Here is a 72,089-nt window from a genome sequence, read left to right on the forward strand (position 1 = left end):
GTAGGGTAGCATGAGCTACAAAGGAGCTACGTTGGTTATGTGATTGTGTCTTTTGGTTTTTGTTTTTTTTTTTTAATTTTTTTAATGTTTATTTTTGAGAGAGAGAGTGTGTGTGTGAGGGAGGGGCAATTGACTGAGGCACCCAGGTGTCTCTAGGTTTAGTTCGTTTTTTTCATAAGAGGGAAGGAAATAATTGTCTGGATGTAGCTATGGCAAACAAGGAGGACCATCATCCTTCCACTGGATCCTGAGCTTTGAGAGAGTAAGAGAGCACACAGTCACCTTGGGTTTCAACTAAGGCAAGTGGGTGTTGAAAATAGTTGACGTGTTTGAAGATATAGATGAGTTTGCTGATCACTTAGTGGAAGTTCTTGGTGGCAGACTAGCAGAGGTTAGGAGGGAGGGAAGAAATACAGAGTTGGTTAGATGAGGGGATGTATAGATACATTTTTATTAAAAAAAAAAACAGGGGGCACCTGGGTGGCTCACTTGGTTAAGCGTCCAACTTCGGCTCAGGCCACGATCTCACGGTCTGTGAGTTCGAGCCCCGCGTCAGGCTATGTGCCGACAGCTCAGAGCTTGGAGCCTGCTTTGGATTCTGTGTCTCCCTCTCTCTTTCTACACCTCCCCCCTCGCACTCTGTCTCTCTCAAAAATAAAATAAAATAAAATAAAATAAAATAAAATAAAATAAAATAAAATAAAATAAATAAAAAACAGGACTAGCATTGCTGATTGGTAAATAGCTTGCTATAATATAATGACATACATCTATATGTGTATAAAATAATCTTTTCAGTAAAATAACGACAGAGAATCCCACCAGCTTCCAATTTTATTTTATTTTTCTAGCATTTTAAATGGTTTCCCCTGTCCATTTAGATGTCTTGGGCCCTCGGTGGTTTGTGGCTTTGATTCTGTTCAGCCCCGCTGGAAAACAAAGCATTAGGGAATGCATTTGGACCTCAGTCGGTGCCCAGCAGAAACAAAACAGAATATCTATTTCATTAGCACACCAGGACCTGGGAGAGGTGAGAATTCTCTGGAAAGAAAAGTACAGGAGGGCTCGGAGAGATGTCAGCCAAGCCCCACAAGCTCTATTTTACTTCTTGACAGACCACATCTCCATCAAAGCAGCTGGACTAGACAAGGCTCTCTGGTTAAGATGCTGAAATTGATATTCAGATTAAAGGTAATGTGAGGATCACTCTCTCTCTCTCTCTCTCTGTCTCTCTCAGACCAAGGGTTTTGTGTGAGGGAAAGCAGTAGGCAAATCAAAGGAGGTGCTGTGGCTCCCAAAGAAAATGAGAACAGAAGAGGGTGATGGAGAATATGGTTTAAATGACCGAAAGAAAGGCTGCACTTGTCTATACAGGTCTGGCCTGCCCATCAGACAAGTCAGACTGGGAGTGGCCATCTGCTGCTCTGAATAATGACAATGAGCCACCTGCAGTGACCCAGCTTTTGATTGCCTCAGCAATGTGTTGGTACAAGGACCCAGCTCATCTTCCTGGTGCTAAGAAACACGTGGAGCCATTCACTGGACGCTTAAAGGTATTACAGTGAGGGCGTCAGTGTGGCTCAGTCAGTTCAGCGTCCAACATTGGCTCAGGTCCTGATCTCACAATTCGTGGGTTCAAGCCCTGCATGGGGCTTCCTGCTGCCAGCGCAGAGCCCATTTTGGATCCGCTGTCCCCGCCTCTCTGCCCTTTCCCCGCTCTCTCTCATTAAAAAAATAAATATATAATAAAGATAGTACATGATATGTTAAATGGGATAATATATCCAGCCTGCCCAGTGCATACGAAGGCTACTTTCCTTCCACTTCATTGTTTTGTAAAAACACAGTGTAACAATGGATAACACACATTCTCTAAAGAATTGGTTTTCTTTCCCTCTGACCTTTAAAATTGCAATCATTACAATATGAAACTATTATTATTGGTACTGTTGACTCTAAATGACTTTCTTTGCATTAAGTGGGATTCTATGTGAGATGGGTCCTCTGTGACCCTCTATCCAATAAGGTTTAGTGAAGTTGCCTCACCTGGAAGGTGGTCTCGCAGCTAGGATGATAATTAGCCATACTGAGATGCTCCTGAGTGTCAGCCAGGTACTGTGCTTAACACATGTTATCCCCTTCCCCCAGAAACTCTGTGGGAGGGGTATCTGTATCCCAATTTTATAGGTGAAAAACCCTGAAGCTTAAGAAGGTTCTGCTGCTCAGTCAAGCCTATTTTATTAATGATCAAATTCGTGAATAAAAGGTTTTCTTTAACTTCTATCATGTTAGCGGTGGAGCATAGCTGACCTTTGATTGGAAACTTAAGGCAGATTTTAAAGCCCTATGAATTTGTTACCTAAGCCTAGGTCACTGAGATCAAACACAAGAACATACAGTCAAACATGACAAGTGTATATTGATGCCTATCTTATTTTTCTTGAACACTGATGACTTTGATCAAAACATAACTTCAACTATAGGAATCTGCCCTTGGGTGCGTCCATGTCTCTCTGGGCAATCTCACTCATGCTTACGGCTTTACCTGCCAACTCACTTCTGATGACTTCAAATCTTTAATTACAACTCAATCTCTTTCCTGAGTTCCAGATCTATACATATCCAACTACCCATGAGAGATCTCCTCCTTGCGGTTCCTAAGGGACCACTAACTCAATAGATCCCAAATAAAACCCATCCCATTTTGTCCCAAGTAAGCTTCTCCTCTTCTAGTCCATGCCCACCCAGACAGCTATAACAGGAACCTGCAAGTCTTCACATGGAATGGAAGACATTCTTCCTTCCATGGAGGGAGACAGAAAAGTCTCCCTCTCTTCACGTATCCTATTGGTGGCCAAGTCCTGTAGAGGAAAGGTTCTCAGGGTAAGATCTCTAGATCACCAGCAACAGTAACATCTGGAAACTAGTTAGAAATAAAAATACTTAGACTTCTCCCTAGTTCAGCCTCTTTGTAGGTAGGACCCACTAAGCTGTGTTTTAACATGCCTGCTAAATTGACCTTCCGTAGTATCTCTCTGATTACTCCACTCCTGAAGCTTTTATTGTGATCATTTCCTAACCAGTCTACCTTTCTCCACCCTTAGTTCCCTCCATGTTACCCTCCCCTTTCCTACCAGAATGTTCCCTCTAAATGCAAATCTGATCACGTCTCTACCCTACATAAAATTCTCCAGTGTTCCCCCAATGCTTACGCAGCACTGTCTACTAGAAATATAATATGGGTCACATATGTAATCTTTTTGTGTGGCTGCTAGAAAAATTTTAAAGTTAAAAAATAAAGCAAAATTAAAAATTAATTCGAGCACTGTTACGGAACCCAATATATCAAAAATATTATTGCAACCTGTACCTAATATGAGAGTCACTAATAAGATATTTTATATTCCTTTTGCATGCCAAATCTTTGAAATCTGGTGTATATTTTTATGCTTACGTATCTCAATTCCAGATGTTAATTTTTCAGTGGAGAGACTTGACTTATATTTAGATTTCATGCAATTTACAATGGAGTTGAAAGAGCACATATGCTTATCCAAGTTGTTCCAAACATACTTAAAAGTTTTCCAGTAACCGAATTGAATCCATTTTTAAATTTAAATAAATTAAAATTAAAGATTAAACTGCTCAGTTACACTAGCCACATTTCAAATGCTCTATAATCCCATGTGGCTAGTAGCTACCGTATTGGTTAGTGGGGTTTAGAGGACAAAATTTGATCTCCTTGGTATGGCTTCCTAGGCTCCCTGTGAACTAACTTCTCTGACTTCATCAGTATGTCTATCTTCGTCCCTTGTTGCACATAATGATTCTGTTACACAGAAGTGCATCTCCTAAGATATTCCATGTCATTTCACACCTTGGGCCTTTTCCCATGACTCCTCCTCTTCCTCAATCACTCTGTCCCCCCATTCATGTGTCAAAACCCACCAATTTTTTAGATCCTGCCCAATACACTGCTCAATTGTTAAGCGTCCCACCTCTGCGTCCCAGGACTGATTAATCCCTCTTTAAATGGAATCAAACTCTGTGTAAATTAAATCTCACATAAGATTGTATTTCACTTACTTGTTCACAGGTCTCTCATTACTAGAGAATAAACTAAAAATAATAAAATAAATAACATAATATAAAAAATAAAATAAAATCTTGTGTTATTCATTTTTCATATCCCTAGCATTTAGAACACCATCCAATGCTAATAGACACTTAAAAATGTATGTTGGGTTAACAAATAGTTAATATCCCAAAATTTGCACCCTTTTCTCTGTGACACACTCCCCTCTGTGGCCCTGCAGGGCAGTGGTTTACTAACACTGAAGAATTGGATGTTTTGTTGTAACTGTCACATCATAGCGATTTCCCCAAAGCTCTAGGAGTGAGATGGGCTTTCTGCCTTCCCATTTCTTCCTTCTCCAAACGTGATGATGCACACCTTTACACGGCTCACAAAGGATTTAGAAATAAGACTGTAAGTTCTGGGGACTGTTATCATTCTCTGGTTTGCTCAGGCCAGGTCTCTTAACCTTTCTGAACCTTGGTTTTCTCATCTGTAAAAGGGGGGAGGGGTGACAGTAGCTGCCCTCTTCACAGGGATGTGCTAACTGAATGCACTAAGTGATGTAACGTGCTTGGCAAACTGTGACGACTTAGGCAAACCTAAGGGCTTATTCTCATTTAATCTCAGAAGGTCACCAACACAGACCAAAAGAGGAATCACCTCCTTTAGGCAAGAGTCTACATTGCCTAAAGAGGCATGAGAAGAGGGAAGTAAGTGCATGGATGAGGTGCCTGATGGTGAGGGTAGGCTGCCCCCGTCCTGCTTTCTTCATCACATTATATTCCTAGACGGAGAAGATGCTGTTTTACCCTCTCCACTGGTTCTACATCTGGCTTTTTTCCCCTCCAAGTCTTCTCTTATCCTCTTGTGATCTTTCTTCATACAGGCTGCTAGAGACAAGGTCTCTGGAGTCAGGTGGAACTGAGAAGCAAGAACAACATTGTAAAGCTATTGGGTCTTAAGATTGACATTGCAGTCCAGGTATGAGCTGTAAAGATCTAATGGAGTACTTGCTGAGCCGGGCTCCCCTCTGCCCACATCCATCTCCCAAGAGGAAGGACCTCAGCAGGTTCAAATGAAAGCAGAGGCTGAGTGCACGGGGAAGGGGCCCTCCCCGGAGCCAGCTTCAAAGGGGGTAGGATGACAGTGTTCCCAGGTAAGTGTGAGTATGCAAGAGTAGAGGAACCTTCCCTGATTCCTGTCTGGGACCCAGGAAGGTGTTTGTCATACCCTTGTGGTCTGAGGGCAGAAGGTAGAGATGATTATGCGAGAGGCTGAGAGCAAAGAGCACCTGAAACAGCCACTGGCAGTTTCCTAGGCTCCAAAGCAGTGTGGGAGAATTCCAGACTTCCCTCTGTCTCCAAGGCAGATGGTGACAGATAGCCAGCAGGTAGATCCGGACGGCGTCTGCGACATGAGGAAGCTGATGGGCAGGCAGCCACTCCACAGATAACCACAGCTGGGGCTCAGGAAGAGGTGGGCTCACGGGTGATAGGTGACACCCAGGTATTCAGTGCCACCCCCACCTCTCATGCCCACCCAGCACACGAGACCTTGAATGGAGACACAGCCCTTGGAAGTCCCCGGAAGGAGAAGAAAACATGGAATTGACATCCTGGAATTGGCTTGACTGAGGATTCAGTAAGGAGGGGTCCAGGAGGATGGAGAGATTAAGTCAAGTTACAGAAAATAACAAAATAGGGATGCATTTTTGATACCCATGAGAGATCTCACATCCTCTGTGAATAGTTGTTTTTATGTCTGGATCCCTGCTAGACTGTAAATCCCCTGATGGGATGCTCTGTGTCATGCATCCCTGCTTCTCCAAAGCCAGGGTTTGCACATCATAAGCCCACCTGACAAGTCTGTGAACTTGCTCTGAAATGAGCTGAGTTGGAGATCATATGTTTTCTTGGCAAACCCAGGCTGTGTCCTCTCTTTTCCCTTGCTTATCTGCTGTCACAACTCAGGACGCATGTATGCATTCTTACACTCACGTATCCATCCATGCCTTCACTCAGAGAATATTTATTGAGTTCTTGAACTGTGAAGCTCTACAGATGTGAGTGGGGACGGGAGGCAGAGATTTAAAATGAGGTATTTGCATGTTTTGCTTTGTTTTGTTTTAAATTTTCGAGAGTCCTTTCTTATCACTTTATTCTGGCTTCACAGTCACAGCAGAGGCGAAGGGAAGCAGGTGGTGTTAACTTCACTGTTGAGGCGAAGAAAAAGACAAGTTGAGATTTGACCAAAGTGACACAGAAATTGATGGTAGAGATGAGGGAGGAGGGGGGCGGTAGGGGAGAGGAGGGGAAATTTAGTTCTTCTGATTCTTTGTGCTCTTACGTAAAAAGACACCAGAACATATGTTTGGGTTAAAAGTGCCATCAGCCAATGGAAAGAGCCACCACCAGCCAGAGCTAGAACATTCTCAGCAACAAAATTAATCAAATAGTATTTAAACCCAAAGTATAAAATAAATATCCATGAGTCTATACCGATATAAATAAATGATTGAATAAATAAATAAACGTGGGAGAACAGCCAGATATCTCTGAAGAAGAACCTAGATCATTTATTTAGATATTCTGCTCTGAAGGAGGTACAGCATAACTCTCCACTCCTTAAGTGTGAGCTGTGCATAGTGACTTCCTTCCTAAGAACATAGTATGGAGAGAAAAAAGAGTATGGTGAAGAAACTTGACCTCAGCCAGGTGATCCAGGTCAACATCAACAGTGATAAGTCAGGTTGACAGTATGTACCCTTGGTAGGATGTAATGAGAATGGCACTTGACCTCTGTGACTATTCGTCGCCAAACCTGTAGCCTCAGTCTCACTATGAGAAATCATCAGATGAATCTTTGTTGAGGAACGTTCGACATAATACCTGACTAGTACACCTCAAAACTGTCAAGGTTATCAAAAACAAGGAAGTCTGAGAAACTGTCACAGGCAAGAGGAGGCTAAGGAAACAACATGACTTACTGTAGTTTGGATGTGATCCTGGACGAATAAAGGAAATTAGATACAAGCTAAGGAAATCTAAATAAAGTATTGACATTAGTTAATAATAACATCAATTTGGGTTGACTGCGCTTCGTATATCTCCTTAATGTAAGATGTTAATGGAGGAAACTGGATGTGGAGTTATAGGGGAACTCCCTACTGTTGTCACAACTTTTCTGTAAATTAAATTATTCCGAAGTTAAAAGTTAATTAAAAGTTGGAGAGCCTGGGTGGCTCAGTCGGTTAAGCGTCCGACTTCGGCCCAGGTCACGATCCCATGCTTCGTGTTTTCGAGCCTGGTGTCGGGCTGTGTGCTGACAGCTCAGAGCCTGGAGCCTGCTTCAGATTCTGTGTCTCCCTTTCTCTCTCTGCCCCTCCTCCACTCATGCTCTGTCTCTCTCTCTCTCTCTCAAAAAATAAATTAACAGTAAAAAAAATTTTTTAAGCTAATTAGAAGTGAAGTGAATTTCAGGGGTGTCTACATAGCTCAGTCAAGCTTCCAACTCCTGATTTTGGCTCAGGTCATGATCTCACGGTTTGGGGGTTCAAGCCCCACCTGGGGCTCTGCACTGACAACACAGAGCCTGCTTGGGAGTCTCTGTCTCCCTCTCTTTCTGCCCCTACTCCCCACTCTCTCTATTTTAAAATAAATAAATAGACATTTAAAAAGTGGGATAAATTTTTAAAAATAATATTCATTGTACAGTGAAAAAAAGCACAATAAACTTATTGCCAGCATGATAAAGGAAAGGATGGGAGGAAAGAGCTATACTAGATTTTACCCTGCTCTCCCACGAAACTGTAGCATTTACAGCCAACCTTGGTTGAAGTAACACAGAAAAGGGTCCTCGTATTCCTGTCACAAATATGTGGCTCCTCCAGTGTCTGGCAAGTCTGGACAAACACATTTTCCATGCCAGCATCTCCAGAATCTTCGATTTCCAAGGTCAAGAAGCCCACATATTACTCTTTGGGAATTCTTCTGGTTTACCTGGAACTTGAATGTCTACCATATCATCCAGTTAATTTTCAGAATCCAGGAATCAGTGAGAGAACGGGGGTCAAAATACCTTTGAGTATCACCTAATTGCCATGCCCCTGACTTGATCCTTCTCAGTTTGTATTCCTTCATCCATAAAATGATGATCCCGGGGTAGTACAAGGTTAAATGATATAAGGTATGCGAAAGCTTTCTGTGACCTAGAAAGGGCTGTGAAGTTTTATTTTGGAATGTCCTTGTCTTTTGGGAGACTAGGACGGCCTGTGTCTTTTCTTCTTTTAAACCGTGCTCTGGCTTAACCACTCACTTCAGTTCAATAGGCATTTTTCAAGTATCATTAATATGTTAGGCACATTAACACGTGCCTCACCTGGGTAATGGTGTCCCTGGAAATATAAGAAGATGGAGACACTTCAGTTTTTCAGAGTCTTCCTTGGAAGAGCTGTATGTGGCTGGATGGATACGTTGCCTGGGGTGGGGATTATAACCCACAAGAGGCATGCATCATTTACAACACCCTTGGTTTTTGGGCATTGAAACCCAAATCAAAATGGCCTGAATGAGTTGTTGGCTTACCTAACTGGAAGGTCCAGAGTCAGGTAGACTTTAGGGTTCAAGAGTACAGTGGCTTAACTATAGCATTAAGGATGCAATTTTCTCCTTTTTCTGTTCTGTTATCTACAGTGATGGCTTTATCCTAGAACTGGCTCCCCTCAGGGTATGGGATGACTGCCAGCAGCAAGTGGAGTTCTTAGCTTCCTTGTTCACAGTAAGGTGGGGTGGGAGGGCACTTCTAAAACTAGAGCCACTACCCATGACCTTGACTACCCTATCTTAATCAGACACTCCTACCTCCACTGCCTTGCCAGTCCCTAACTATGTATGACTTCCTTGTCATCTTGAAATATTATTTATTTTTAATTTTACTTATTTGTATATTTACTCATTTATAGTCAGCTCCCCCACTCCCCCTGGCTCCGCAAGGTCATGGGTTTCATCTTGTTCACCTTTGGTCCCTTCTAAGAGAGCAGGCCCCTCCTTGTTGACCTACAGGAAAGAAGCTGAGTCTGCTGCGAGGGGTTTCTTCTCTGTCCTCCTTCCTAAGCCCATGCTGATTCCTGCCTGAGTCCTGATTGCTGGGGTGGGGTGTAGGGGGCAGAGGAGTGCTACCAATCAGGACGTCACTAGAAAAAGAGGACCACAGGTGCCCCGCGGAGTAACGCCTTTCTAAACAAAGGCAGCCCAAGTTGATATGGTCCGGGTGGAAAAAATAGGAGGTGAGTCGAACAGCCTGGGAAAAGATGGGAAGATAACACTGGTGGACACATTGTCCTCAGAGGAAGGAGGGAAATGAGTGGTGGGTAGCAAAGTTGGTAATCAAGTGGGTGAAGAGCAAAATGACATAAGAGGAAGGTTCAGGACCAAGTGTGAACAGAGGGTGGGTATGGCAGAACTCCTGTCATGCAGGCCTTCTGTCGACATTCCTGAGCGTGCTAACCACGCTGTGCATGGCCGTGCTCCAAGGGCCCTGTGAAATAGTAATAAGAACTCTTCACATTTTCAGAGCATTTCGTAAATTACAAAACACATTTGCAGACATGATCTCACTTCATTGTCACAGCCATCCTGTGGGGTTAGTTGGATCATTCCTATTTTGCAAGTGAAGACACCAGCCCTCAGTGTGATTTTCCAAAAGCCACACGGTTCCAGAGAGGGAAAGCTGGGTGCAGATACTCTCTTTCGAGTCCTGGGTTCATCCTATTTCAGTGCAGTTGAAGAAGGATGGGTAACAATTTCCTGAGATGGAAATTCATCTTAGGCTTAGGTTTTTCTGCCTTGCATTATGTGTCTTTCTGTGTAGAGTGGAGTTGCTGTGTAATTCACAGTTACACAGCTCCTTCTGTGTAAACATGAAATTTCTCATAATAAAAAGTTTAAAAACATTGTAAGAATAGAGTCAAGTTGTTTGGTCAGGCCCTGGCAGAGAAAGTCAAGGGAAGGTCAGGCCCCAACGAAGTCAGGTGCTCAAGGTTTGGGCTTCAGTGCTTTACGATTTGACTGAAAGAAAGAAAGAAAGAAGAGGGAAAAAAAGAACATTTGGGAATAAGGAATAAGAAAAATCATGTGTGTGCTCAAGCAGCTAAAAAAAAAAAAAAAGGCACAAAGGAATGAGTTGTTCCCTCTGGGTTTTATATTCTCTTGCCAGATCCTTTAATTATGCTTCTATTCTTTTTTCCCAAATTTAATTTCCCCCCAGACTTAAATAAAGAGCAGATGATGTTTCGTAGAAGGCTTAGTAGAGTGGCCGTTTGGAAGTTATTTTTGTCCGGGTGCATGTCCTGGCTTGATCTACAATTCACTGTGTGGTCTTGGGTTATTTACTACCTAGGAGGTTCACTTTCTCCAACTGTAAAAGAGGAATTAGAACATTTGCCACCAAATGGCCTCCCAAAAAAATGCAAAAGAAGGTGAGGTGATGGCCATGAAGGCACTTAGAACACTTCCAATGAGGAATGTCTCAAGCTGGAAGACGTTCTGATTACAGCATTTCTCAGAATCACCTGGGTTTGTGGGAGTGGCTATAGTCCAGGGCTGTCTGCTGCCCAGGAATTAAAGCTGGAAGGACGTTAGCAATCCTGGCTGGATCCCGGCCGGAATGGGACCTCAGATCTTTTGAACCTGTGCTCTTTCTGCTTCTCCAGGATGCCTCCTGGTTGGTCTGGCTGGTTTGACATAGCTTTCACCCCACCGGAAGGTATTATCAGTTGGCTCTGATTGCTTCGGGGAACAGTATTGTAAGAAAGGGATGGGGTCAATCCTTGATCATCCATGCTAAGGGGTGAAGCACGATCTCAAAGAGCAGGTGATCTCAAGGAGTGTGGGTCCTTTTAATTCAGCATTGCAATTTAAAAAAAAAAAAAAAGTTTTACTCTCTTAATTTTGTTTTGCTCAAGCTGAACTTTACAAGATGGAAGAGGGAGGTGGCCCAGACAGACTCTGGGTGGTGGGAGGGAGGTTATCTAGAGTTGAGCCTGGCTTAAGGTTTTCTCTCTGCTGTCACTTGTGAAGACATCAGGACACATCTGACAGCCTGGTCTCCAGTTTCTTGTCTTCTCAGCACTACTGATGTCCTTTTAACAAAAGGATGTCATTGACTATCAAGTCTCTATTTAATCATGCATTCATTCACTTATTCAATAAGCATGTTCTAAGTAGATCCTATGTGTCAAGAACCTCCCAAGGATCAACAGTACAGGGATTAGTAACCTGCCTTTACTTGATGGTTGTTGTACGGATCAGATGAGCACAATGCAGTATGATTAATAACTATCACAGTGGAATTCCTGAGGAGAATGTGAAGGAGGAGCCCTTTCTAAGCCCAGCAGAGTCAGAAAAGACTTTCAGGAAGAGGTAACACTTGAATTTGGACTTGAGGGATAAACAGGGATGTTCAATGTGGATGGTGGAAGGTGAAGGCAGGGAGGGCATCCAGGAAGAGGGAACAGCATGTACAGAGGCATGGAGGCATGATGAAGCAGTGGCATATTTGAGGAATAGCAAGCCTCTTGATTGGCTGGAGGTTACCTGGGAGTGGGGAGAGGTGAGTCCACACAGGTAAGTAGGTACCAGATCCAGCACTAAGCTTATCCTGAAGAAGAGGAATGATATTAGAGAATCAGACCAGATTCTCATTTTAGAAAGAGCCCTCAGGTAGAAATGTAGAGACTAGATGAGAGGTATGTGAGATGGAATGAGCGAGGTGGATGGGATGGGGTGGATGGGGAGGTGGATGAAGTGGATGGGGTAGGGTGGGTGGGATAGAAGGGATAGGATGGGACGGGGTGAGGTGGGTAGGGTAGGGCAGGTGGGATGAGGTGGGTGGGGCGGATGGAATGGGATGTGCTGGGGTGGGTGGTGTGGATGACACTGACTTTGAGGTGGGTGTGGGACATCCATGTGAAAATAGCTGGTGGGCAAATGGGTTTAAGAACTTGGGAGACAGGAGAGTGTGAGGCTAAAGATCCTCACTATGCATGTGGGTGAGGCCACTGAGGATTAGAGGGCTGAGGAAAAGCCTGGAGGAACCAATATTTAAGGACCGGTAGAGGGGGAGGAGCCAGGGGGGGGAAAAAAGACTCAGACCAGAAATTTGGGGAGGTGTGGGGTGGAAACCAAGGCACAGCAATGTTAGGGAGGCCAGGGCTGGGGAGATAGAAGAAGGGAGAACAGACAGTGCTAGCAAGTTCCTCAGAGAAGATAAGAACAAGACAGGCCCCACACGGGGCCAGGGAAGACCTGGTTGGTAGAGCCAGCGCTTGGCAGCAAATGTGCCCGAACAAGAATCCCAGTTGGGAGCAGGGCCGCCATTCATACAGGATGAACCGAGCTGAGGAGGAGAGCAATCCGCCTGCACCCCTTTGCCCTAATTCCTAGCCAAGGGCTCTTGCACAGTCTTCAGAGCACCTCTGATGAAGGATAGTTGGGAACAGAATTCAGCACTGATTGACTGGCAGGTCCTGTGTTAGGTACTTTATGCAAGTAATCTTGTCATAGCCCTTTGAGGCTGAGAGCACAATCCTCCCTTTCAAAATGATGAAATCAAGGCTCAGCACAGCCAAATCACTTGCTCCTCTCTTTCCTCTCCACTGGTTGCCAGGTCACAACCCCCAAAACACATCGGTGAAGAACCATAACTGTGCTTCCCATCTGTGGAGAGCCAGTCTTCATCTCTGACAGGCTCCAGCTCCTAAAGTTGATGAGCGAAGAAGAGAAACTTGGGCCAGATCTAGGAAGATTCTTACTGAAGGCAAGCCAAGGTTGTAAGATATCAATTTTGGTAAATGAGGGATTTCATTCACTACTGAGAGTAGGGGGATTTTCACTGAGCTGACACAGCAGGATACTTGCTAAGCTTGAACTAAATGGGCCAAGGACAGAGCTCAAGGTCAGGGACTGGCCAGAAAGAGGATTCAAGGAGCCTAACTCAAGTTTGGTTGAAGGAGAGAGTCTTTGTTACCCCTGTGTCCTCTTAGCCAAGGCTGTTCTCTGCTCACTCAAAATACTCAAGTCGTGCCTTCTGCGCCAGGCATTTAATTTGGCCTCTGCTGGAATGCCTTTGCCAGCAGGTGTCTCTGTGGCCAAGGTCCTTAGCCACACCTCCTCCTCCTCTGTGCAGCCTTCCCCAAGTGCCCTATTTATGAGCTCACATCCCCACCCCTGCTCAGTATCTCCCCTGCCTTTTTTCTCCATAGCACTTATTAAAACATTACAAGATGTTTTACTTAGACATTTTATTTATAGTCTGTTCCCCCCCCCCCCCCCCCCAGCAACCATGTCAGTCCCACGAGGCAGGGACGTATATCCGTTTTGTTCACTGCTGTATCCCTAACAACTGGACCAGCATCTGGCACGTAGGATGGGCTCATTCTTTGCTGAATGAACTGGATGCCCAGATGAAGGTCTCCACAAATACCCTCAGATCTTGATTACCTACGTCAACAGGAAAGGATAATAATCCCCAATGACGGATGATCTGCCCAACCAATTCATAATGTACTTTACCATGTGTTATTTCAATTTTAATACAGGACTGCAGGGATTTGCCTTCCGTAAGAATTCGATGGTGTTACGTGGCTCTGAGGGGTGGAACAAAGGAAAAGGAAGCCCAGAAATACTGGGACAAAGAAGCCCATCCGGGATTCAGTTTGCTGCAGAAAAATTCACATGCATACGAGATCATCTTCCATATATATATGCAGACTCCTATATAAGGGACCCTCAGTGGGCACTGAATAGCTATTATCTCCTCTTCCACACATCCTATGCAGCATTTCCCAAGGGCACCTCCTGCTGTTCCTGAACTAGTTCGGCCTCCCCCTGCCGCATGCCCCTGCACAAGCTCCTTCCTATGCTTGGAATGTTGTCTTTCCCCTACCCTGTGTCCACCCACTGCCCCCTCACTTCTCCCCTCTCTGTAATTCCTCCCTCACCCTTCAAGTCTCAGCTGAGATACTGCCTAGGAAGGACTCCCCTGGGGAGAGTTAATCACTTCCTCCTCCAATAATAGCATCCAATACAAACACTGTAATTATGTTGCATTATAATTGCTAATTTGTTCCCAGTCTGTCCTTCTCCCCAGAAGACTGTAGGAGCCTGGAGGGCAGAGACTTACTTTACTCAGTACTGTAGCCCTGGCCACTAACACGTGTGTGACTCACGGCAGGACTGCGGTGAATGACCGAGGGGCTGTAGGCATCCCAGACGCTGTAAACAGGGAAGGAAAACATCTTGCCCGGAACAGCGATTTCTCAGTCATCATTCCCCGCTTGGGAGGCCAGGTAAACTCTGCTTCAAAGGAACCTGACATGTTTAACACACATGCTGCTGAACGGAGGGCTGTCATTCAGGCTGGCGGAGTATACATTTGAGGGCAGAGTTTACCACAGGGTTCCTTTAAATAATGAGTTTCTTCATTGTTTTCCAAGGCAAGAGCTGAATCAGCCAGGGAATCCGAACTCAGCCCCGCAGACTTTCGCACAAGGGCACCCCAGGTGAATGGCTAGCTTGATCATCGTCACTTTCTCCTTGTCTGTACACACTGGCTATGGGCATCTGGATGGTGCCCAAAACCAGATCCGGAAAAATCTACGAGGCCTCAAATCCAGATTAAGAGAGGAGGGGCAGAGAATCACAGCAACAGGCAAGGTTTTCGTTTTGTTTCGTTTGTTTGGTTTTGCATTATAGCATCCCCAATGTCTAGACCGGGTCCCTGGCACATACCTGATACTCCCAGAATATCTGTTGAATGAATGTGTGACTAAGGGACTCTAAAATATCACCAAGAATGGAGAAGACGTTATAGCACTGCAGTTAGAAATAACTCTTTAATGAGCCTTGAAGGGTGGGTCTGGTGGGTGAGTCTCCCAAGAGGCATACTCTCAGAAAAGCAGATGGTGACCAAACTGCTGTCCAAAGAGTGTGGGTCCAATGAACTAAACTTTGGTCTGACAGTGGAGTATGCACGTTCCCATCTGGGCACAAAAGGAGAACTGCCCAGCTTCCTCCTTTTCTCTCATTTTCCATGTGGTGCTCAGCTCCTGTCTCAAGAAATAGTGAATATTTGAGGAACATTGGCTACAAAGGGCATAAAATCATTAGAAAGCCGGGAGTGACCACATGCCTCCGTATAGCCTTGGCTATAACTTGACCCAGGACCAGTTTTTATTTTTATTTTTATTTTTGAGGGAGAGGGCGCAGGGGACAGAGGATTCAAAGCAGGCTCTGCGCAGACAGCAGTGAGCCTAATGTGGGGCTCAAATTCACGAACTGTGAGATCATGACCTGAGCTGAAGTCGGATGCTCTACCAACTGAGCCACCCAGGTACCCCGACCCAGGACCACTTTTAAGAGCTAAAAGATCACAAGATTTTTTATTTTATTATTTTTATTGTTTTTTGAGTGCAATGAAACTCTTCCTTCAGGTTGATTTTGCATGAAAAATCTCTGCAGGTGGGCTATAACCATAACTTTTAAAGCTTGGCCATATGGGAAGAAAGCTAGCATTTATCCAGTGCCAATCATATGCCAGAATGCATAAACCAGACACTTCTGGTAATTATTCAATCCTTATGACTGCACTATGAGGGAAGTGCTATACCCCTTTTGCAGATAGGAACTGAGGCTCGAGGGTAATCTGTAACTTGCCTCAGCTCACCCAATCTGTCACAGGCTGGCTGATGAGTCCACGCCAACTCAGCACACAGCTCACAGATGGGCTTCAGAAAACACTCGTGATTTTAAGAGAACCAAATCCTCTTGATGAATACATTTTCCTGACCTTTTCAGCGACGGACACGTTTGATTGGGCATATGGAGATTGGCCTGGCGCAGAACGGCAAGAAGGCCTGTGATCCCTCCAAGCGGATGAGGTAAGGCTCCAAAGCATATTTCCCCAAGGCCCTCTTAAGCCCAGCCAGTCTGAGCTTAAACCTTCTGACTGCAGTGCAAGTGTGCGGGATAATGAGCTGCGGAGGAAAATGGGAGGTGAACAGGCTCCTGATGAGAATAGCTTAACTCGCCTTGCAAAGCGGCTCGAGTGCACAGTAGCCCTGTTTCTTGGGAAAATAACATCACGGATACATTGCAGAGATGTAGGTGGTAATGGCACAGAACGTAAGAACATGTTGGCACTGTCTATTTAAAATAGCAAGAGCAGCAGAAAGGCATGAATGCAGTAATTCTAACCCCGTTAAACTAAAAACATTCCTTGGGCCCTCTTGGGAGACTTTATTTGGCTTCCCAAGGAGGGAGGTGAACCAGCCTCTTTGTGGTCAGTTTCGTTTGGGGATAGTCGTGTTCCACTCTTCACCTAATTGGCATAGAAGAGTAGACATAACCCAGAGACACCCAGTAAAAATGTGGAGGTTTGGAATGAGTTTTATTTGTAAGAGGTCTTCCCTTGGGTAGACCCATTAGGAAACCTTTAACAGGACTTGCACTCCCGAGAATGAAAACAGACGCCAGGTTTCCTGGGTTCAGTCCAGTTCTGCCACTTGCCTTGGACAAGGAAACTCATTCATCTGTGTTTGTTTCCTCATCTGCAAAATGGGGATAATAAAATTATCTACCCATAAGGATTTATATAAAGGTTAAATGAGATAATCCATGCAAAGGAGCACAATCCCCAATATATGGGAAGCCCTCAGTTGTTTATTATTATTACCTTACACACCCAATCACAAAGCTATGCACTGCAGCCACTGTAGTACTGTTTATAATAAAAACTGGGAACAATCTAAAAATCCAAAATTGAGGTGCCTAGGTGGTGACTCAGTCGGTTAAACATCCGACTTCGGCTCAGGTCATGATCTAGTGGTTTGTGGGTTCCAGCCCCGCGTTGGTCTCTGTGCTGACAGCTCAGAGCCTGGAACCTGCTTCGGATTCTGTGTCTCCCTCTCTGCCCCTCCCCCACTCTCTCTCTCTCTCTCTCTCTCTCTCTCTCAAAAATGGATAATAAAACGTTTAAAAAATAAATAATAAAGTAAAAAATAAAAATCCAAAATTAAGTCAATGATTAAGCAAAATAGACTGCATATCCAGTCCAGAAAAAAAAGACAGAGCCTTTGAAAATGCCGGCTATGACAAAGCATAAGAGACTCTTAAAAACTGAGAACAAACTGAGGGTTGATGGGGGGTGGGAGGGAGGGGAGGGTACGTGATGGGTATTGAAGAGGGCATCTTTTGGGATGAGCACTGGGTGTTGTATGGAAACCAATTCGACAATAAATTTCATATATTAAAAAAAAAATGCCGGCTATGAAAGCTATAGAAGAATATTTTTTAAGTGTTTATGATAAAGTAAGTGGAGAAAAGAGCAGCATACAAATTACAATCATATAGTACAAAAACCAAGTCCTATAAATTGGGGGAAGGGAGATTTATAGGAAATACATGAAAATGTATTAGGATGAGTGAACTCTGGGTAATTTAAAATTTTTCCGTGCTCTGTTTTCCCAAGTGTCTTATGTATTTTCAGAGTAAAAATATATGAAATAATATTTAAAAGTTATGTAAAGTTGCTGCTTTTTGAGGGCAATTTACACTAAGGCTTAAGGAACTGAGTGCTATTTTTTTTTTTTTTTTATTTTATCAATACTTTCAGAAAAAGAGGACCTAAGGGAAGTAGGTAGTAAAATAATTTTCCCGGCTTATAAATCGGTGATAGTTGGTTCTCTGGAAGCTTCAGTAAATAAGGTTGGAGTTGTTCCCTTATTTCGGACACACTATCTAATATTTTCCGTGACAATTTCTCATCAGCTTTTCTGCGTTTGCTATGGACATTCTAGCTGACCCTTGGTCAGGGAGGCCAGTCAGGCCAAGGGACCTAGAAATAGTTATCTCCAGGGAGTCAGTGAGAGCCTGCTACGGTGTTCATGATGGACAAGAGGTACTTGGTCCAAACCAGGTCTGTCCTAAACACACTTCATCGTCGGTCTTTCTCCTCTAACCCGCCCCTCCCTCTCTCCTTTTGCTCACTGCACCCTTCTGGTAAGCCCAGTGCTAGGCCACAAGTGGAGCAGAGGTGGATGAGACTCGGCTCCTGCCTTGAGGGAGCCCAGCCCAGGACAAGAAGGAGCAGACAAACTCAGCCCCAACGCAGCACGACAGAGGCCACCATATCAGTGCTGTGCAGCCATAGAGGAAGGCATCTGATGGCGGCTGGGAATGAGGAAATGTTTGCCAGGGTAGGAGAAAGGCTGGGATAAAGGCATCCTGGGCGGAGGAACAGCAGCTACAAGGGCAGTTGCAAAAGCACCAGGAGGGCATGTTGTTGAGGGGGAAGGTGGTGGGGCTGGTGTCTTGTGGGCTTTAGTCTGAGAGAGAGGATCAGGAAGGAGTCAGCATGTGAAGACACCATGCTTAGGGGGTGGACCCAAGTCTTACAGGCTAAGGGTCAGTGGAAGTTTTAAAGCAGGGGAGAGCCATGCTTAGATTCTATTTTGGGAAGATAATGCCACCTGCAGTGTAAGAGGCTGTGCTTGTTCAAGGGATGGAGTCAGTAGCAAGGGTACATGGGTAGTAGTGGTACGTTGAGGTGGTCTCAGCAGTCTGAGGGCAGCTCACTAGGGCTTGGCAGCTCCTTGCAGCAGGAAGGGGTGGGGGGCCCAGGGCCATCTGGGCAGTTGATGAGAGGGGTCTGGTCTTCAGAAAATAATTTTAGGCTGAGGATACTGATCAGGAAGGTAGAGAGCACAGGAGTGGGTGGATGCTCTAGAAACAGATGAGGTTACCCTGGTGGGACTAGGGGACAGAATTATGGGGAATAATAATGTTTCAAGATACTTGGTCTTCAAGATTAGGTTTGATGGAGGGTTGCCTGAGGGTCTACTGAGGCTCTAAACTGCATGAATAGTGTTTTCTTTCCCATGGCCATTGCAGATGAATTTTCAGTTCAAGTTTCTTGACTGGTTTGTTTTTGCTGGCTTTGAAAATGCAGTGGTGTATGGTGAGTAGGAGGCTTTGGAACCAGAGGGACCTGTGTGCCTGTCCCAGCTCCCTGACTCTGGGGAAGGAGTTGAACCTCTCTGACGCTGCACTGTGGAAAAGGGAGTGAGCTTGGACATTCACACACTTGTTTGCGATATGATGTAGGTTTGGTTGGTTATATAAAAGTGTGTAACCTCAGCCTTGCAATGTATTCCATAAGCTAAACCAAAAGACTTCTTTTCGTAAAGATACATCATTTATAAAATTTACAATCTTTAGCATATTTTAAAGTGAAACGTGTGCTGATTTTAATGTTTGAGCTGGCTCTGGCATTTCAATGATTAAAAAGTGGGCTAGAAAGTTCTAGAGGACAGGGCACATTTGTTTCTCTTTTCATCCTGACTTTTCAAAAGAAAAAGAAAAAAGGCGAGTATACAGATTACAACGCTAGATGAGCTCAAGCTCTCAAAAATGCATTATCATCTCCACAGTCATCTAATTCAGAGACAGTGGAACAAATCCAAGTAACAAGTTTATTCTAGTCTACAGCACAATTTTTTACATACATTTTAGTGGTTTTGACAGTGTTACTTTTGAGCAGACTTTAAATTCACAAAAGTTAATATATTAAAAACAGAATACACACAAAACCACAGGCATCAGGATGGTCAGAATCATGCAGGTAGGGGTGGTCTGGTTGGTGTTATCACTGGGCACCTTGCCTGTTTAAGAATTCACCAGCAAATACCAGTTCTTCCCAAATGAGAGAGTTCTACATATGCACACCCAAAATAAACCCTCTTTTGAAGCCGCATCAGTACAAAACTTCAATGAGTAAGCCTAAATGTTTCATCAAACCAACTATTCCACTGATCAAAACCAGTACTTGCAAACAGTCAATACCAGCACCATTCTAAAGGCAAGGTTATTTCATTTATTAAAACACCAACAGGAGATTAATAAACAAAGCAACTAAGGTTAATCTTAATATAAGACACTGAGGGCAAAAACCAAAAATGATATATTAAATACCACTCCACTGAGCTAGGATATAACCCATGAACTACAGGTGCATGGGTTTCTATCTGTCAAACAATGCTTTTAGATATTTTGCTACGGAAAAGAAAAAAAGTAAATCAGGAGATGCAGGGGAAAGATAGGAATGTGAATTTGTGCATCTAGTTCCACAATTGAAAATGAGTACCAAACTGATAATAGTAAGCTAAGTGACAGTGACTTAACTGACGGGCACCAAGCAGGCAGTACCACTATTCACCGTAATTCATAACACTCTTCAGGAGTCTCGTGTGGATGGCCCCTCCAATAATACCATCGTAACACAGACATGAATGCTCATCCACTGTTGAAAGGGACCCTGAAGAACACATAGCAAAGGCATAGAGAAAAAGTTGAGTCCTTTGAAAAAGTTAATGATATCAAAATACTTTTCTATCACTGGTAAACCAAACGAGGTCAAGTATATGGCCCAAAGCAGCATGGAATTCAGAGTCAGAGGTTGGCAGAAAAGTTTGGAAAACCGCAGTTTTTAAAAATTGGCAATTTCTCTATGCTTAATAAAACTATCAGAAGAGGTATAATGTTTGTTCATTTGTGGAATGTTGACAGCTTGCTGCAAAAATTCACATGAATGAGGAACCGCAGAGATGCGCTTCGATGAAATATTCTTTAAAAATTTACAAAAAACGAAACTTTCTATTTAAAAAATAACCATGTTATGCCAAGATGAAACATGGTAAAAGTAGTGTAGGTTCTGTCCATGATTCTTCACACAGCTAATGGGAAGGTGATAGAAACAATTTTCTCGTAAAAAGGAAGCTTTGTTATTGCACTGACTTTTACAACCTGACCTAGTAATTTAGAAAAATCATGTAGTAAAATCTGTAAAATTAAAATACAAAATTCTGTTTTGTAAACATCAGTTGGCCAAGTCTATCCAGAGTCCTTCATGATAGTGGAATGGAATGAATAATTAATTCACTACCTTATTTATCTGCTGTGAAGAGGGAAATTCCAGAACACAGCTTTTATACTTTCACAGTAATTATATTCAAAAGATATAAAGGAAGTCAGTGCAGTTGTCTTTGTTTGTCTTTTTCCCTCTGTGCAACCTTCGGCTCTTACCCCACTCCCAAGTGCCATAATTGAAATAATACTGGTTTTGAGACCTAGTACAGATTGGTCATAAATGTCGCATAAAGTCTGTAGGACTGCGATAAAGGTATTTCCAAATGGCATAGTAATGTACCGCAGCTGCCGTGGCCACAAACAGGTGCCAGATGGCATGGGCAAATGGAATGATGCCATCACTCTTGAAGAACACAACTCCCAGGCAATAAATTAAGCCCCCACAGGCAAGTTCGTGAAGTCCATCAGTGTTATTCTGTCAACAGAGGAAAAAGAGAAAGAGGTTTTGATGTTACTCGATGTGACAAACTAAAGAGATAATTGCAATTCCCCCTGAGCCTGCTGATTTTCTAGACAATGAAGTAGCTGCACAGGCTGAATCCCGGTCCGTAATCATGAACTTAACTTAAAAGCCTCTCATCCATCAACCTGGATTTACCCTGGGGGTTGACCATCTTGGACCGGAGCAAGCAGTCGGGTTACGGGACCCACACTCTACTCATCTACAGCATGTTGAAGCAGATTACAATCACATCCAGACATGGGAATTCATTTTAATAAAGTATAATCCTTGGCTTTCATCTTCTCCTTTAAGAGCTTTCTTCCCTACTAAGGCACGGCCACACCACTCCATTTAGAACTTACATCTGGGCCCGGGGTTTCACTTCCCTTATCCTCCTCAAACGCTGGACCACACCGATTCCTTTTCTGAGACTCCCCCCTGCTTGTGTGAGCTTACAGCTTCCTTATGGCTGACACAGGAAATCAGGGCTACATGTGACCTCGGAGATCAGAGAGCGTTTAAGGATAACATACTTCCTAACCTTCTACATGTTGCCAGGCCTTTTTGTCTGTGAGCCTGGGCGTTTCTTAGCTTAGCAGGAAGTTTTGTGCTTTAACATAAAAAAGAGAATTTTTAGGTTGCTCTTGGTTTTCCAAGACCTCAGCCCATCTTCAAAATTAAACTGGTCTGTGTGAATGAGGGAAAGAGAACAGAGGCAGGGTTTGGTGGAGGTGCGGGGCGGGGCGGGGGGCGGGGGGGTGGATTGATGAAACAAGTCAGTCCCCTGGATTCCTGAGGACTAGGAATAGAAAAGTCTCAGGTTCTGCAAGGTGGTGGAAACCTAAGCCAGATTGTGGCGAGGCCCTGGAAAGGGACAGGTGTGTGGGTGTCCCAGAGGCCTGGGCACTGATGACTGCAACCTTGTGAGCCCTGGAGCCTTGGACTGCAGCCAAGTCCAGCAGGGAGCGTGGGAAAGCTCTAATGCAGCCACCAACGTGAAGGGGCCCCATGTGCCTAGACAGTGGCAGCAATGGACAACCATGAGCCAAGAACCAGGCATGAGGACCCAGGGCCACAGATGAGGATCAGTCCTTTCTTCAAAGTTCACATAAGCCCCCTGGTTTTTGTAGGATCAAAAGATGGGGAAGGAGCCAACCCAAATCGACTGATTCCAGATTTTTCATTAACCTTGGTAAGATGGAAAGTCAGCCAGATTGATTTTTATCAGAACAAACAAAAAAAAACAAAACAAAAAAATTCCAATACCACACATTTATCATTTCCTAAAGGTTACAAAGCAATTAATATCCATTAATTATACAAAATCCTCTGGTATGTGCATTAGGGGCATTTTTTTTTCTAGAAAGTATTCATCACATTTTTAAGGAGGCATATAATTCCTAAACAGTAAAAGCCACTCATCTAACATAATAACACAACCTCCTCATTTTAGAGATGAAGAGAGTAAAACCAGAGGAATGAAGTAGCCTGAACAAAGTCATAGAGCTGGTCACTGCCCAAAAGATACCACTCTTCTTTTCTTTCTGCTAAAACAATAAGCGTGAGACCAAGCCAAGTATACAGGTTGGTTCTGACATAACATTCTGTTAGATAGCTCCCTAAGACACCAAATTTATCAACTTTCAAAGAACCAGAACATAGTTAATCCTAAAACACATTTTCATCATGACCCATGTCATTACTTTGTTACAGCAGGCACTGTTTGAAGCATTTCCATATATTTACTCAGTTAATCTTCACAACCCTAAATTAGGTACTATTATCCCAACTTTACAGATGAGAAAACTAAAACACAGAGAGGTTTCATAATTTGCTCAAGGCCACATAGTTTTTAAGTGTCAGAATGGGGTTTGAATCAAGGCAGTCTGGTTCCTGAGCTTATATTCTTTTGGGGCTTATATTCTTTTGGGGAGGTGGGGTGGGTGGGTGGGAGGGATGGGTCATTTTTTTGATTGATGATTAATTTACAGGGTGTAATGCATAAATACTACATGAACACCATGGGTTTTGATAAATGCATACACCTAGCTAACCCATACTCCTATCAAGATAGATAACTACCCCAACACCCCCTCCCAATCCTGGACAATCTCTTTCACCTAGGTAACCATTATTCTTACTGCATTAACACAGACCAAATCTGTTTTAGACTTCACATAAATGGAATTATAATGTATGTACATTTTTATGTCTGTTTTTTGTATTTGTGAGATTCCTGCATGTGCTTATGTATATCAATCATTCCTTCCTTTTTACCACTTAGCATTCCCTTGATTTATTTATTATAATTTGTTTATCAATTCTTCCCATCTGGGGCTTATGGAGGTCTTTCTGTATATGTTTTCATTTCTGATGGGTAGTACCTATTGAGTCATAAGTTTATGCTTAATTTTATAATAAACTGCTAAACAATTTTCCAAATAGTTATACCATTTTATACTCCCCTGAACAATGAATTAGGGCTCCAGTTATTTCACATCTTTGCTAGAATTTGGTGTTGTCAGTCTTTTTGATTTTAACAGTTCTACAGGATATATTCTAGTAGCACACTGAGGTTTTAATTTTCATTTCCAGGATGACTAATGGTGTTGGGCACTTTTTCAAGGGCCTACTGGATACTTGAGTACATTTCTTTGTGAAGTGCCTGTTCAAGTGTTTTACTCATTACTCATTTGGAGTGTTTTATATATTTCATATACATGTCTTTTACCAGATACATATAGAGAAAGCAACTGCTGTATTTTCCCCCAGCCTGTAGCATGTCTATGCATTTTCAAGTTCATGGATCTCTTCTTTTGCAGTATCTAATCTGTTAAACCCTCCAATGAATTTTTTTCTTAACATATCATTTTCAAATCTAGAATTTCCACTTGGTTCCTTTTTTATAGTTCCATATCTTTTCTGAGATTCTTCATTTGTTTACTCATTATGTTTGGAAGTCCTTGTATGTAAAATTTCAACATCTCTGTCCTCTTTGGATCTGTTTCTATCGACTTGTTTTTCCTTAGGTGTGTGGTGTCACCTTTTCTTGCTTCTTGTTTATCTACTAATCTTTGTTTGAATAAATGGACGCAAGCTGTTGAGAGTACAGATTCTGTGGTCTTCCTTTTAGGAATGTTGAGTTTTGTTCTGTAGGCAGTTTATGTACAGAGGATCAGGTATATTTGTTGTGGCAATTCCAGGGCAGTCCTCACTCTAGACCTAGAGCAGTTCTCCTAAGACACGAAGGTCACCTTTCTAGGTTCGGCTGAACACCTGAATTGTTCAGCATGGCCACTCTGGCTGGTTGGACCCTGACATCTTCCAGCACCAGGCACCTCTGGAATCTCTACCTATCTCACAGCTTTCCAATAGCTACTCTTGACCTGGGCATGCAGAGTCTTGCCCTGTGCAAATCCAGCTTAGTATCTGGGCAAGGATTCAGGGAAACCCCTTTGTAGATTTCCGGAGATGCCTCTCTATGAAGCTCCCTCCTTTCCAGGATCCTACCCCAAAACTGCAGCAGGCTCAGTAGCTGAAATGCTGATTTCTGTTTCTTCCACGCTGACTGCTGCTTTCTGGCTCCCCTTTCTTTTGTCGCAGTTTGGAAAGTGTCCCCAGGGAGAAAACTGGGGCGAATTTGAGGCTCATCTTTTGGTTTCTGTTCCCTCAAGGAATACAGTCCCGTGTCTGGAGTCCAATACCAAGAAACAGTTGTTTCATCTACTTTTTCCAGTTTTATATCATTCTTTATGGCATAAGAATAAGTCATTTGGTTCTGACCAGAACCAAAGCTTAGAGTGTCCAGTCTTACTGTTGTTAGTTCACATGGCTTATGAGTTTCTTTTTGATCTGGTCTCTGTCTAGCTCTCCAGCTTTATCACAAGACTTGTGCTACCTGCACACTTACCTGCCTCATGCCCAGAGGCACAAACAGGTGCACACCCTCATGTTCCAAACAATGAACTACTTTCAATTCTTCAAAGGTGTTAGTGCTTTCTCCTCTCAGGGCTCCCTTCATGCTACATTCTTTCCTCTTCCACTTGTATCATCCTTACTATCTCTAGGCCCTTTTTTGTCTTTATGAATCAGCTTGAACACCATTTCCTCTGGTGCTTGGCTCATGTGCTCCCACAGCAGCCTACACTTTCCCCAAAGACATAAAAACTTCATGAGAGTTTCTTATTGAACATGAATTGTAGTTTCCTGCTTGGTGCTAAGGTCTATGGGGGGAAATGCGAGGATTATCCTGTTTGGCTATCATAAACATTAGTCACTGACTACTGTACAACTTGTGAGAATGCCAAGATTTAGGCTAGTAAAAATACTGGAGAAACCTGCTCTTATGGTAGCCAGAGGGAATTTATTTGATGTCCTACTCTAGTGATTAGTAACCTACACATACAGACCTTGCTTAAACTGTTTTGGGTGTCCTGATTTGCCCTCCAACGAGATGGCCTGCAAGGCAGATTTTCTCATTTCCATTATTCATCTCCTTCCCCTCACTACTCCCTGTTACCTTTACCAGCTAAACTATATGGATTTCTAATGCTAGGTAATTATTAAAGCTACCATAAAGCTCTTTAATCCTAAAGAAACACAACTTGTGACATTCTCATAAGACGTATTACCAAAAACAGCAAGCAAACCTGTAATTCCTAAACCTTTAACAGGTATTTTGGTGACCAGGGCAGGAGCTATGTACATTCTTATAATATGCCCATGAGCTCAGGAGTGAAATGGTAGACACAAGTCTTCTGACCTCTATAGACTGAGAAAAGAATTCAAACTGGACACAGTGTGAGTTCCTTAATTAACAACATAGTGGCTAATGCCAAACAGTGTAGAGCGTAGGATACTGGAGCTGATGGCACTAAGCTAATGGCACAAAGTAACCAGTTGGATGGGATCACAAGGCCACAATGCTGTTTTTCTTTCAGATTGACAGAGGGGTGCCCAGGTGGTTCGGTCAGTTAAGATCTGCTCTTGATTTCAGCTTGGGTCACGATCTCATAGTTCACGAGTTTGAGCCCTGCATTGGGCTCTGCACTGGCAATGTGGACCATGCTTGGAATTCTTTCTCTCTTCCCCTCCCAGACTCGAGCTGTCTCTCTCTCTCAAAATAAATAAATAAACTTAAAAAAAAAAAAATTAACAGATAGGGCCGCCCGGGCAGCTTAGTTGGTTAAGCATCCAACTTCGGCTCAGGTCATGACCTCATGGTTCATGGGTTTGAGTCCTGCGTCAGGCTCTGTGCTGACAGCTCAGAGCCTGGAGCCCGCTTCGGATTCTGTGTCTCCCTCTCTCTCTGCCCTCCCCTGCTCGTACTCTCTCTCTCTCAAAAATAAATATTAAAAAAAAAAATAAAAGAAATTTTCAAGCAAAGTTAAAATAAAAAAGCACTTTTCTAAGAAAGAGAAATAATTTGACTTAAAACCAAGTGAAAGGAAAGTAAAAGTGAAGACTTTTGGGAAATATTAAATAAAATGTTCACACAACTGGGCTCTTCTGGTCCCTCTAATTCTTAGGATTTAAAAAGTCAGTAATTTATAGTTTTTTCATTTTAAGACATAAAAAAATTTACCCTCTTCTGTGGATTTAGGGTTAAGACACCATTTCGGGCAGAAATACCCCTCCACCCATAACCTCATGGGTTATGGTTATGGTTATCCAAAAGATAACATAACCCATGAGGTTATCCAAAGAAACACATACAGAAGATTACCATATGGAAAGAAACACACTTCAGTGTAGAACTTCTCCAAACTCCAAACAGTAGCTAAAACAGATTGTTGGCGCTTTGCTATTTACATACTTTTTCTTTGGAGTCTCTAATTAATGGACATGTCATAATTTCAGAAAGAAAAACTACATATCGTATCTATACACACATGAAGAATCCCAGCAATTAAAAAGGAAATTAGGTGAAATAACTAAAATTATGAAGCCATTTCTTACCATTGATGTCACCACCAAAGCTGGAGAAAACCCCATTGTGAGATAGAAAAAGAGCTCAACCACCTTATACCTGCAGGATAGAAAGGCAGTTCATTTTATGTATTCCTATAATACCTAGTCCAGTCCCATACCAGCTTTCCCTTTTTTCTTTTGAAAGAGAAATGCAAAGTCTTCAACTATCCCAATGAACCATATTTTCCCAGTAGACCATTAGGGCTCTGATTAAAACACTATAGTTGAGTGACAGTGAACTAGCATTCCTCTCAGGACTGAAATGGCATCAAACTCCATTAGCAACTTGGAAAATGTTTTCTGCCAAAAGGAGTTACTGTTGCATCCAATCCACCATGCATTTTCCCGCTTCCAATCTCCCAGCGTTTGCCCTCATTACTGCCCCAATCCACAGCTACAAGAAGCTGAAATTATCATGATGGACAGGACAGGGATGCCGTATGGGGCCAGGTTTATCAGTGGTGGAGGGGCAGGAGCCCTAAGGAATGAAGAGCATGTAGTTTTCTGTCTCTTTATTTTTCATCTGCACAAACTCCCAACTTGTAAGGCTCATCCCATGAGGCTACAGAATGTCCGAAAACACTAAGAAATATACTCCACTGAAATTTAACTTGCATTTCAGCCTAATCAAAGGAGGCTCTACGTTCCCTGGAGGCAGGGGCCAAATTTCATTTATGTTTGGATGTGCAAAGCCTACCACAGTGCCTGGCACTTTAGGCACTCCCTAATATCTGCCCAACCGAATGGCCATAGGTGACTCACATCTCATTCTCCATGTTTTATACTCAAGAGTCCACCATGAAGTAACCTTATCAGGGACCTGGGGAAGAATGGGTTTGTGGGTTTGCTTTACATTAGGAAGCCTGGAATAGGAGAAAAGATAGTTGTTTTACTCTACTTTCTATTTGATCCAAGGATATAAGTTAGGGGTTCGGGCCCAAGAAGCAAACTGTTCTCTTGGATTTATATACACTACATAACACCACTCAGAATTGCTAATTGTAGTAAAAAATGCATTTAAGTGAATTTCAAAGTCAGAAGTTAGTGAAAACTACCATTTTCTTCTGAAAAGAGAAAATAACTTAATACTTTGTGATAAACACAACATGTTCGATTCTGAGAGCCATTCTGCCAACAACAACAGGTAAGCTAATAAACTGTACTCAAAGACAATGATTTCATGCTTGTGGGTTTCTCCAATTCAGGCATCTGAAGTAATGAAAAGAGCCATGGAACAAGAACTAGAACACTTGGGTCCTAATTCTACATGAATCGCTAATTTGATGCACATCCTAAATGTTCTCATTTTTTTTTTTCTTAACCATGAGGCAGGAATAGATGACTTTGAAGGTCTCCTCTAGAGCCATCATGCTAAATCTCAATAGGCTTTCCTTTTTATATTGCTTCACATTTCTGACTATGGGCAATGAATAATGGGTTAAAAAATGTGCCCTGTGATTAGAATGCCTCTCCAAATATCCCCTTTCTCAGGGAAGCTTAGTTTGGAACATCTTCTGGGTTCCTGTCTAGATAAGTGTTGTTCTTATCTGTTATCCTCAATCTTCATAGAAAGCTTGAGAAGCAATTACTTTTCTCATGGGCTAAGCGTAGATTACAGAGAATAAGGCTAAGTTCGCTGATAAGGCCAGTCACCTGAGGATTGTCCCTCAACTGCTTCCTGTCACACGTGTGCCATTCAGTTCTTTCCACAGCAATCTGTCTACCAACAACGAATACCAAATGGTTTCAAAGATTTGTTAAAAGCAATATATATTCTATTTATGTATTTCTACTATTTTGAAGTGCAAATATAAAGCAAATTATGTTGTAATGTCGATAAAATTTAGGCAGTTAATTTTTAAACTATCAAATGTAAATTACGTTCTCTTACTTTTCATGGTAGAGAAATACATAAATGGTTCCTCCAGCTGCCATGAGCCAGATAAACCAACGCATATGAGATGCCAGGGGTCCAAGTTCACGGAGATTTAACCTAAAAAATGTAAACATGACAACAAAGAACAGAAGTGATAAATGAAGGGAATTCACAGGACCCGTGTTTTCCTCTAGGCCTGAAAACTGGGGGAACAAGCGCTAGCATAAAACCGGGAGGAAAAGGCATCCAACATGCCACGGAAGTATTCAGGCAGTTTGGGCAAAGTTAATAACGATAAAATTGTCAGTCGACCTTTAAGACTTCGAATTGTTCCACTGTGGTTTAAAAACAGAACCAGCTAAAAGGAGGTATGAAGTGAGTCCCATCACACCTGTGATGCCTGACTTGCCTTATGAGGCAGACTGCTGTCAGATTAGCTCAATTCTGATAATGTATCTGCAAGCGGACCGCTTACAGAGCTTAATGAGAACCCTGAACAAAATCCTGAGCCAGGATCACATACCCACAGCGGATACCTAATACACAGACCAAGTACCTGCATTACCAATCTCTCGGCCAAGAGAGAACATGAATTAGCCCAACGTATGTTATGAAAGACATTTTGTCAGAATTTTAACTGTGGACTCTTGTAAAGCTTGAGTTTTAAGATGCTGCAAATTCATTTGTACTCATTTCATATTAAGAATGGACACGAGAAGAAAACCAAACGTTATTCTGATTGGCTACGGCTACGAAACGATTATTTCCAGATGGAAAAGGCACCACCTGCCTACTGAAAACTACATGAAAACAAGTTCCTTACTGTAATATTTGATTCCTCAGCCAACTTTAAAAAATTTTATGTACTTAAATTGGGGAGCACTTCTCCAAAGCCTGTAACTGTTCTCGCTCCAATATGATACAGACCTATAATTTAGTGACAAGTATTAGAGAGGGAACACACTTTTTACTCCAACAGACAATTAGGTTTCTTTTTAATGATGGATGCTGCGTAAGTCAGAATGTAGAGGCCTGTTGTTTCTAGTGACCCTAGCAGTTCATGGCACAACATGAATTTCTGAGTGTTTAAAACTGGATCATGTCTTCGTAGAGGGAATCGAATGTTCCTTTAATTTAGGTTTCAAGGCAACAACAGATTCTACCTCATCTGTACCAAAAGAGCAGAAAGATAAAAAGAAAAAAAAAAAAATGAAGAGAATACTAGGTATATATTTTTTTAATATATCATTTAAAAAAAAATAATCTGTATGCCCAGTGTGGGGCTTAAACTCACAGCCCTGAGGTCAAAAGTCACACGCTCCACCCACTGCGCCAGAATACTAGATATTTTAAACAGCTAATTTGTTTAGTTCTTCTACTCATATAAGCTAAAGAAGTAAGACATGTACTCCATATATAGTAGCTACCGTGCTGTGAAGTGAATTGAAAATGGTAAATTTCAAAAGCGAGCTTGTTTTCCTCACACGTATTTACAGATTTCCACTCAAACAATTAGATGTCCAAGTATTATGAACAGCAGCAAAAGCAGAAAAAGAATGTGGAAAGCAAGGGTGACATATTTCAAAAGACAGAATGCTACCTACGAACAAGTTCTTAGCGCTTCCTCTTGAATAACCCAGTGCCAGGTATGTATTCTGAACAGCAGTAACATTCTCCCCTTAAAATCTGCAATCTGACCCAAGTAAATAAAAAATTTAAAAAAGCATGTATGCATGTGTACTGGCAGGGGGTGGGGTGGGGGGCATATGCATGGGGGCTGGGGCAGGGACCCGAGGAAGGGAGGGAAGGGGGACAGAAATTCTATCCCCAAAACGCTACCTTCAAAAATACAAAGAAGGTATCTTACCATGGAGCGTAAGAAGCAGCAATGAAGAAATAAATAACCATTCTATCACACATGTGAAAACAATGTTCCACTGTCCTAGTGGGGGAAAAACAAGTTAGCAAGTTTTCAGAAAAGTTTCAGACTGGCAGCATGGGTTATCACTCCACCGTGTTGTAATTTCCATTCCTGTTCTAGTTCCTTGGGGCAGTTATAACTTGGCTTTCAAAGGTATTTTTAATATTATGAAGCCACAAGTAAAAGCTTTACATTACTCTTAAGCTTGCACATGCGATACTCACCATATTTGAGATAGAGTAATCAGGAACTCCAAAGTGGTTAAAAAACAAACAAACAAAACCTGTCTTTTCTGAGGTTTTCCGTTTCTTTTAGAGCCTATGTAACTGAGAAAGAAAACTCCTCGAGGGCAGACCACCCCTCAACCCCTGTCATAGTGCAGGATGTGAAGGGGTTTTTCATGCCTTTTTAGAATACCTTCAAAGAATGTTTCACTTCAAATAGCTTAATGTAGATGATACGTTGTAATAAAGGAAATTCAGAAACTAACTTAGGAACAACAATGACAAAAACAAAAACAAATAAACAAAAAATTAAGAGGCATATTTGCTGCAAGCAGGTAGCCACCTGGATTTCTAAATGAGTTCCTCCTTCCAAAACTGAAAATTCAGGACGTGTACAAAGATCTGGTTCACTGAGGTCTAGTCCCCAAATGGATTAGACAGAACCTGCCCTTTACTGAAGTGATTTAAAAGTGTGAATGCACTGCATCGTCTTGAATCCATTTTCAGTGTCCAAGTGGTGAGAGCTGTGATTTGGTGGAGTGCTACTGTTACATTTTGCCTCACCACACACACAATGTCGACCAAAGCAAGTTGAGGACGTTTTAGTCACGGTTAGCGTTAGTCATGTTAGTGAAGGCAAAATAATTTAGGTCACGGGTCTCAAAGGCTTACACTACATTAATGCTTCTCAAACTTGACTGCGTATCACCATCACCTGGGGAGCTTATAAAATAGTCACAGGGGCGCCTGGGTGGCGCAGTCGGTTAAGCGTCCGACTTCAGCCAGGTCACGATCTCGCGGTCCGTGAGTTCGAGCCCCGCGTCAGGCTCTGGGCTGATGGCTCGGAGCCTGGAGCCTGTTTCCGATTCTGTGTCTCCCTCTCTCTGTGCCCCTCCCCCGTTCATGCTCTGTCTCTCTCTGTCCCAAAAATAAATAAAAAACGTTGAAAAAAAAAAAATAAATAAAATAAAATAGTCACAAACTCCAGTCCAGAAGATTGTAATGTATAAAAGGGCTAGAACATGGGGTAGGGGATGGAGGGAAGAGAAGAATCTTATTATTATTATTTTATTTTTTTAACTCTTTGGATGATTGTGATTCCTAGCCAGGTCTGAGGCCTTTCTGATTCTGCTCTCTAGATTATTAGGCTCTTGTTACAGAAGGTAAAGTCAGACCTGTAATGTTATTCAAGATCCATGACCGGCTTCTCTGACCCTTACTCTCCACACAGGGAAAATAGACATAACAACATTTCTATCATAGAGTGTGTGTGAGCATTAAATGAGATCACGTGGACCATGTGTTCATTAGCATAGTATCTAGCACATAGTAGGTACTCAATAAATGCTCATTCCCTTGCCTTTATAAATTAAGGCTATATTTGGATCTATAAAAAAATTAAGACAGAGCAAAAATCCACACGTGGCTTATGATTCTAGCAGTGCTATTTCAAGGTTCAAGAGAGCCTGGTTTCTGTTACACCTTCTTCTCCGGCCCCTGGGAGGGAGCCCTGAATACTCAAGTATGCATCTACAACTCTTTATTGATTCAGAAGTCTAGACATCAAAGCCAAGACAGCCGAGACAACCACAGGCACTGGGTTGTGCCAGGACAATAACGAAGTGCTCTGGCCTCTGATCTCTGTGACAGTGTGTGCTGGAGAGACAGGTACTTTTGGGACTCTCTTGTGAGTATGCCTCAGCAAGCCCTCATGATCCGATGCTGTGGTTTCATTTTTGGCCCAAGGAACTGCCACCTTCTAGGCAAAGGTGGCCGGCTGGTAACTGTAAGCAGTACTGAGAAGGGTGTGGTGAAAAACTCCTCAGGACTGGGAGTCAGAGGTCTGGGATGATCAGACACTGCTGGGGGTCACTGACCTGGGCAAGGCAGACCACTTCTAAGCCTCAGTGTCTCTTGGTGAAAATTAAGGGGTCTGGATTAATGACCCCTAAGAATCCTTCCTGCTATGAAACTATGACTCCACACATAAGGAGACCGGTAATCATCTCACGAACCTCAAACGCTGTTCTTAAATACTGGATTGTCTGAATGTTTGAGATTTTTTTCTTTGGACATTCTGTAAAACCGAAAGCTATATTCTATTATTTTAAAGCACTCTAAGTCTGCTTGGAATACTCCTTTTCTGAGAAGTGTTGTGCTTTGGGGTTGTACAGAATCTATTCCATAAGCAACTAAATGGTGTGCTGCATCTTTTGTATTCCCCCAAATTAATCCTTCACCCAGAGGAGGAATGCTTTTATGTCCTCGTTGGGAGGCTAACGGGCTTGGTATGGTTTGGAAAGTACCTGACAGCTAATTGTAGCAAAATCTGTGAACTCTGTTTGAACAGATACACAGCACCCAATTCTGGAAGCTGAACTTTGCAAGACAATAAACCCAAACTGTAGCAAATCTCCTTACATTACAAAGTCCTGGTCATTTGCAATTTTCAGATGATTTTGGCATGCACTGTCTCATTCACCTATCACAGAACCCTGCGAGTCAGGCATTGTTAGTCTCATTTTAGTAATGAAGACAGAGGTTCCGTGGGGTCAGGGGACTTCCAAACGAGTAAGTGGCAGGGCTGGACTGACTCCAAGTTCACTGTACTCTGTCACTACCCCACAGCTGCTGCGCTCTTAGGGCATCCTTGGTGCACCCGACAACATTAAGAGGTCTCAGGATTCCACATTGTAAGTCCTGGGGAAACAGTGCGGTTTTGTCGGCGGCTTCTGAGAAAGGCCAGCTTTCTTAGATACATATGGGGGTCCTCAGAGTATGTCCAATCCATAGGAAATTTCCCGAATACAAGGCAAGAAGACATCTAGCTCCTCTACTGCTTCAACCTGACGAAACATGCCAGTACAGGAGGCTAACCTGAGTCGACTATTCTGATCTGTTGAAATAGCGTGCTATCCACGGTACCTTAAGTGGCTCTTTTTCCATGATACAATGTGAAATACTGTGGAAACAATGAAGAGGGCACAGAGGCCCATTCCATAAATCCATGCAGTTATCTTTTCCCAGCAGTCGTCAGACAGCCGATGGAGGAGGGCACTGCCCACAATGGCCGGAACAATGAGGAACTGAGGGAAAGGCAAAGAAAAGTAAATATCCTGGGTTTTCCTAAATTGAGACCTTTGTTAAAAATACACAGGTTTAGCAGGGACAATTTTAGAAAGATAATTTTAAACATTTGCCTCTCCTGGATAATCCTCACCAGAGCCACACTGAGTTGTCAGCTATGGCTGCTCAGGGCCCAGGAACCGTGCCCACCAGCAGGTACTGAAGTCAGTGGTAAAAGATGTGACATTACTCAGTTGTTGCAAAGCAGATGTTCTTTATCCTGATTTCATCACGGAAGAACAGATTTCATCCTATTGTCTAATGTGATTTTGAGTAGGTACTTCAAATATTCAAATGCCAAGCATACATACACCCAGATTTCCCAGGGAGGTCTTGCTTTTAAATGTTCTTTCCTATTTCCCCCATGAACTACTGACATGTCAATATTTCAGCGAAGGGTTAAGCCAATGAATCGAGTCAATAAGTATCCTAATGCACACACCACACACACACACACACACACACACACACACACACACACATCAACTGTGCAAGTCATATGTCCCGATTTTTAGTTTGGATCATTCCACCAATTTGGGAACTACTGCAAAGTGAAAGCATTTTTGGGTTATTTCATTTTTAATAGCACCTTTCAAGTAAGCAAGGGTAATCCACTCTCCTCTCATCTACTCGAGTAATTTTAAGAAATCAGAACCTTACAGGGATTTTTGTTTCCTGTACCATAGTTTACACTCCACATGGACACCGATTTCAATGTCTGTCGTAGGAGTATGAGTATGACTAGTGAATTTTTTTCTTTTAAAGACTCCATCTTTTTAGAGACGTTGTAGGTTCTCAGTAAAATTGAAGAGGAGCAAACATTTTATATTAATACACATCCTCAAGAAAAAATAAACTACTTTATTAGATATTAGAGTACACGTACCTGGCAAAGAATGCAAAATTTAGCAATCTTCTCTCCACACCCCCATCACCTACTTTTGCCCTCTTCCAACAAAAATATCCTATCCCCTAGATAAGATCAGCACTAAATATTCAAATGCTGAAGTTTTCACTGGCCCAGATAGTATGAGAAAAATCAAAGACAATAAGGTAAGTTCTTCATAAGACAGAACTTCATTTATTCTGAGATTATGTCCTTTCTACTTTTTCATGTTAAAATACCCTCTCTTTAAATAAAATGATGATGATGGAAGAAATGTTACTGCTCTCTGAAATTCAAAAATTAGGGATACAGTTTAGTAAAGTTTAATAAGGTGACATTTCTCTTCTAAAAAATTAACATGGAGGTTTTGTCAGTTTTTCCCTAACTTTGTTTTTTACAAGTATTCCTTAACTTATGACATACCCAGAAGACACAAGGGACCAATCCGGTCCATCTCTAGCAAATAATATTCCTAGAGGTGAACTGTGCATCTCTATAGCCAAACTATGATATTTAAGTAGTTTAAGTGCTCGATATAATGCTAAGTAAAAAACACTTCATTGATTACTTTTATTGATCAGTGGTATGGAAATTATCAAGGCACTACACCTGTAACTTTCATCAGTGTTTTGTAATTGGTAAATAGAAAAAAATAATGGATATATATTGGAGCAATGAGTGAAGGAACAGGCCACATAAATTATTATTCAGGCTTTTATATTCCTTATATCCTAATCTTGCCCTAGATTTACATACACACATACAAGCACACAACTTTTTCTTATGGGTCTATGGACAATTATCTTCAGAAGTAATAATTTACTTTTAGCTGTTAAATTCATCGAACATCTGGTCAAGAATAAAAGCTGGATATCCTGCAGGTTTGGGAGACAATCAAATTAGGTGTGCATTCTTTAGTCCAAGTTGGTACTCTAAACATTTTGGCCCTCTGGTGAAAGCTCACTTTACATAAGTGTGTCACTAAAGTGAAGACAGGGGTCACATCAAGTCTAGAGAATTCCACTGAATCTTTCCTGTTCCCCAGAAGTGAAGCCATGGGTCTAAGGAGACTGTCCACTAGAGAGGTTACTCCAAATTTCATTATTGAAGCTCTTCTACAGAATCCAGGGCAAGCATGTCAGCTAGTAATTTTTCTCATTAACTAGATTCAAGCATATTAATTATTTAAATAAAAGTCTTTTTAGCACCTAAGGCACAAGGACGTTCAGTGATAAATGAAGATGATGTCTCAGTATTAAGTAATATGTGAATTCCATCATTACAGTACATAAAACCAATGCTTTATAAACTTTGATTTATGCTAAGGAATGACCAAATGGTGTTGTTCTATTAGATTATAAAGGAGTCCACTGGAAACCACAAAGTTTATTTGGGGGTTATTTGGCATCATTGTTTTGTTACAGAAAATACTAGAACTATTCTTTGGGGAAGATTAAAGACATGAAAAGGCACAACTGGAATTCAGGCAAATTTAATTCTTAAGACATATGTATGTAACCTATGTATTGTACTAACGTTGTCTAAAATAATTACATTAGCCTATTCTAAACACTGGTCATGAAAGGATTAAATTGGCCTCCTTCTCTATTTCGTATCTTCAGACTATGCAGCCACAATCTTTCCTTCAAAAGTCTCACTAAATGCAACTTTCAAAGGGAATAATGAAGCCATAGATAAAAGGAAATTCACAATGACACAAGAAAATGTCAATAATACGTTAACAGGAAAACCATGAAAATACATGTTCCTGAACACAGCACGCAAGTAGAAGAAATGTACCAAAGTGTTAATTTATGTCTGGGTAGTTTTGTTTTTCTTATATATTCTTCAATATTTTATAAGTTTTTTATAATGAGCATGTTTTGCTTTTTAAGGAAAAAAAAAGTTCACTAAGAATTTAGGGATCAAATCAGCTTTTCCTTCAAGATGTGGAATAATATGGGCACTGCAGAGGTTGGGACGGTGTGCCTACCTGTTTCAAGGGATCATTTAGTAAGAAAAAGCACCCTTTTCATCAAAACCGTCAACTCTCCTGGCCACACGAACACAGCGGATTGTCTTGAAAGGGTGAGTCACTTCATTTCAGAGGTGACAGTCCTCATAAATTAGTTTTCTTTGGTTTTCCCATAACTAGAGTACTTACTACTATTGCTCTTTTAAGGAAGATCTTGTCAGAGAAAGTCAGTTTAGGACGGACATTGCTGACTGTAGATCAGAGCACTCAACGCATTCGACATGTTCACAGTTTCTGGTAACATGACCCAGCACTGATATCCTGAGAGCAAAGGTCACAGAGGTAGGCACATCCAACTAACTGGGCTGAGGGGACTAAAGATAATAGCCCGCCCTCCCACCGGGGCCCTTTGGGAAGGATGCAAAAGGCAGACAACGCATACTCACTGCATGCGTGTAACAGTTAGCAGCATGTTCGTAACAGGTTGGTTTGTAGCGGCCATTGGCTGGGGCCCGGTGGTTCATGAACCTGTCCAAACAAAAAGACATCACGTGAAAAAGCTCAAAGCGTGTGAAGAACAATGGGGAAGGCTGCCAATATTGTTTGGTCCATTCTAATTGCAGAGGGGACTGCTGGAAATACCTAGTTACGGGAACAAAAACAAAGCCACCAAACAGGTGTAAACTGAGCCAACAACCATGATCTGAAAGCAAATGCCTTAGTTCACTGGATTAAGTATTCTTTCAGTTTAGTCAAAAGAAAAACCTTCTAACAACCAAAAGCAAATAGAAACCCTATCCACCCCCTTCAACTCATACCCCACCCCCATGCTAAAAAAAATTACAAAGAAAAAAAAGGCACAACCAAATCTTAAATCTTAGGGGAAAAAAACAAGGGAATTTTTCTAAACTTTAAATGCCTGTAACTGCCATTCGATGAAAAGGGACACAATACAAGGTTTCAATTTTCTCTCTCAAAATGCATAAACCTTTATACATGTCGATCTTTACACGCTACATTCCACAATTAGCAGGCCCATCCAACTGGTTTCCCTATATTGTATTACCTGTGCCAGCACAGAGAGCTTAAATAAATGATGCTGGGCCGTGTCTAGGCTGCCTAACAAGAGATATGTTTTTACCTGCATTCTTCCTGAATTAAAAGTTTGCTTCCAAATCCAAATATATGACTACTACCTGATACTCTGGCTATACAATTCAGACATACTTGGGGCGCCTGGGTGGCTTAGTTAAGTGTTGGACTTCAGCTCAGCTCATGATTTTATGGTTCGTAGTCCGAGCCCCGCATCAGGCTCCTCGCTGAAAGTGCGGAACGTGCTTGGGATTCTCTTTCTTCCTCTCTCTGCCACCCCCCTCCCCACCCCAAGTAAATAAACTTAAAAAAAACAAATATATACACACAAATATGTGTATGTATCTAAATACCAATATCTGTTATACATATAGATACATACCCACATTCCACACTTCCCTTTGGGCCAACTCTGTGGAAACAAGTGCACAGTGAAAACCATGAAGCATTCTTCCACTTCAGTGTGTAGGTGAGGCTCTCCCCAAATCCAACCCACACCCGTGCCATGTTTTCTGAGGGATGCTGGTTTATTCTGTCTGTTCTGTTGGAAAAGGGGAGATGTAAATTCAGGCAGATAAAGCGGCTGCCTGAAAGAAGCAGATGCAGAGAAACCAACAGAGGTAAAAGAACCCCAACAGCATGCAGGTCTCAGAGGCGCCACTGCATTCCTGGGCTTGGAGCCTGCAAGATGTCAACAGCCTTTGCACTATAAATTATCCTTTTGCTTCAGCTAGTTTAAGATGGGGGAGGGGGGAGATTTTGTTATTTGCCACTAATGAGTTCTGACTAGTCACACCTTATTAATCGCCATGATGAAAAATGGTACCAGGCTGAACCAAACGGCAGAGCCAGGATGCCAAAAATTGGCTGAAGCACATGGTCAAGGCATCCTAATCAGTGCCTGGCTTAGGAACAAAAGACTAGCATTTTCTCCCTGAATTAAAAGGGCCTGTTATCCTTAGAGCAAATAAATAAAAAAGAAGACAGCAGTTCCTGTTAACCCAATACAGAGTTCAGAGGGAAAATCCACTGGGGAATGAATTTGGGACAGTGAAGATATTTCACTTGCACCACCAATGAGTTAGTTATCTAACTCGTGTGCAGAATATGTACGGATTGAATGGAATTCGCCAGATGGTCTGAAAACTGTTTAACAGAAACGTGCAGTTAACAGCTTCAGATTTTATCCAAGACATTCTCGCACATACATAAATAAATCTTTTTCTCCCCTGATAATCCTTTAAATAATTTTACTAATTTCCTAAGGGGCAAGAGTGTTGCTACAGAGCTGTTATTAGTAAAGGGGAAAATAATTGCACTCTTGGGAAGAATGCTTTCAGAGTGTCCCAAGCATTCAAGGATCTACCTCATCATTACCCCGAGACATAACAGAGCTGTAAATCACATAACCTATTAGGAATCATATATATATATATATATATATATATATATATATATATACACACACACACACATATTTTCAATATTTATCTTGAGAGAGCACCAGTGAGAGTGGGGGAGGGGAAAGAGGGAGCGAGAATCCCAAGCAGGCTCCATGTTGTCAGCATGGACATGGGGCTCAATCCCATGAACCATGAGATCATGACCTGCGCTGAAATCAAGAGTCTGATGCTTAACGGACTGAGCCACCCGGGTGCCCCCCTATTAGTAATTTTAAAGGGTAAAGAACAAGATGGTGGAGGGTAGATTGAGAGTGTTCTGTTTAGGGTGCAGTAAGTAGGGTTTGTCTACCCACCACCAGGCTGAGGACTAAAATAGCAATTTATATCTCTGGCAGCCCAATCTAAAAATAGTCAAGCCATTACACAGCAACAGGGATAGACTTTCACATTTTCTCCTAAAAGCAAAGAAGCTGGGTGGCCATGTTTATGACAGCTTAGTCCCTGCCCACCCGGAATCACTCAGGGTAAAAATAAACTCGTAAGTTGTAGAGAAAAATATCCCACCCATGTAACTTCAGGTAGTCTCTCATGGACAGAGCCAGATTTGCTTCTAAGACCAGCGAAGAGCAAGTCTGCGAGGAGCCCATCACTGTCTGGGGCTCAGTGAAAACCATGGCACAACATGTTCTGCTGGGAAATTGACAGTGCAATTTGTCCATTTGTCTCTGATCTGGCGGGGTACAATCAAGCCTCCAACATAGCCTCCTGAAGAAATCGTTCCTAAGACCTAAATGGAAAGGCAGAAGTAAAATGCAAATCAACGCCCACACAAGGAACCTATTCTATTCTCTTCCTCCAAAAAGAATGAGAAAGGTCCTCAAGTGTTATGGAAAACAGTGCCCATTTATGGAAGCTGCCTCTACTTCAGGCAGAGTAACCCTAGAAGAGAGTTTCCAGAGTGTTTTACTGGGTTTGAGGGAGGGCGATTTAATCCTGGGTGTGGGAACCACACTTCTATAAAGTTTTTAGTCACGTTTGTTCACTCATCTCCTCACTTCAACACTCTCTCTCGCTTCTCCCTTACTCACGGAGAAAGGTGACAAAATTTCAAAACTCTGGAGAGAAAGAACAGATAGCCCAAAGCACTGGGCCTTCTGAGAGACTAGATCCGCATCTCATCTGTAGATCTCTGAGGCCCAAGGTCAAATCCCAGAAGCTGTCTTTGATTCCTAGGTGTTCCCCATTCTCCAAATACAAGTGTTGTCAATACCACTTCCAAGTATATTCCAGATCAGCCTACTCTAGACAGTTCCACAGACCCCACCTTACATCAAGACATCGACCTCTCTGATCTATAAAACACAAATCTCTTCATCAGTCTCCCTACTTGTCCCCCCATATACTGTCTTCTTCATTTGGCAGCCACAATAGTCTATGAAAACCAGATCATAGCACACACCCCAACTCTAGCTTAAAACCTGACTTTGGTGGCCTGGGCCCCACCACTGCTGCAGCCTCCAGGTGCCACCTTCCTCCCACTTTCCACCCTCCAGCTACACCACCTCCTCTCTGCTCCTTAAAACACCAAGGTCTTGTCTGGCTCAGGGCGTTTGTGTTTGCTGTTTATTTCTGCCTCTGACGTTCTTCTCCAGAAGGTTCAACCTTCCTCACCTGTCAAGCTCAGCTCAAGTGTCAGCTCCTCAGAGGTTTTCCTGACCATCCTACCTAAAGTATCATTTCAGCCCTCCCCACCCCACCAGGACCCTTAACAGAATTAGTAAAAATTGGGCTTTTTTTCCCCACTTTTGTATTTTTTATTTCATCTTTCCCCATGGTAATGTGAATTCCACGAAGCCCTTCTTGTTTACCATTTCTTTCCAATCCCAAGCACAATGCCCAGCTTACTATTGGAACTTGGTAAGTGTTGAGTGAATAAATAGAAATTCTGGCTGTCGCTTAACTATTTTGTCTTAATCGAGAGGTATCCCCTTGTCAATTAGTTTCACTGGGGATCCAACAGGCTATGTATGTAAATAAAGAGAAATAGGCAGTTTTAGGGCCAAAAGAACCTTAAGTCTCATGAAAAGGCAAAGACCACGGACGTTCCAAGGGCTCTTTCAACATCACTTGACGGAGCAACGTAAGGCAACCCCGACACACAGCACCTTATTATTAGCCAGTTTATGCGTGAGCGTGGTGTGGTGTTCAGGAATAGTGTCCACTGCCAGAGGTGATGATAGTGGTAGAAGGCATTTAGTTTAATTATTGAATAAGAGAGAGGCATATATATAAGAAGACTACTCCATGCCTGTAATTCAGTGTTCTGAGAACATATTTAAAAATAAAAAATAAAATAAAATTTAAAAAAAGGCAACAGGCTGTCCTGGAAGACATCCTAATGCTCACGAATCAGGTACTTTACCAGGTTATCAGATCACAAGGCTGGGGCTGGGGAAAGGAGCATCCTTCTTGGATTTTCAGTAGCAAGGCTGGAGAAAGGGATATATATACCAACACAATACAGTTGAGGCTCTGTGGACCCTCAGCCTCAGCGCTTTACACACGGATGCTGTGGTGTGGGCAGGGAGACAGAAACAGGCGAACCGGCAGCAGTGGGTGGTGGAGAGGGACAAAACACTGAGTTGAAATAAATGGGTCTGCCCTTTCCCAGCCATGTGATTTTGGCAAGTTCCCTTTTACTCTCTAGCTCGATTTGCTCTTCCATTAAATGGGTATAACATTTATCTTCCAGGGTTAGAGTTGAGAAGGAGATGAGTAATATGCAAATACCCAGCCACTGCCTGGCACAAGTAAGTACTCAATAAATGTTAGCAGCTATTCTGATCAGTCAGGGATGCTGCCATAGGGAGAAAATGACTCTGGGTGGGGGGGAGGGTGTGGAGTGAGACTCAAATGTGGAAGATATGCTCTGTGTCCCAGTGGCACTTTTCATATCCTAAACTTTTTGAGAAGCCATGCATGCATAAAACCCTCCGCTTAGCACAGTGGGCTACACTTCCTTACAGCCTTCTTCTGCGGAAATGGCAGAACCATAGAAGTTTATCCAAAGCCACAATGACCACCAAGTTTCTATTAAGAACAAACCAGCAAGGTGTTCATTTCTTGTAATTTAGGCACAGCCACAAACTACAGCCTAATGAAATGTTTTTACTGCAATCAAATGCTCTTCAAGGGAGTACCGATAAATCTATCTGGGGAAGCAGACACATGCATTCAAAGACAGTATGTCCTTCCCTCCAGTTTTTCTGTAACTTACCTGCCTATAACTTTTCTGAATGCTCAAAAGATATATAATGGACAATGCTCTAAGGGGTGATGAATAGCACTCTCAACATTTTAATGTTGTAGACCACAAAAACCAGGATTTTTCTTAAATTAATTTGTATTTGCAGGCTTCATAACCAAGTACAAATTTATCCTTAGAAATGGCTTTCCAGTCTAGTCTGTAATAGAAAAACAAGCAATTACGTGATCATTCAATCTTCAGAGAAAATCAGGGTAGGTGTAGATGCCATCCAAAAAATATATGTTAAATATCCATTCCTATTGTGCAGTCACTGAGAAAATTACAAAGTCTATGCCACACCAAAAGAAAATACCTCTAGTTTTCATTTTTAAATGAAAGAAGTGGAGTGCAAAATCACATTACTACATTGATAATAAGGGCTGGATAAATTAGCATCCAGCAAAAAGTAGTTCAACCAACTGAGATAGTGGGATCCTAAATGAAGGTGTTTTTTTTTTTTTTTTTCTTTTCATTTTTCTGAAGATTTGTTTTAATGTTTGGGCAAAAAAAAGGGGGGGCTTTTTTTTTCTTTCTAAAGGAGAATTCAAATGACAGGAAAGAAATACAAATTCAATCAAATAAGGAAGGGTAATTTCACAGAATATTTCCACTGTTCTCTGAAAACAGGAAGAGCACAAGATGTGCAAAGAAGTAAAACCAAATCAAACAAACCACATGCACAGGGCTTTACCAATCATGTCTGAATGCAGGTTCCTTTCTCCCTTAAGACCCCTCCAATCTTCATTCCTGACTTCAGTTCTAAAGCCAGACATCATGGTTCTTTTTTGCCTTTAGAAGCACTGATACCATGTTCCCACCCGGGGAATATTGCCAGGCATTCAACACCCTGAGTGATGAGCAATATTCAGAAGTTAATCCAAATCTTCAAACTGATTCACCCTTCTAATGGCACAGTCCACCCCAACTCTTCCTATGCATTTTTGGCTCCTTTACCTTTGAGGCCTGGGGGGAGGAATGAGAGAAGCATAATGGGTGAGTGGGCATGGGAATACTAGGGGGTTGGAAAGAAAAAAAAAAAAGTACAGTTTGAAATTCTGAAATAAAAGGCAACGTCTAAAACCTCAACAATAACCTCCTTGGAGGATTTCATGCATTCCTTGTCTTCTTTCAAATTCCCATGACTGCACACCAAGCTTGCCTGCTAGTGAAGGTCTGGGAATGGGGCCACGGCTGACAGATTCAGACAAAGGATGGAGAGTGAAACACAGGGGAGATGAACTTTCACCCACTTAAACGAAGAAGAATTAGAAAAAAAGCCCAGAGCTTCCTCTCGGAACCATGGGCCAGCCCCCATCCATGGCTAAATGGCAGACACCCGAGTCGGGATTAAGGCCACGGTGCCTCCCTAGGCTGGCGTTCCCACCAGCCCTCCAGTGAATGAGCTGCCGGCCAACCTTCCGGTGGCGCCTCCTCGGTTCCTCCTCCTCGTTTCCTAACACAGGCGCCTCAAAGCAGCTCTTACCACCCGAATGCTAACTTGCCCCTTCGCAGTGCCCAACACAGCACCGCCCTTGGACGCTAAGCCAGCAAGCTCAGAGAACCAGCAAGGCCCGGACCTGGCTGGGCAAGGCTAACCCAGTGGAGCATGCCTCAGTTTCCCTGTTGCTAGGACCGATCACAGACAAAGCACTAAAACGCCCAGCACCCCGGTTTACGACAAATCAAACTGCAGGGCGCAGCGGCTACCCGACCCCTGTTCCGCGCGCCCCGGGAGCCCCCCCCACGCTGGGGATTTGGGGTGGAGGCCACAGCCGGGGTTGGCGGAACCGGGGTCGGCGTCTGCGGCTGCGGTTTGGGTCCATAGAGCAAGGCACGAGCACTTGCCGGGATGGGGGTCGGCAGGATGCAGTCGGGTGCGCAGTGGAATCCCCTGGGAGGAGGGCAGGCTCGGGGTTCGGGGTCCGGGAACCCGGGTCAGGCACGAGATCCCGATGCTGGGAGGAAGGGGATCGCCCAGGGACGGCAGGGCGGGGAATCCCCGGGGAGCTGGTCCCCGGCCAAGGCGCGGGATCCGCGGGGGGATGGATCCAGGTGAGGAGCCGGGACCCACGCCGGACGAGGCGGGATCGGGGACCCGCTGCCGGCACGGCCGGCGGGGCAGGGGCGCCATCCCTCTCACCGCTGGAATCGATTCTTGAACCGCATTGATCCTCCGCTCCTCCTCGGGGGCCGGGAGCTCCGTCTCGTCTGCGCCGGCGGCAGGGCGCGCGGCCCTCATGGGCTTGGGCTGCTCCGGAGGCCGCCCGCGTGCCCGGCGGACCGCTCGGCGGGGCAGGCTGGAGTGGGCCAGGCCGGGGGTCGGGACAGGGTCGGGGCCAGACCGGGCGGCTGGGGGCGGGAGGGAGGCCGCTTAAACGGCCCCCGCGCCTCCCGCCTCCCGCCTCCCGCCTCCCGGCTCCTCCGCCCCCGGGCACCCGCGCCCCGCCCCGGAGCCCGGCTCCACCCCTGCCCGCTCCGCCGGCCTGCGTGCGCCCGCGGCCGCCAGCGCGTCACCGAGCCGGACGGCCAATCAGCACCCGGAGCGGCGCGGCGGCAAAGCTGCCATTCATCCCGCAGGGCCCGGGCGGAGGGGCGGGGCCTCGCGGCTGGGGGCGGGGCCTCGCGGCGGAGGGGCGGGCTTAGGGGGAGAGGAGGAGGGCTGGAAGGGCGGCGCTCTCCTCGAAGGGGTCGAGGTGGACCAGGTAAAGCAAAGGGGCAGAGGGAGAGGAGGAGAAATTGCGAAGGAGAGGATGGACGAAGACTCTTCAAAGCTGCTGTGAAGAAAATAGCAGCAAACAAGGACTTCTGTCTGCGTTCTAGTCCTGGCTGTGTGTCATTCATTCATTCTTCACATTTATTTCTCCATAGCTCCATTCATTTATTCCTGCACCATTTTGAGAGCCAGCTCTTGCTACTGTGCGAGGCTCCAGGGCAGAGTTAAAAACCTTTCCTTGTGTGCCATGTGAGAAGGTTGGTATCCCTAAGAAACGCTGAGATTAAATGAGAACCACAGATGGGGATATCCTCTACAGAGATCTTTTTATTGACGTCCTCCTCTTCTTCTTTTTTTAAATCTAGGCAGTTTCCAAACAGACCATACAGTAGACATGAATCAGGATCCTGTCGCTAAACCTAAAACTAGAGGGCTTGCTGGAAGAGACGTTCAAAGGAAAGTGAATGATGGGTGACCTCTTGATCCTTTCCCTTATCACTCCTGGAATTTAGGTGTGCTCCCCTCTAGGTAGGTAGCCTGTCCACACCCATCTTCCCACACCCCAAACCGGTGACTCTCAAGGGGCTATTAGGCCAGCTTGTTAGGAGTGTTTACTCTGCATGCAGTGCAACATTGAAAACCTGAAATTCTTTCACTCAGAATTCTAGTTCCCTTTCCTTGAGTATTTCCCAATGGACAGGTGCATTCCATGGTGATTTCATTAATTTCCCAAAAGAACTCCAGGAGATAGGCATTATCTTACTCATTTCACAGATAAGGAGACTGAGAATTTTGGAAACTTGCCAAAGGCAAATCTAGGATTTGTACTCATCTTTGTCTAATATTAAAGCCTCAGATCCTTTTGGTACACCACACTGTCTCTCCCTAGGATTTTAAGTAGTATGTGTCTTAACAAACAAACAAACAAGCAAGCAAAACTTTTTTTCTATACCAAGTGAGATATATGAGGATGGATTAAAAGTTTTCTCATCTGTTCTGTCTGGCCACCAGGCTGAATAAATTGATTGGGGTGGGGAAGATTACAAAGGAAATAACTAATAAAAATAGATCTAAATAACAATATGAAATAATTCTAAGAAGGTTTAAAAAAACACAATGAACCAACAGATGATTTCAGGTCACATTCTAGTAATTACTTAGGAATGTGCAGAGAAAAGAGGCTATGAGAATGTGGTGGGGCTAATTTGGGGAAAGGGTACAGGAAAGAAGGAAGTCCGGAGATGGATTTTGAATGAGATGATAGGCATGATTTGGTACAGCCTTTCATAAGGGGAGAATGGCTTGAACAAAGATGAGAAGTGGTTAGTATGGGGAAAATTTGTGCGGGGCCACCTAGGTTTAGAAACATCAATGTGAATGGTATTTGCCCAAGAGAAAAAATGAGCAAGATAAAAATCAGATTAAACTAATAGAATAAAACTCCGTGACCTACAGGGTCATTTCTCTGCATGTCCACAGAAATGCAGGAATATTAACTGAAAGTGGCTTGTGCAAACAATATGGTCACAAATTTAAATCAGCCTCATTGTTGGTGAAACCCATCCCCAAATGTAAAAGCAATCTTGAAAAGATAAAAATAAAACACAAGAAACAGCTTTGAATTAATTATGTAAACACCTGCCACATTATTTTTTAAAGTGACATGTCTGTTTGGATCTGTTTCTGAGGACAAATCCCAAATATTTTTGGAGAAAAGAGGTACTAGATTCAACTTAGAGATTAGTGTTTGGGGAGGGGAAGAAAGTGCACTAGCAGGATGTGACATTTTTGTTGAGCTCAGAGATACAGTTCTTTCTGCAAAATGGCAGACCCACATTTGCAGGGGCATGGCCCGTGCCTAGGAGAAAGAATTTGTGATGCACCAGGCACCAGCTGCAGAGGAATCTCTTGGAAGAACACCTGCTCTGCTAGCTGAAGGGCGCAGAGTTTCTGGACAGGATGCTGACCATACTAGGAAGCACCTGGAATCTAGTCCTCTGGCTGCCATCATCCAACCAGAAAATAGCAGCTCTGCTCACGACTGTGATTTCATCAGATGCCCAGGAAGGTTGCCGAACTTCTGATTTCAAGTCTTATTTTGTGAGTGGCTTTCAATCTGTCTCTTCACCAATATGACAAAGTAAAGCAGTTACTAAAATGTAAAGGAGAGAGAAAGGAGTGAGGTAGACCAACTACCTTGATTTACATAATGAAGCTGAGTGAGGGAACAATCCACAATCTGCAGAATATTAGTAAAGGTGTTTTGCGAGGTGTGGAGGGATTTAGCTCAGTGAGAAGGTTCATAGAATTGTGGGCCATGAGAGGAACAGGCAGGGATTGTGAGAAGCTCTGCTACAAGTATGGGTTAAATTCTAATATTTTCCAACAAGTAAAGTTTAGAATCCCCGTTTTATTATCTCAGCTGTTCAGTTGTATTTATTTGAAAGTGATTTCTTCAGAGACTGGACCACATGGAAGGCGGATATAGAATAGTTACACAGATTCAACTTTCTGTTGAATTGCCTAACGTGGTCCTAGAATTTTTACATGTAGGGGGGCTCATTTTATCCTTAAAACCATCCTGTAAGGGACAAAATGTCGTATCTATTTTATAAAGTAGTGAAAGTTTAGGGAGGCTTTCTGAGTTACTTAATTTTGTAAGTGTAAGTGAAGAAGTCAGGGTTTAAGAGTACGCTGGTGTGAGAACCCATGAACGTTTCTAAACTTGCACACACTGAAAGATGATGCCCTGAAATTTCACCTGCTACTGGAGCGTGTCCACTGGGCCCAGCATCATTAATTTATTTGTAAACCAAATGCAACTAGGCCTCCTTGGACAAACCCTTGCACCTGCTGTGTGCATTTCTTCTACTTGGAAGAAACACAAACCTGGGTGATTCTCTAAAAGCACAGACGGGTAATGGCAACTGTTACTGAAGTTTTGGTGAATGTGGAAAAGGGCATTACAGTGTGTATCACTCTTAAACATCTATTTCTCCAATGTCCTATGTCTTATGGGAGCTGCCATTTCTTTTTCTCTCAAACAACCCCATTTTTCCACCCAGCATATTTTTTTCCATACCAGTGGGGAAAACCCTCTACCCCAAGAAGGTCTGTCACTATGTTTTCTCATTGCAAAGAAATTAGGTCTTTCTCTTTTGGCTTCTGTCATTAGCAATACCAACCATCACTCTGTGGGGCAAAACAAAGGGTCTTCATGGAGATCTACTTCTTTAAAAGATACAGAAAAGGAAGGACTTGAAAATAACAAATAAATTATTATTTTTATTTATCATACATTTATTGAAAGTCTAATGAGGTGCTGGATACAAAGTAGTAAGAGATGTCCTAGCCTCAAAGAACCTCCAGGTGGTAGGAGACAAAAACAATTGATCTTAAATCACTATTCATTGTGGTTAAGTGCTATGATGGAGTATTGTTCATGATTCTTTAAGGGCACATGACAAAAATCTCTAATGATATTGAAGCTGGGTGGGAGAGGGGGGCTTTTCAGAAGAGACGACACTAGGACTTAGTACCCAGTGATTTGATGAGAAAGAGTAACTAAGCTAAGCAATATAGATGTTGATATTCAAAGAAGAGAGAGCATAGCATATGCAAAAGCACTACATGTTGGAAGACCCGCAATTCCACATAATACAAATGAAAGGTGTTTGCGGAGAAGCATCATAGACAGATATGGAGGAGTAAGAGGGGTTCAGATTAAATAAAGTGCTGATGTGCTAAGCCAAAGAGATTTGGAGTTTATACTGCAAGCAGTAGAGACCCCCTGATAAAATTTGTTTGGGAGGGGTATGGATAAGAATATGGGTTGTCTATATCAGCTCTATCCAGGAGAACTTTGAATGATAGAAGTGTCCTATGTCTGCTCCCCAATACCGTAACAGTTAGTCACTTATGCTGTTGAGCACTTGAAATTTAGCTGGTGCATCTGAGGAACTGCATTTTTACTCTTGTTTAATTTTAATTGACTTAAATTTAAATAGCCACGTATGGCTAGTGGCTACCATATTGGACAGTGCCACTATACATCTTTCTCCTCTCTTTTTCTCTCCCTCTCCCTCTCTCTCTGTCACTCACTCTCGCTCTCATTTAAAGATTTGGTTATTTATTTCAGGAAATATTGTTTTATTGCACAGTACAGTTGACACACAATGTTACGTTTGTTTCAGATATACAACATAGTGATCCAGTAACTCTATCTGTCGTGCTATGCTCGCCACAAGTGTAGCTGCTACCATGTGATTATCCTTCACCACTTTATCTGTGCTAATAGAGAAACTCCAGTGTATAAGCTGGGCACGTGGCTGCCCAGAGTAAAGACTGCATTTTCTAGCTTGCCTTATAGCAAAGTATGGGCCACATGACTAAGCTCTGGGCAATGGGATGCGAGCTGAAGTGCGACTTCTAGGTTACGCCTTTAAAGGTACACTTTGCCGGGGTGCCTGGGTGGCTCAGTCGGTTGGGCATCTGGCTCTTGGTTTCGGCTCAGGTCATGATCTCATGGTTTAGTGATTTTTAGCCCAAGCGCAGAGCCTGGTTGGGGTTTTCTGTCTCCCTCTCTCTCTGCCCCTCCCCTGCTCACACTGCCTCTGTCTCTCTCAAAATAAATAAATAAACTTAAACCAAAAAAAGGCATACTTTGCCATTCCCTTATCAATTTCCCTGTCTCCACAGGCTGAAGTGTGGGCATGAAAGAGAAGCCTTTGGATTATGTGGTATAGCAGAGCAGTGAGGTAGGATCGTGGGCACTAATGGCTTTGGTCCAGCCCTGTCATGCCAGTCAGAATTTTAAGAGCAGGACACCTTAGTGGCTCAGTCGGTTGAGCCTCTCAACTCTTGATTTTGGCTCAGGTCATGATCCCAGGGTCATGGGATGGAACCCTGCATCAGGCTCAGTGCTGAGCACGGAGCCTGCTTAAGATTTTCTCTCCCTCTCTCTCTCTCCTCTTTACTCCTCTCCTCTCCCTCTACCCCTCTTCCCTGCTGTCTCTCGCTAAAAAATAAAAAAATAATTTTAAGTGCAAGAGAGATGAATTTCTGTCTCATTTATACCACTCTTATTCTGAGCTTCTGTCACATGCAGGTTACCCTAGCAGACACTGAGTAAAGCTGGAAGTAGAGTGACCAGTTAAAACAGGATTAGAATAATCCAGGCAAGAAGTGATGAAGAACAGAACTGAGGCAATGCCAATGGGAGGGGAAAGAAAGGAGAGAATCTGAGAAGGATAGAAGGACTCTTTGTAGAAAGCCTAACTCTGAAAACTCAGAGAGGAATGCAATTTCACCCATGACTGCTTCTGTGAACATTACGTTAAACTCACAATTCAGTACCATTTAAAAATAGAAATCTAATGAGCAAAGAGAAACAAAAATAGGACATATACTCTTCCCTAGACCCAGCTCAGATCTGCTGCAATACAGATATAATTAAGTCAATATAGTACCCTGACCTATTCAGAAACTGAGAAATCTTTGTTTGGGACTAAATGAAGGAGGGCAACCTGAGAGCTAACATACAGTACAAGTTCTAGAATAAATTAAATGTATGTAGGTCGTGCCTGTAGATCACCAACTCCATGTCAATAAAAACGCTGATGGCACGCCTTAAGAGATACCTTCATGAAAAAATAAAACTGATTAAAAAATTTTTTTTAATCTTTATTATTTATTTTTGAGAAAGAGCATGAGCAGGGGAGGGGCAGAAAGAGAGGGAGACACAGAATCCAAAGCAGGCTCCAGGCTCTGAGCTGGTAGCACAGAGCCAGAGGTGGGGCTCGAACCCATGAACCGTGAGATCATGACCTGAGCCGAAGTCGGACACTTAACCGACTGAGCCACCCAGGCGCCCGAAAAAATAAAATTTATTTTAAACTGCCAACAATTCCTAAGACTTTCAAGCAAGTTTCCTAATACTTTTTTTTTTTTAATCCTCAGACTTTGTAAATTGTAAAAGAATTCTGGTTGGATACATTTTGATTATGAAGGGTCTTGTGGTATTTTGAATAAATAAATGAATGATCATTTGTTAAGCACAAGTTCCTATGCCAGGCACTTTTGAAGGTGAGAATTGCAAAGAACTCTAGGCACATAAGGACTCCATCCCAAAACCCTGCATTTAGAGGCTTGATCAACTCTCTAAAGGCTCCTAGCAGCCCCAAAGGCCTAATCCCTGGGACTACCCAGTCCCCCTTTGAGTTCCTACCTGGAAAAACTCTGAGCTGTCAAAATAATTGACTGTTCTAGCCAACAGCCTGCAACAACCCTGACCTCCCTTTCTATAAATCCTTCCTCCATCCCTTTGAGATATATATGTGCTTCCTACACTCAGGAGAGTCTTTCTCTAGGACCTGAAATCCATTCCTTTGAAATGCAATCATCAGGAAGGATAGGGCCTCCCTCTCCCAGTCTCTATAGGAGGATATAATCCTGGCTTCAATAATTGCCAGCTTGCAGACACAGCTGGCTTCATTGCATTTACACTAACCAACCTTTTGTAATTCTTCACTTCCAGACTCTACTGGAGCTCTGATTGTTTCCCCACCCCCACCCCCACCCCCATTCCTCATTCTCCCTTTTTAAAATTTATTTTTTAATGTTTACTTATTTTTGAGAGAGAGAGAGAGAGAGCGCGCAAGTGGGGGAGAGGCAGAGAGAGAGGGAGACACAGAATCCAAAGCAGGCTATAGGCTCTAAGCTGTCAGCACAGAGCCCGATGTGGGGCTTGAACCCATGAACTGTAAGATCATGATCTGAGCCGAAGTTGGACACTTATCCGACTGAGCCACCTGGGTGCCCTGCTCATTCTCCCTTTAAACACCCTGTACACATCAGAATGGAGCTCACCTCTTTCCCCACCCGTCAGTAGCTACTGAAGAAAGTCTGTTTTCACCACTTCAACTAATGTTGGGCTCTGTCTGTCCTTGACACAGGTAGGAGCCTGCTGCATGTGTCTATCTAACAATTCTGTGACATGGGCTTTATCATCCTTATTTTGAAGATGAGGAAATTGACCCTCCTAGAGATTAAATAACTCACTCAAGATCACATTTTGTTGTTCATTAGTATTTGAGTCATAGAATTACACAATTATTCAGTGGCAGGAGGCTCTAGTGTTCATCTTGTTTGGCCTTTTCATTTTACGGAAGATTGTGAGGACCAGAGAATTTAAATGTTACCTGTGATAAGAGCTGGAAACTGGGTAGGGATGTCAGATTTAGTAAATAATAATACATGGTGCCCAGTTAAATTTGGATTTCAGTTGACAAATAATTTTTCTAGGATGAGTTGGTCCCATGCAGTATTTGCTGTTCATTTATTATTTACCTGAAATTCAAATTCAACTCAGCATTCTGTATTTTATCTCAGGAATTTTTCTTCCCAGGGTCCTTCCACTCCATAACTTAATAAAACAAAAAACATCAACTATCTCATAATTTCTTTGTAGGAAACTGTGATCTAGTGACTTTTGTGGTTTTGATGAGACACTAAACCTTTCTGAAGTTGGGAAAACCCCACAAAGTAATATTTATGAGGGAGAGACATGGTTCATTTACAAACAAATCTACCAAAAAACCCCCAAAAAACTGAATTTAAAACTCGTCTGTCTTATAAACTTAACTGTATCAGGGAGTCACATAGTTGGCTGGAATCTCAAGCTAATATCCATCTGGCCCATCTCTTTGTTGCCATGCCAGTTTGTCCCCAAGCAATTAGTTAAGGGTCCTCTGAACAGGAATCACAATCCTTGTTGAGAGGTACAGAGGGGGCCATCTAGGCCCATGCTGGCAGGGAAGATAAGGTTTGGCAAAGCAAAGAAACATGGAAAGACTCAGAGCCAAGACTAAGGAAGAGTCAGCCCAGGAGAGTGTCTCTGCTGAGAAGTAAACAGAGCTGTGGAAAAAGAGATCTGTCTTACTGTAAAGAGACTGGTGTTTCCAGAGCTGACTCATTAATGATGTTAAAAAGGAGACAGCCCACCCAAAATGGAGTCATTTATGCTAAACCCCACCTTGCAAACCAAGACTTAATACCTAACCTAACTGCAGTTTCAACCCTCCAGGAAAGTAACCTTTAACCAGTTGACGTGGTTACCTGTTCAGCACTATTGAGTTAACCTGCCAATAGACCTTTTCCATTCCCCCCCTTGAAAGGCCACTGTGCCTGAAACAATTTGTGCTTTGCTAATAATTTCCTTTTTTGGTCCCCCTTCCACCTTCAAAAGCCTTTTCTACAGCTTGGTGGAACTCCTTTCTATTTGTTAGATGGGATGATGGCCGATTCATGAATAATAAAGCCAATTTGATCTTCAAATTTACTCAGTTGAAATTTGTTTTTTAACAGGGAGAGAAATAAAGAGAATGTATTTTTCTGACAATACCCGTGACCTTGTAAACAGAGACATGAGTGAGGGAAATGCCATGGTGATAACAGTACCTTTTTCTTTACTGACTGGCACAGCACCACTGATAAAAGCCATAGTTTATATGCAAGCCCTAAGGAATGCTAAGCTTAAAAAAATGCTCCCTATTTACACAGCCTTTTCACCTACTCTATCTTAGGTAAGCCACAGCCACAACTCTTGGCTGGAAGTAGGAGGCAGGACAAATGTTTTGTTATTGGCCATCCCCTCCCCCACACCCATTTATTTTTTATTTATTTATTTTTTTTATACAGGAAGCTGTTGAGGTGTAGACACATCAAGGACCAGTTCAAGGTCACACAGTTAATGAAGTGGCAGAACTAAAAAACTGTTGTTAATTGAGATTCAAGTTTAACTTGGTGTCCTGTATTTTTATTTACTAAATCTGACTCTGAGTAGAGAATTCTTTCTGAGCAGGAGGGTCTGAAGAGCAGGAGGGTCTAAAGAGCTGCAGCTGAGCTGAGCGGGGGACTGTGCAATGAATGTGACCTCTGAGTCCACCTGCTGAATATTCAATATGGTAACACGGACTTTGAACAAGTGCACAGGGTTATTTTCATCGCACAGAAGTCCCACCTGATTCAGCTCATGCAAAGGTCAATTTATCATAAGAAGTCATTGGATTCATGAAATCCTAGGGCAGGAAACACAATATTGTCAAGCCCCTGGGAATTTTACAGCTGACGGGAAATGAGATCTTTCTGTGGCTGAGTGATGTTTCATTTATGCAACTCTCTTTGCTTCTCTTATTGTTATTGTGCTTTCCTCCATCCACTGGCTTCCTCAGCTTACTCCTTGGCTTGTGTGGGACTTTCAAAGGGGTGCACCATCCCTGTGTCTTTAGGGCTTTTCATCTGGCCTGGCTCTGCCCTAGAGAAACCAACATTTCAACTCAGAGAAGAAGGGCACAGACTCTACAGACAGGTTGCTTGAGTTTGACTCCAGATTTTCCACTTAACTTCTCTGGTTCCAGTTTCCTCATCTGTAAAATAGAGCTAATAACTGCCTCAACCTTATAGGATATTGTGAGGAGTAAGATAATGTCCTTAAACACAATCAGCTTAGTGATGACACATTGTACATGCTCAATAAATATAGTAGTGTTGTTATTATTATAACAACTCTGGTGTTTATAGCTCCTGGATGAGTGTTACCAAGTCCCAATTTGAAATTCTCAGTGGAAAGAGCCATTGGCTGAGCTCGACTTATCTCCTGAGGCCACAGGCTTTCTATGAATTGGCTGTCCTGATCCAATCAACTCGGGCTGGAGGATGGACTATGGTAGAACAAACACCAGTGATTCATCAACCATTTCATCAAGATCTGTGAATGGGGGCAGTTGTTTTAGAAGGGGGGGATGGGTGTGGCTAGTACCTGAAAAACCCTTAGCACTTAGTGTATGCAAGAATTTGTTCTCAGACATAAAATATCTAATTTTAAAAAGTGCTCACAGGCCCTGGGTTATAGCCATCTCCTTTTCATTGCCCCATTTGGGCTAGAGAGGAATTCTTCCTAATCTCCATTCCATTTATATGCTTTGCAACATCCTGGAGACTCACATAACTCCCGTGATTTTTGTCTAATGCCTGCAGTATGTAAGGTACCATGGCCTACACTGCACATATTGCAAAGGTGGTAATGGTGTGGGTCAGAGGATGGGATTTAAAGATGAATAAGAAGCAATTTCTGTCTTTTCAGACACTTGAAATCTGGTGGGCTTCACAAAATAATTCTATACCAATATAGTAATGGAGGCACAAAGCATTCAGACACCACAGAGAGGGATAGACATTCTGTCTGCCGAGGTTTTACTTTTATGGAGAATGTATCTGGCCTGGATGATGAAGGATAAGAGGATACTGACCAGCAAAGGCAAATAAAAAGTATGTGAAATACTGGGGCACCTGGGTGGCTCAGTCCATTAAGCATCTGAGTCTTGATTTCCACTCAGGTCATGATCTTACAGTTTGTGGGTTCAAGCCCTGTGTTGGGCTACATGCTGGTGGCTTGGAGCCTGCTTGGGATTCTGTCTCCCTCTCTCTCTGCCCCTCCCTGGCTCTTGCTCTCTCTGTCTCTCTCTCTCAAAATAAATAAATAAGCATTTTTTAAATGTTTACTTAGAGAGAGAGAGAGAGAGAGAGAGAGAGAGAGAGAGAGACAGGGCACAAGTGGGGGAGGGGCAGAGAGAGAGGGAGACACAGAATCCAAAGCCGGCTCTAGGCTCCCAGCTGTCAGCACAAAGCCTGACTCAGGGCTTGAACTCACAAACCGTGAGATCATGATTTGAGCTGAAGTCAGACACTTAACTGACTGAGCCACCCAGGCACCCTGTAAATAAATAAACTCTTTTTAAAAAGTTCTTGTTTAAAAAAAAAAATGTACATGACATACAGGTTGAATTAATATTATGAAGTAAATTTTCAGAGGTGGGAAGATACAGAGCCCATTGGGATGGGAGCACAGTTAGTGGTCTGGTTTGGTTGAATTGTAAGTTACTGACTTAATGAGAAGAATGTGTTACATGTGTAGAAACATTGGCATCAAATCGTGAAAGACTTTGATGCCAAGCTAAAAAGTTGGTTCTTAACTTTATAAACAGTAGAACCTGTAAAAGAGAGGTAATGAAGTACCCACTGCCCATTTGGGGTTTTGTTTTATGTTCTTCTTTTGCTGGCTGCATGTGTTATTAAAGTGTGTCCATGTAAGTGGATCTTTCCCCCAGCTCCTAGAGGGCAGGGCTTCTATAGTAACTAACATAGCCTGAGTACTCACCTTTGTACTTGGCAGGTGCTAATCTAAGCACTTGATGTGTATTATGTCCTCGTAATAACCCTCTGAAGTAGACATCATTGTCCTCCTTTTGCTGACGATGAGGCTGGCACTGCACAGAAAGCAATTTATCTCAGGTTGCCACGTGGAACATGGTAAAGCCGATGCCCGACCCTAGGCCTACTGCCATGTCACACTGCCTCCTGCTACCTATGAAATCCTTTGCAGCACCACCTGGTCTAGCTCGAACAATTCTGGGCTTTAAGGAACAGGGTATATTGCAAGCTATGTACGAGGTGTCACTTTTGAAAATCTTGAAGCTATGAGATGGAGGCAGCTGAGATATTTATGTGTGGCCTTTCTTTGCATCTGAGAGATCAAAAATGCAGCCGGGGCACCTGGGTGGCTCAGTCAGTTAAGCATCTGACTCTTGGTTTTGGCTCAGGTCATGACCTCGCAGCTTTGTGGGATCGAGCCCCATGTCAGGCTCTGCGCTGGCTGTGCAGAGCCTGCTTGGGATTCTCTCTCCCTCTCTCTCTGTCCCTCCCCTACTCACACTGTGTCTGTCTCTCTCAAAATGAATAAATAGAGTTAAAAAAAAATGCAGCCTTGACCCAGCCTTATCCCAGACTTGGGATATGGGGGACGATCCCTGCCTGAAAGACCAGAGAGCAATTCCCCAAAGGACTTCAAGCCCTGAATAATTTATGTAGTCTCTCATACTCCCTCTCACATGGAACTTTCACTTTCTTCACCAGAACAAACAAACAAACAGAGCACAGGTATTTTTTTTTAGAATTGCCGAGTTTAGGAGTTAGAAGGACTTTTAACCACTGCTCCGTTCAACATCCCCTCCCTGAATTCAGTTCTTGGTTCCTCTAGCCACGTTGCCATCTGTCTCAAGCAGCTTGCAGCCCTTTTTCCCCATCGCCCCACACTTGAGGGATAATGCTCACGTGTGAGATACATTATTCTGCGGACGAGCTAAGACTAGAGCGTATTTTTAAACTTGTTCGTTTGCAAAGGTTGGCAGTTTAACAGCTGATACCAAAATTACTAGTAATACCCTGCTCGACTGTTCTTGATATGTAGGTTTTGTGGATGAAAGTGCTGATTTCACCAGTGGTTGAAGTCATCCAGTGGCTAGGAGTTCACCCTTTCTGATGGGAACCAGTGACAACTTTGGACAGTTTCACTGTCAGCAAATTCTTCCTTTCAGTCTGTTGAAAAATGTCTCCAGCCATAACTGGCCCATTACAGCACTGAGAAGTCTAAGTTTGCCCCCTGCTCTGCATTCTCTATTAGTGTTCTTAGAAGCTACTCTGAACTTCCACGGCTTTCTTCAAGTCCTCCACACTGTTCCCCACACTCAGTAGATGACCTTCCCTGGGACACACTAAGTGCTCAGAAAGTGTTTGCTGGTTGAATATCTCTCCCTCTAGAGAACCGTTGACAAGAATGCCCCGACTTCTAGGCTCTACCCTAACAAAATCTTGTGTTTTCCTTCTTGCCCCAATTTCAGAGGAAGGGGTTCATCCCCTCTATAAGGCTTATTTATTGGTTTGGGCTCTAAATCTAATCCTCTAGCTAATTCGGGGACTTGTTTGCTTTACACATAAGAAATAGTGTCATGGGGTGCATGGGTGGCTCAGTTGGTTAAGTGTCTGACTTCGGCTCAGGTCATGGTCTTCAATTCATGAGTTCAAGCCCCCATCAGGCTCTGCACCCACAGTGTGGAGCCTGCTTGGGATGCTCTGTCTCTCCTTTTCTCTCTGCCCCTCCCCCACTCTCAGAATAAATAAGTGAACTTTAATTTTTTTTAATGTTTATTTACTTTTGAGACACAGAAGACAGAGTGTGAGCAGGGAGGGGCAGAGAGAGAGAGAGAAAGACAGAATCTGAAGCAGGCTCCAGGCTCCGAGCTGTCAGCACAGAGCCCAACGCGGGGCTAGAACTCATGAACGGTGAGATCATGTCCTGAGCTGAAGTCAGATGCTTAACCAACTGAGCCACCCAAGTGCTTCAAATAAATGGACTTAAAAAAAAAATAAAATAAAATAAATAGTGTCATTCCTGTTGGGTAGAAATATTTTCTTTCCTCAAAGAATAACTTCACTCTGAACAAGTGTGCCATTTTAGAAATTTGAGTAGTGAATTTAATGTTTACCAAAGAAACCGCTGAGTAGTTTATTCACCTGCTATGAAGTATTCTTAATTTTAGCCACATATCAAAATTACCTGGGGAACTTTTAAAAATCCTGATGCTTAAGCCACAACCTGCATCAATGAAATCAGGATTTTGGCGTGTGGGGATAGCAACCAGGCAGTAGTATTTTAAAGCTCTCCGGTGACTCCAGAATTCCAACGTTGGGAACTACTGGTTTAAATTCAATCCTTGCTACTCAGAGCATGGTCCTAGACCACTAGCATCATCATTATGTGGGAGCTGGTTAAAAATCTGTTGAATCAGACTCTGCATTTTAGCAAAGTACCCTGGAGATTCCTATGCATATTCAAATTTGAGAAGTGCTGGTCTAGACCAGACTCTAGATCAGCCAGCTAAAATCTATAGGTCCAATACAGCTCTCTGCTTGCTTTTGTGAATGAAGTTTTATTAAACAAACCACTCCCATTTATTTGCATATTATCTATGGCTGTTTTTGTGCTACAGTGGCAGAGTCAAGGTAGTAACAGAGATCTTATAGCTGACAAAGCCTGAAATATTTACTATCCGGCCCTTTACAGACAAAGTTTGCCAACCACTGCTTTAGAGGATAGAGTGGTTAAGTCCCGCCAAGAAAGCCTCTCTGGGCTTTTGTCAGGGCACGGGTGGAGGGGAGGATACGATGTATCTTCCTTTATGCTGGTGATGTCCCTTATGGGGACAGTTCTTCTAGCACACAGGCCTTTTATATCCGTTTTCCAGGGCTATCCTGCCAAAAGAAGCCTGTTGTTTCTAATAGAATTAATTCTGGATATATTCTCCGGAGAAACAGATGGGCTGGCACAAGTCCGCCCTCAGAATCATGCTCAGACACAAGCAGACATTTTATGTCATTTAAATGATGTTACAGAATCATTTGACTAATGCAATATTGCAATCTCTACTGGAAAAACAGGATGCATGAGTCAGGAAGATCAGCTCTCATGTCTGACTGTCACTCTACCTTCCTTTAAAGATAAGAAGGTTTCTTCCTCCCCCCGCCCCCCCCCCCCCCCCGCCCAATATATCAGCTTGATTATATCTTTTTACAAATGTGTGTCCTTCATATTAAATTAATCACTGGCCTCCAGTTGGAATGTCAGACTTTACTTGGTTTGCCCAGTAAAGGGACGCATGGACCTGCTCTGGGGGCAAACTTTTGCAAGATGGCTGGTATGGGCAAGGTTCCAATCTTTCCTCTGTAATTATGGAACAGAGAGAAGCTAACCAGCTCAGGGTGATACTCATTTGTGACCTTGCCCCAGTGGACACCATATAGCGCTTGCTACTCAAACTCGTACATATTATAAATCAGCTGACCATCTCGCTAAATTACAGTTTCTGATCCAGAAGTTCTGGGCCTGAGCCTGGGCCTGAGATTCAGCATGTTCTAGCAGGATTCAAGGGGATGTGAGTGATCCTAGTATCCAGCTTGCATTGAATAGCAAGAGTCTAGGGCAAGGGTTGACGAAGCATGGCCTATGACCGCATCCAGCTCACTGCCTGCTTCTGTGAATAAAGTTTTATTGGAATTCAGCCATGGTCATTTGTCTCACATACTGTGACTGCTTTCATGCTACAGTGGCAGAGTTGAGTAGTTATGGCAGAAACTGTATGGCCTGCCAACCTTAAAATATTTACTATCTGCCCCTGGCTTCCTGAGGGAGCCTGTCAGAGTCCTTTATGGGAAGGGCATTCTCTCAGCCTGAGAGGCATTTCTTTTAAGGAACTTAATTAGGTGCATGAATCTGGGTCCTGAGGCCCTCTGTGGCATGCGTGTTTCTTTTTCCTGCCATCAAAGTCCTGATGGAAGGCGAGCTGTTGGAATCATGGTGGTGCTGACTGGGTCACCCCAGGAGGGTGACTCTGAGGTGGCAATTGTGTGAAGAAGGTTTACTAGGGAGTGCTCTTGGATTAACACCTGTAGAAGGAAGAAGGGTGGAGGGGAAGGGAGGGGAAAGGAGAAAATGGAAGTAGGATTGGAGAGAAGGAAAGGATAGGCTGAAATAAAGTTTCAAGGGAGGCCTTAGCCAACCCAATGGGGAAACCCTGAATCTGAGATAGCCCTTCAGACTAAAATTGGGTGAGAGAGTCAGACCTTTTAACCACCCCCCACCCCCCAATCCACAGCTTCCCAGGGGGTGGGACATGTCTTTGGGACGGATGTTTCTCTTTAGCAAAGACATTTTCTCTCTCTCTTTTTTTAATGTTTTTATTTATTTTGAGAGAGAGAGAGAGAGAGAGAGAGAGAGAGAAGGGGAGGGGAAGAGAGAGAGAGGGAGAGGGACAGAATCCCAAGCAAGCTTCTCAATATCAGCACAGAGCCCATCGTAGGACTTGAACTCACAAACTGTGAGATCATGACCTGAGCTGAAATCAAGAGTTGGACGCTTAACCAACTGAGCTACCCAGGTGCCCCTGAGACAGTTTCTGAAAAGAGCTGAGAAGCTGTCTCCGGCAGCCTTCTCAGAAGCTGCGGAAGCAAGTCTTTCCTTTATTCCAGAAGGGGATCTAGAAAGTGCCTCACAGCCCTCCATTCCATAAGGTGTCATCAGGGCTCCCATCAGGGGCCAGGCAATAAGTTTGCTTATTTCATCCTCAGTACCATGGTGAGGTTGGAATTATTTGCCTATATTTGAAGGTGGCAAACCAGAGACTCAGAGAAGTCAAGCAAATTTCCCAGGGCCTCACAGCAAGGAAATGGTAGATAGTGATTCCCACCTAGATTTGCTGACCCAAAAATTCACAATTTCCCATGAAACCAGCGTACTCCTCAGAACAGATGGTAATAGGTGTTACATAAAAGAGATTTTAGGGATCCGGGTGGCTTAGTCAGTTAAACCACAGCTCAGGTCATGATCTCACAGTTTGTGGGTTTGAGCCCCAAGTCAGGCTTCCGCTTTGGCAGTGTGGAGCCTGCTTCAGATTCTCAGTCTCCCTCTCTCTCTCTCTGTCCCTCCCCTGCTTGCATGGTCTCTCTCTCTCTTTCTCTCTCTCTCTCAAAACAAATAAACAAATAGCATGCTACTAAACCATGAATGGGTTAACCAAGAAATCAAAGAAGAAGTAAAAAAAATTACATGGAAACAAAATAACTAAATAAACATTTAAAAAAGATTTTAAAAAGATTATATGGTCAAATAGGAATATGGAAGATTTCCAAATATGGAAATCTTGCATAATTAAACAGAAATAAGTTTCCTCACAGTAGGCTTTAACATGCCAATGCACAGCGTGAATCTCCAGGAGAGTTATTAATATGCATTTTCCCCAACCTTCCCCAAAAATGGAATTGTTTTGTAGCAGAATGTACATTGGACTGCATTTGGGGACACAACACATTACTCTAACCAGTCCCCTTTTGAAGTCTCTTTCCATGGGAAGATAGAATTTGCCCTGAAAACATGTTCCCGGGACAGCTGCCCGCATACTCCTCCACCTTCCCCTTTTCTAGAAGGGAACTTTCCCAGTGCTTTCCTGCAGAAGGAATGGAATGTAGAGTTTATACTTTGTTGCCTTTGGTCCTGATTTAGAAATACTGGTGTCCTGGGCAAAGGCAGGGAGGCCAGCCTCTAAGCCAGGATGGCACTAGCAAAATGGAACAAGGCTTTTCTATGTTCCCACCCACGCTTGGCAATGAGCAAGGTCCGTTTCCCACAGCCTGCTGGGTAGAGTGGTGAAGAGAGTCCTCCCACTCTGCAGGGCTTCTTGGGTTTAGTGCTACATCTTGAAGTGGACGAACCCACTATGTATTTTAAGAAGCAATGACAGACAACTGGCCACCGTGATTTGAAATCCCTTCCCCCAAAAAGTTTGACATGCCTTCATTTCAAAGATTTTTGAAAGTGTGTGAAATAAAGGTGAAAAATCAATCACAATGCAAAGTTACTGTTGCTATAAACTTTTCCCTAAGTGGGAAAATGCTGAAGAACCACTCCATGGGGGAGCTGGGGGTGGGACTGGTAGCAGCCGGGATGGGTGGAGGGTGGGCAGCGGGGTGGGAGTTAGCTTCCTGCCTTGATGTCCTTCACCTGGCCAGGTTCTGGCAAGGTCATCCACATTGCAGTTTGCTCTGAGGTTTCCACCTGCAATATGGGGGTTGTCACAGACCTGCATGAAACTTGTAGAAATCAAACCCAGGGCCCATTTTCGACAATTCAGTTACAAGATTAAAATCCCATCACCTGGGGCGCCTGGGTGACTCAGATCACCCAGTTAAGCATCTGACTTTGTCTCAGATCATGATCTCATGGTTTGTGAGTTCGAGCCCCAGGTCAGGCTCTGTGCTGACAGCTCAGAGCCTGGATCCTGCTTTGGATTCGAGTCTCCCTCTCTCTCTGCTCCAACCCTGCTTGAGCTCTCTCTCTGTCTCTCAAAAATGAATAAACGTTAAAAAAAAAATTAAAAAATACAATAAAATCCCATCACCTGGAACTTGGAAGACTTGGGCTTGGCCATTCTTTCTGACTTGATGGCTAAGCTCTTTGGCTGATATTGGTTTGGAGACTGAACAGATTGTAGCAGAATTCTTATACGTTCCACCCACCAATCTAACTACTCCTAACCTGTAGGTAGTTGAAGTTTCCCATAATGCATGAGACATGAAATTGAGGAAGGGAAGAAGGTTGAGACTTGAACTAAGTATACTAGACCATTTTGGGCCAGAGAGACAGACTTGGCAATTTAAAATGCCCCCCACACCCCACTGTTTGAACCTTGAATCTCCTGCCTCAGCTCGCAAGGCATTATCAGATAAACGGACTGATGGGATGGAAAACAGGTCAGGGAGTGGCTACAGAGGACACTTTTAAAATAGAACCATAAAACTTTAGAAGGGAAGTAATTTACCCAGCGTGAGAAACTTTCTTTAAAAAAAATTCCGTAATTGAACAAAATCAGATTGGTTGCGAAACTGATTTTTCTAAGCTCTGGTTACAGCAAGTCTCATTTGGAAAGGGCCTTATCCTTTCTGTGGCCAAACTCTCCATATCACAAGGGAAGGGCCCAGAGAGGTAAAATTATGTCCCCAGATCCCACAGCTGTTCCACAGAGAGGTGGGAAAAACGGCCCAGGGTGCTGTGCCTTCGCTTGACTGCTTCTGTTTCCTGCTATCAGACCTGAGCAAGCTGACCCCTACATTAGAAACTAAACAGTATTCTGGCAGGGTTGAGGTCATTTTATTACACAACTTCCTAAAAGATGGTGCTTTAAGCAATATCAGTAGCTGCATTAATGAATATTTAAGTAATGAGAAAAGGAGGACATGAGTGTCCTGGGTCAGGAAAGGAAAGCACTAAATAATCTGGAATTCCTGGTGGGGGGGGGGGGGGTTGTTCCAAGCTGGTCTCTTATCTTTTTTTTTTTTTTTGGCATTTATTGTAACTGAAACACTTCACTGCAGCCTTGTCGGGAAATGGCCTTGAAACAGCCCCATGTTCTTTCCTTGAGAGATCTGTGCTGTATAATTGAATGTTTTCCTCAGGCAATGTTCTAAAGCTTTATATTAACAGCTCATTTAATCTCCATAACAACGCTATGAGACAGGTACTAATATTCTTCTCATTTTAGTGATGAGGAAAATAGTCACTTAATAAGCATTGACTATTTTTTCCCCTAATTTTGATGTTTATTTAAAGAAAAAATTTAATGTTTATTTTTGAGAGAGAGCGTATATGCACGTGTGAGTGGGAGAGGGGCAGAGAGAGAGGGAGACACTGAATCTGAAACAGGCTCCAGGCTCCAAGCTGTCACTTCAGCATGCATGCCTTAAAAAGAAGAATCACGCATAAGAAAATAAACAATAATTCTCTGATACCTAATTTTCAGTTCGTAATCAGATGTTTTTAATTGCCCATTTTATAGCTTTTTTTTTTTTAAGCCAGAATCCATTGAGAACTCATGTCGTGCATTTTGATTTTATATCTCTTTACTCTCCCATAATCTAGAACAGCAGCCCCTTCCCCATCTTACTTTCTATGGCACCAATGTTTTAAAGTAAGGCCAGTTGTCTTGAGGAATGTCTTACATTCTGTCATTATTTAATTGTTTGTGGTGTTGTTTAACTTGTTCCCCTGCCTTGTATATTTCCCATAAATTGGAGACTAAGTCTAAAGACTTCGTTAGATCCAGGATAAATATTTTAGGCAAAAAGACAAGGCTTCATAGGTTATGTTGGGTATTCCATATTGCATTATTTAGGTAGGCACATCATGTCAGGCTGTCAACATTAGCTATTAATGTTACCAGGAAAGGATACAGTACTTAAACCTTCTCCAGCTATCCTTTGATAAACATGCCTAGGATATGTACTAGAAAGGAGACTTAATCTCTGTTTGCTATGGTGGTAGAAGGGATACAACCACCACCGCCACCAAAGAATTCATTTAGATCACTGATTCCCATTAGAGACTTTGGATTACCCAGTATCTAGGCTGGTCCTATGGAATGTCTCCTGGCAGGTTTGGGGTTGAAATATCAAAATTTCATTCAGTTAATTAAAAAAAATTCAAAATATTTCTCTGGGCCAGATATTGTGTCAAATACTTGGGCTGGGAGACAAAGATGAACTTAAGAGTTACAGTCTAGTGACTTCTCAAAATGCTCTAACAGTGGCTAAAGGGAATCACCATATTTACTCTCCTTGAGACAATTATTTGAAGGCTTTCAGGGCCATATTTGTTTTTCTTTTCATTCTTTAATTATTCACAAAGTTCAAACAGAGGTAGAACTAGGGGCTGACACAACGAGGAGGCCATCCCCCAGCGGAGACTTAATGAGGATGTGGTTAGATAATATTCAAAGAGTGATGTGTTAACATTCTTTCCACTCACCCAGCTGTCATCCAAAAAAACAACCACAGGTCAGGAAATTAGCTTGGAAGAGACATGAAAGGCTACTGGTAATTCAGTTGCAGTTTCTGCTTTGTCTGAAGATCAGTCCTACCATTATCTACTGAATTTTTTTCTCCACATGATAATTTATTACATGTCAGACAGAGTTTCAAAACTTGGCCTCAAACTGTGTGGTTGGGGACAGTTAACTTTATGGTTTCCATGTCCTTTTTAAAATTGTAGTGAAGGGGTGCCTGGGTGGCTCTGTCGGTTGAGCGTCCGGCTTCGGCTCAGGTCATGATCTCACGGTCTGTGAGTTCGAGCCCGCATCAGGCTCTGTGCTGACCGCTTAGAGCCTGGAGCCTGTTTCAGATTCTGTGTCTCCCTCTCTCTGACCCTCCCCTGTTCATGCTCTGTCTCTCTCTGTCTCAAAAATAAATAAACATAAAAAAATTTTTTTTAAAAATTGTAGTGAAATATACATAGCATAAATTTTACCATTTTAACCATTTTTGAGTGAATAGTTTGGTGGCATTCAGTGTGCCACAATACCACTGTTTATTTCCAGAACTTGTTTGTTATCCCAAACAGAAAGTTTCGACCCATTAAATAATAACTCCTCTTCTCTCTTCCTCCCAGCCCCTGATATTCTCTATTCTATCTCCTGTCTCCATGAATCGGCCTATTCTAGGTACCTCATGTGAGTGGAATGATATAATATCCCTCTGTGTCTGACTCCATTCACTTAGTATAATGTCTTAAGGATCCTGTCCAAATGTTTCATCCATGTTGTAGCATGGATCGGAATTTATTCCTTTTTAAGTTTCAGTAATATTTCAGTGTACGTGTATACCACATTTGGTTTATCCATTCATCTGACAATGGGCACCTAGGTTGTTTCCCCCTTTCTTGTTGTTGTGTCTGTATCTTTTAAAGAGGATGATCAGGTCTAATTCCACAGGGTAGGTGTGAGGGTAAGATAGCCAGGAAAAGGCCTGGTACACAATAGGTGCTCAGTTAGTATTATGTTCTTCCTTTCCCCTGGTTACTAAAGTTCATATATTTCCTTTAGAACTTAAGCAAAGGGGTGTGATGAAGAGGACAGGGTCGTTTTTTTTTTTTTTTTTTTTTCTTTCCTTGCGCCTTTTCTGGTCCTCTGTTACAATGTCTCCAATTGATAGCTTGGATATTTAAATGATTTACCGGAGGAGGGTTTCTTTAGGATCTGCTGGGATGTGGGGAGGAGGATGGAGGGGGTCAGGGTGAGGGTGGGAGTCGGAAACAGTCATCCAACCCCTACATGTTGCTAAACCTAAGAACATTTGTTAGCTGAAGGATTTGTTAACTTTTTCCAAAACAGCAATGGAGCTTGCTGCAGAGATAGTGATCTTTGAAACTTGACCCTCCTTATTGCAAAAGCCTCAAGTGTTCAGATCTGGGCTATCAGGACTGGAAAATGAAGATTTTTATCTCACTTCAATTCTTCTATCTAGGGCAGATGTGTTCCTCCAAATTGTAGTGGGAGGGGGCAAAGGGCTATGCTTTTCCTTTGTAACTTGGAAGAAATATGTGCTTCAAAGGATCCCGAGAAAGAATGTATTTAATGTTGAATTTGAAGGGTATTCAGAGCATGCAACTCCAAAATATGCCACTCTGTATATATAAACCACATCTTCTTTATCCAGTCATTGGTTGATGGACATTTAGGCTCTTTCCATGATTTGGATATTGTGGAAAGTGCTGCTATAAACATGGGGGTACATGTGCCCCTGTGCATCAGCACTCCTGTATCCCTTGGGTAGATTCCTAGCAGTGTTATTGCTGGGTCGTAGGGTAGCTCTATTTTTAATTTTTTGAGGAATACTACTTAGTAATGAGAAAGAATGAAATCTGGCCATTTGCAGCAACGTGGATGGAACTGGAGGGTATTATGCTGAGTGAAATAAGTCAGTCAGAGAAAGACAGATACCATATGTTTTCACTCATATGTGGATCTTGAGAAACTTAACAGACCATGGGCGGGGGGGGGGGGCGGTGGTTACAGAGAGGAAGGAGGCAAATTATAAGAAACTCTTAAATACTGAGAACAAACTGAGAGTTGATGGGGGGTGGGGGAGAGGGGAAAGTGGGTGATGGGCATTGAGGAGGGCACTTGTTGGGATGAGCGCTGGCTGTTGTATGGAAACCAATTTGACAATAAATTATATTTTAAAAAAAGAATGAAATAAAAAAATATATGCCACTCTGACATAAGGTTTATTTTGAGCTAGAGGAAATTAAGAAAAACCAAACACGGGGAAAACTTTCTGCCTTCCCCTCTCTACTAGGAAGGACAGGATGATTCTTAACCACTGGAGACAACTCTGGAGACTCTTATCAGCTCCCAGGTGGCACCAGAGGAATCCACATAAGAAACTTTCCTAACTAGCTCTTGTTCCCCCTTAGTGTCTCCCACATATTTACCTTTCTGCAATTTACCACCATAAAAACTCAAAGTTCTTTTCCTTCTGAACCTCAGTCTTGTCTCTTCACTACAAATTTATTGTTCTTTTCTTAACTGCTATATAAGCCAAAATTCTAACCACCCCTTTAGGGTACTTATCACCGAATACTCCCCTGTGTATGTGTGATACACGTGTGCTAATAAAACTTCTGTATGGTTTTCTCTTCTTAATCTGTCTTTCCCACTCTAATATGCAGGGCCCCGGCCAATGAACCTGAGATGATTAGAGGAACACAATTTTCTTTTTCTCCCCTAGAAGTAAGAGTTTCTAGAAGTCAACTGTGCTAGGCCCCTGTCTGTAGAAAGTCAATGCCCAGACAGCTGGAGACACTTGCCTAGCCAGGGTCATAAAACAGATTGGTACAGAGTAGGGACTAAAACCCTTACCATTTTTTTGCTGCTTTACAAGTCAGCTGATATCTGCCTGATTTTCCAATCTTTGAGTTGTAAGGGAAGTGCCCAGGAGACTCTTACTGCACTGTTTCCAGAAGTTTCTATTTGGGAGCAGTACTCCTCAGAAAAAAAACTACCTACCTATGCAAAGTCTTTTACTGGGCTCCATGAAAGAGAAATGAAAGAAAAAAGTCATGCTGGCATGGGGATTCTGGAGATAAAGAACAAATATCTGAAAATAGCATGAGGGCATATTTGGGGTGCGGTGGTAGTTGATATCTGTAGCAGGCTTAATGATGCTCTGCCTCAAATATGTCCACGTCCTAACCCCCAGAAACTATGAATATTTACTTTATGTGGTAAAAGATTGAATATTGCTATATATGGCAAAAGACATGATTAAGTTAGGGCTCTTGAGAGTAGGAGCTAAGCCTAGATTTTCCAGATCGGCTCCAAATGCAATTGCAATTATCTTTATAAGAAAGAAGCAGAGAAGAAAAAAAAAAAGAAAGAAAGAAGCAGAGGGAGTTTTGAGGCAGAAGAGGAGGTGGCAAAATGCCAACAGAGGGAGGCAGAGATTGGAGTGATCTGGCCACAAGCCAAGACCTCCTGGAGATGCCAGAAGCAGAATGAGACAAGAAGGAATCTCCCCACAGCCTTTGGAGGGAATGGCCCTGCAGACACCTTGACTTCAGACTTTTAGCCTCTGGAATGTGAAAGAATAAATTTCTGTTCTAAGACACTCAGTTTGTGGTAATTTGTTATATCAGCCACAGGAAACTAATACAATATCTAATCTTTTTTGACTCTAAAAATATTACACACATTTAATGTATATAATTAAAGTATACAAGTAGTGGGTTTGAACATGTGTGTGCCTCTGTGAAACTATCACCACAATCAAGGTAATAAAATATTATCCATCACTTCCAGAAGTTTTCTCCTGGCCCTGTGTGTGTGTGTGTGTGTGTGTGTGTGTGTGTGGTAAGAACACTTTAACTTGAGATTTACTCTCTTAACAAATGTTTCAGTATGTGATACAATATTATTAAATGTAGGCACGATGTTGTTCAGCAGATCTCTAGAACTCATTCATCTTGTAGAACTAAAACTTTATGCCTGTTGAAGGGCAACTCTCATTTCCCTCTCCCGTTGGTCCCTGGTCACCACTATTTTACTTGCTGCTTCTTTGAGTTAGACTATTTCAGATACTTCACAGGTGAGGGATCATGCCATGTTTGTCCTTCTGTGACTGGTTTATTTCACTTAGCATCATGTCTTCTAGGTTCATCCACGTTGTTGTCGCAGATAGCAAGATTTCCTTCTATTACAAGGCCAAATAATATCCCTTTAATGTATATACCACACTTTCTTCAGCTATTAATTGGTCAGTGGACACTTAGGGTGTTTCTGTATCTTGGTTATTGTAAATAATGCTGCATTGAACATGGGAGAGCAGCTATCTCTTTGAGACCTCATTTCAATTACTTGTATAAAAGCCCAGAAGTGGGGTTGCTGGATCATATGGTAGTCCTAATTTTTAATTTTTTGAGGAAACTCTGTGTTGTTTTCCACAGCAGCTGCACCATTTTGCATTCCCACCAACAGTATACAAGGGGTCCCAGTGTCTCCGTATTCTTGCCAAGTTTTTTTTTTTAAATAAAAGCCATTCTAACAGGTATGAGGTGATACCCCATTGTGGTTTTGAGTTGCATTTCCCCAGTGATGAGTGACATTGAGCATCTTTTCATGGATCTGTTGGCCATTTGTATGCCTTCTTCAGCCAAATGTCTATTCGAGTCCTTTGCTCATTTTTAAATTGGATTATTGTTGTTGTTGTTGCTTTTCTATTTAGTTGTATAAGTTCCTTGTATATTTTGAATATTAATCCTTTACCAGATATATGGTTCACAAGTGTTTTTCTTCCCCATTCTGTAGGTTGCTTTTTCACTCTGTTGATTGTTTCCTTTGTTGTGTAGAAGCTTTTTTGTTTGACATAGTCCAGCTTCTCTAATTTTGCTTTTGTTGCTGTGCTTTTGGCGTAATATCCAAGAAATCATCGACAAACCCAACATAAAGGTTAACCTTTGACCTTTAATTTTTCTTCCTTGCTATCTCTCAAGGGATGGGGGCAGATCCCCATTTCCCCTCTCTCTATTTGTCTGGTTATGTCCCTCCCTGACTTGAGAGGCATAGAATGTAGATCTCTGAATGTTAGAAGTAGATCACTTAGTCCTTTGTTTTCACTTTACAGATGAGGTGCCTGAGGTCCAGAGAGGTGAAGTGACTTGTTCATACTCTCACAGCTGCTTAGTGTGAGCCCAGACTTGGTACTTGGGTCTTCTGATACCCAGATATCTTTGCTTTCTTTTTATTTTTGAGAGAGAGAGAGAGAGAGAGAGAGACAGACAGACAGAGAGAGACTCTTAAGTAGGCTCCATGCCCAGCACCAAGCCCAACTCAGAGCTTGATCTCACAACTGCAAGATCATGACCAGAGCTGAAATCAAGAGTTGGATGCCCAACCGATTGGGCCACCCAAGTGCCACAGGATATCTTTGCTTTCTGTTTACAGCCTACAGAGAGAGAACTTGCAGTTGAGCTAGGAGGCAGAAGTTCACAACCACCATAGGATAATACAAGAATAGCACAGATAATGTGCTTAGGCACCAGTAGTCAGACAATAAAACTAGAGAGCCCCAGAGGTTCTCCCACCAAGACATATTTCTTTCCTTTCTGCAGGGGGGTGGGGGGGGGGGGCGGTGGTTTGAAGAAAACATGGGCTTGTTTTATTCTGGTATGGGCAAGGAGGGGTGTTTCAAGTGATATTCCAGAAGAGTTAGAATTGTATGTCTAGAGCTCAGAGGGTAACTTTCTGCTTTGGCATTTGGAGGCCTCTCCATACACTCAGTCTAAGCTGGGCCTGGGATGTGAGAATCAGGGCAGCTGGGTGCTAA

At 42.8% G+C, this 72,089-nt stretch overlaps 1 protein-coding gene across 4 annotated transcripts; it reads right to left on the reverse strand.

The window, feature by feature from the left end:
- Positions 1–19,590: 19,590 nt before the first annotated feature.
- MMD (monocyte to macrophage differentiation associated) lies at positions 19,591–45,787 on the reverse strand. Of its 4 annotated transcripts, none has more exons than XM_053892536.1 (9): positions 45,420–45,787; positions 40,537–40,759; positions 38,952–39,110; positions 37,924–38,005; positions 34,416–34,576; positions 31,213–31,287; positions 29,361–29,462; positions 27,458–27,527; positions 19,591–21,472 (listed from the first exon to the last, which is right to left on the reverse strand). In XM_053892536.1, the coding sequence occupies exons 2-9, from the start codon at positions 40,689–40,691 to the stop codon at positions 21,272–21,274; spliced, it is 1,005 nt and encodes a 334-aa protein (XP_053748511.1). In that variant the 5' UTR covers positions 40,692–40,759; positions 45,420–45,787; the 3' UTR covers positions 19,591–21,271. The 4 variants fall into 4 exon arrangements, with proteins under 4 accessions (XP_053748511.1, XP_053748510.1, XP_053748512.1 ...); XM_053892534.1 differs by lacking the exon at positions 19,591–21,472 and adding an exon at positions 28,232–28,332 and having other exon boundaries at positions 45,420–45,767; XM_053892535.1 differs by lacking the exon at positions 38,952–39,110 and having other exon boundaries at positions 45,420–45,754.
- Between the last annotated feature and the right edge of the window lie 26,302 nt (positions 45,788–72,089).

Source organism: Panthera pardus, unplaced genomic scaffold (assembly GCF_024362965.1).
Source record: "Panthera pardus isolate Hobbes unplaced genomic scaffold, ASM2436296v1 HiC_scaffold_3, whole genome shotgun sequence".
Taxonomy (NCBI): domain Eukaryota; kingdom Metazoa; phylum Chordata; class Mammalia; order Carnivora; family Felidae; genus Panthera; species Panthera pardus.

Bases quoted from the DNA above. Each gene is read 5' to 3' on its own strand.
- MMD (XM_053892536.1), bottom strand. From the start codon at position 40,691: ATGGACAAATTGCACTGTCAATTTCCCAGCAGAACATGTTGTGCCATG. The intron at 39,111-40,536 runs GTGGGATATTTT...CTTTTCCAACAG, and splicing joins GACTACCTGAAGTTACATGG to AACAGACAGAATAAACCAGC. The intron at 31,288-34,415 runs GTACCGTGGATA...TTCCCCCACTAG, and splicing joins TGGAAAAAGAGCCACTTAAG to GACAGTGGAACATTGTTTTC.